At 60.1% G+C, this 68,828-nt stretch overlaps 2 protein-coding genes across 7 annotated transcripts; one reads left to right on the top strand and one right to left on the bottom strand.

Annotated features, from left to right (window-relative positions):
• Positions 1-44,000: 44,000 nt before the first annotated feature.
• Positions 44,001-61,993, bottom strand: MVK (mevalonate kinase). 5 transcript variants are annotated; one of them, XM_079762846.1, is made up of 12 exons: positions 61,755-61,859; positions 61,346-61,581; positions 61,010-61,101; positions 60,086-60,233; positions 57,026-57,158; positions 56,159-56,314; positions 54,690-54,793; positions 54,143-54,188; positions 48,538-48,628; positions 48,069-48,185; positions 45,172-45,325; positions 44,001-44,796 (listed from the first exon to the last, which is right to left on the bottom strand). In XM_079762846.1, the coding sequence occupies exons 3-12, from the start codon at positions 61,085-61,087 to the stop codon at positions 44,645-44,647; spliced, it is 1,179 nt and encodes a 392-aa protein (XP_079618972.1). In that variant the 5' UTR covers positions 61,088-61,101; positions 61,346-61,581; positions 61,755-61,859; the 3' UTR covers positions 44,001-44,644. The 5 variants fall into 5 exon arrangements, with proteins under 5 accessions (XP_079618972.1, XP_079618971.1, XP_079618969.1 ...); XM_079762845.1 differs by lacking the exons at positions 61,346-61,581; positions 61,755-61,859 and adding an exon at positions 61,946-61,993; XM_079762843.1 differs by lacking the exon at positions 61,346-61,581 and having other exon boundaries at positions 61,755-61,891.
• Positions 61,994-62,196: 203 nt separating this feature from the next.
• MMAB (metabolism of cobalamin associated B) lies at positions 62,197-68,535 on the top strand. Of its 2 annotated transcripts, XM_079762813.1 has the most exons (9): positions 62,197-62,358; positions 63,448-63,509; positions 63,702-63,795; positions 65,154-65,211; positions 65,856-65,928; positions 66,154-66,251; positions 66,536-66,600; positions 66,853-66,912; positions 68,153-68,535. In XM_079762813.1, exons 1-9 carry the CDS (start codon positions 62,243-62,245, stop codon positions 68,244-68,246), a joined length of 720 nt encoding a protein of 239 aa, XP_079618939.1. In that variant the 5' UTR covers positions 62,197-62,242; the 3' UTR covers positions 68,247-68,535. The 2 variants fall into 2 exon arrangements, with proteins under 2 accessions (XP_079618939.1, XP_079618940.1); XM_079762814.1 differs by lacking the exons at positions 66,853-66,912; positions 68,153-68,535 and adding an exon at positions 66,744-66,850.
• The last annotated feature ends 293 nt before the right edge of the window (positions 68,536-68,828 follow it).

Here is a 68,828-nt window from a genome sequence, read left to right as displayed (position 1 = left end):
CAGGCAGACCTGGCTGAAATGCAGGGTCCGTTGCTCCCAGCTGTGTGGCCTTGACCTGCTGCTGCACTTCTCTGGGCCTCATTTCTTCATCTGGGAAATGAAAACAATTCTAATTCCAGTCTCCAAGGATGCTGGGAGCACGACAAGACGACGGCCTGTGTAGAGCGCTCAGTGGATAGAGCGTCAGCCCGAGGACGAAGAGTCCCGGGTTCGAGTCCAGTCAAGGGCACGTACCTCGGTTGCAGGTCGATCCCCAGCCCTGGTCAGGGTGTGTGAGGAGGCAACCAATCCATGTGTCTTTCTCACATCGATGTTTCTCTCTGTCTCTCCCTCTCCCTTTCCCTCTCTCTAAAAATCAATGGAAATATACCCTCGGGTGGGGATAACATACATACACATACATGTATACTAGGGGCGCACATGAAACTCGTGCACGGGTACGGTCCCTAAGCCTGGCCTGAGATAGGGCCATCTTCCCCCAGCAGCCAGCCCCGGCCACCACCTCCCCTTTCCCCCCTCCCCCGTTCCCCCGCCTTCGGGCGATTGGAGCCTGTTGGGGAGAGGGGGGAGGGACTGAGAGGTTGGCTGTTCCAGCCCACTTGCCGCCCCGTCCCCCGATGCTGGTTGCCCTCTGTGTGTGGGGCGACAGGCAGGGCGGGGGCCTTGGCCTGGCACCACCTGCATTCGCCGCCACCCACCCCCGGTTCCCTATTTGCCATACGGCAATCGGAGCCTGCCAGCCAGGCACAGCTCCTGCATTGAGTGTCTGCCCCCTGGTGGTCAGTGTGCATCACAGCGATCGGTCGTTCCACCGTTCAGTCGATTTGCATATTACCCTTTTATTATATAGGAGGATATCAGGGCACTTGGGGTCACCATAGACTCTTGTCTCATCCGCCATTTCTGCTTCGTAAAGGTTTCCTGAATGTGAGCACTGCCTGGTGCCTGTAAGCGGCTGATAAATGCTGCCCCGTTCAGTCCGCCCTGAGGTCCCCCTCTCTCGCAGACTGATCACCTCGTGGGCTTCCCTCCATCTCCTCCCATCTGCTCCTCACCCTCCAGAGCAGAGAGGACTCTTTCTAAGGTCGAAATCCCATGCCCACGTTGCTCCCTGCTCCAAAGCCCACCGTGGCTCCTCAGTGCCCTGGAGACAAACCCATACTCCTCCCGGTGCCCCGCGTCCCCCAGGGCCGGGTGCAGCCACCTCAGCGCCGCCTGGCTGCCTCGCTCACCCACTCCCGCCTCCGGATCCTGCTCGGGTCCTTACATGTGCCAAGCTGGTCCCTGCCCAGGCCTCTGCCCCTGTGTACCCTTTGTCTGGGACCTTCCGCCCCGGCTCCTTTCCCAAGTGGCCACTAAATGTCACCTCCCCAGGGACACCACTCCATCTACATCAGGTCCCCGCCGGCTGTTCGACCTCTCTGGGAACCTTGTCAGTTTCCTCCATGACATGGATCACAATTTGTCATCGTGTCATTTACTGGAGTGAGGTGGTCTCTCCAGCAGCCTGGCTTGCTCACCACGGCAGCCCGTGAACGGGTGCAGGCGCAGCTGCTTCATGGAGGCCTTTGGAGGGGCAGGACAGGAGGACAGCAGGGCTCTGGGCCCAGGGCTGTGTGCCCTGGAGGGGAGAGGGCTGGACAACTGGCTCCTTGCCGCACGCCCCCCTCCAACCCCCCCGGCTCCCTGCCAACCCCAGGGGCCCCCAAGGGACGTTTTCCTGCCTTTCCCTAATGGCCTGACATACAGGGTCCCGTTGATAAACCTCCCTCTGATAAAAGATGCAGAGCGAACATCTGGCGGTTAATTAATAAAGAGCAGCGGTGTCTGGCTGGGGCACGCAGTTTGCTGACGCTGGCATTTTCTTCACCTGCCCCAGGAGATGCTGACGCGGTGCGCGAAATGGGGGGAAAGATCGATTTGGAGCGGGCCCTTGCTGACAAGGCTCCCCGGGGCAGGGCACCCCCTTTCCCTTCTTTAGGCGCTGCCTCGCAGGTCCTCACGGAAGGAGGCTCATTTAATGAGTACCTATTACGTGCCAGACCCTGCATCCCATTCATTCCTCCCAGCAGCCTGCGAGGCGAGCGTCTGCTCCTTTCACAGACAAGGAAGCCGAGGCTCAGCTGCCTGCCCGCCCGGCTCCACTGACGTCATGAGGAAGCGGAGGAGCTGGGCAGTGCCAGCTGGGAGCCACGGGGAGCGCCTGCCGCACACGCAGCCTCCAGGGCCCCGGCCTCAGGCTCTGCGGGGCCGGGCGGGCCCAGAGGTCTGTATTGGGAACAAGTTCCCCATACGATTTGGGAGCAGGTAGCAGGGAATCTCACCTTGGAAAACATTCACCTTGTGAATACCATCAAGCAATTATTGAGCAACTACTACTAGATGTGCCAGCCCCAGGCTAACCCCAGTAGCACGATGAGGCAAGAAGGATGGTCTCTAATGTTCTGCGAGGCCCAGCGCGGGGAGGAGACGTGATTAAAGCCACAGCAATGCAGGCAGATCCTCTGACGTCCCTGGCCCTCGCTCCCCTGCTGGCTCCCCCCCCCCCCCCCCCCCCCCGGGGAAGAGAGGACCAGGCCGCCCAGAAGCAGGAGTTGCCTGCCAGCCACGGGCCGCTGAGAAATTAACAGAGCTAAAGTTTCAGTGACCGTTTCGGCCACCTCGGCAGGCCTGGCCCCAACCTCAGCTGAGTGTGAGTACCGGGGTGCCCTTAAGCAAGCAGGTGGGGGTCACCGAGGAGCCTGTGGCTGGTTCCCCAGGCTTCTGGAGCCAGGCGAGGGGCTGTCGCAGTGCTTTGTGAAGGGATGGGGAAAGTGGCATCTGAGCAGCCCTCTGCGGTGGCCAGGAGGCCGCGAAGGCGGGGCAGGGCGGCGGGTGGTCGGCAAGGTGGGCTAGAGCGGGAGGGGCCGGTGCGCCAGGGAGGGGCCGGCAGAGGGAGGCGTGAGTCTCCCACGAGACCCGCCTGTCTGAATCCTGCTCCTTCTCCAGCTCTCTGTGGGTCTGTGAGGGTCGCCCCGGAACCAGGGTACCTCAGGGACCACCCAGAGCCGCCGCGGGGAGAAGGCAAGGTGCTGGCTGCATGGAGGCTTGGGTGCAGCATGGTTCACACCCGACCCTCACGGCGCTTGGGCTACGTAAGCTCGTCTTTCCCGGTGCTGGGCCTGTTTCCCCCTGTCCCTGGTCACCGTTCTCATGGCAGGAAATGATGCAAAATGCTCAGCGCAGGGCCTGGTCCAGAATAAAAGCCAGCAGGCACTCGTGTGCCGACGTATCACATTGTCTTCTTGCTGCTGCTCTGTTACCTTGAGAACCAAATGAGAGCCAATGAGAGCCAATGAGAGCGTGTGGCTTATGCGTTTGGGGGCTTCCTGTCCCAGCTCCGTCCAGCCAGCACTCCTGGGCCCTCACGCTCCAGGACACACACTGGTCTGTGTCTGAGGGGCGGCGCCGTCCGAGCGGGAGGGGCGCCAGCCGGGCCGGAGTCCTGCAGCATAATCCAATTGTTACCGACGTGCCCTTGTGATCTGGTCCGCAGACTGATAACGCGCCCAGGGGCTGAGCTGCTCCCGCCTCAGAGACCTCTGGGCACCCCAGGGGGTGACGATCAGTCTGGGAGGTGGGGGCCCATGGCGATTATCGGATGTGTGTGCACGCGGGGTCCCTGGCTCTGCCATTGACTTGCTATGTCGTCTTGGCCAAATCCCTTACCCTGCCTGGGACCTGGCTGCTCCTTCTCCAGCCAGCTCCTATGTCTGAGGGGCGCGGGAAGGAAAAAGGGGCCCAACAAGGGGCTCACTGAGGCTTTTCTCCCACCGCCCCCATTTCCCATCCTGACCCGTTCTCAGTCCTGCCTCCCAGGATCCTTCCCTAATCATAGCAGCTAACACTCAGTGCTTGCAAAGTAGATGTCGGCATTAACCCCATTTTTCAGCTGGGCAAACTGAGGCTCAGTTAAGGTGACAAGCTCAAGGCCCATGGCCAGGAAGTGTTAGATCCTGTGCTCGAACCCAGTTCTGTCTGACTTTTGAGCACAGGTTCCTACCTTTCCTACTATCCTGCCCTCCTTCCACCCCATCTTCCCCTTGGCCTGGACCAGAAGGTGGGGAGACCCCCAACCCGCTATTTCCTACTTTCCCAGCTGCCTCTCTCCTCGGCAGCCCCTCCTCAGTCCTGCCCCGGGCAATCAGTTTCTTCAGCTATGATTTGGGATTCTAATGAACGGAATGATTTGGCATTTAAATAATTATCCACTCTCTAACTGTTAGCGCTGCTGAGTCGGGAGAAATTTCCGCATCTTATTTATGAATATGGTTTCCCCCTCTTCGGTGGAGATTTCCCACCACCCCGCCCAGCCTCCCTCTTAAATGCCTTTTCAGCACGCCTTTCCCATGGAGCCCCCCCCAGAACCCCTAAGTGCCTATTAACAACTTTCCCTTCCGCCATCAGCACCCGCTCACACCCCTTTTATCTTTACATTTCAATATCATTACAAATCCTAGTGTTATTCAAATTGCATCAATTATTCAATTTCTCCTCCCGGAGAGGAGGCACCCGGTTCCCAGTGGCTGAGCAGGATAAAGCAAAGGTCTTTCAAGGAGGGTTTGAAATTCTCGGGGGACTCAGTCGTGTTCCATTAACCTGGGCTCTTTGCCTCCCACAAACCATGGAATTGATTAAAACGCACGCACAGTTTCAATTTGGTTGGGGAGGAAGAAAGCCTGCTGCCGAGAAGCCCTGAAGGCAGGGACGGTTTGGGAGATGAAATGCTTTTGTTACCCTGGGATGCTCACGCACTGAACACGTATGAGTTCCTGTGTAAGGAGAGCAGCCACCATTTATTGAGCACTTACTGTATGCCAGACATCACTCCAAGGTCTTGACAGAAGATACCTCCTCAATCCTCAAGACAATCTGATGAGGTGGTTATCATGACCCCCCCGCCCCCCGCCACTTTACAGATGAGGAAACTGAGGCTCAGGGAGGGGAAGGCTCCAGCCCAAGTCTGCACAGGGCTGGGGCCTGGTTTTGTCTTTAGGGTTGGCCTCTTAACCATTACACCATCAGCCACGCTGGAGGGTTTGGGTGACTCCAACGAGTAGCCAGAGCAGGGGCTGAGGCAGGGGAAAGGGAAAAGAATGAACGTTTCTTCCCATGGGGCCCATTTTTGAAAAAAATCATGTGAGAAATTGCTCACGTCTCATTACTAAGAAAAGCTTTCTTTAAAACGTTTTCCGTAAGAGACTGGGGGTGTCTCAGCCACGGCCACCAGCAGCCACGTGAGGGCCACATTTCCCTCTTTGTTGGCTGCCTGTCTCTGGCCGGCGGAGCAGCCCCTGCTCACGCCGTCCAGGGCCTCACCCTCCGCCGCGCCCGGGTCCTCGCAGCTGGGCTTCCTGCTTTGGCACTCGGTGCTTACCTGTAAACCACTTCGAAGCCTTTTTGAAACGAGTCCAAATATAAGTACCTTTTAAAAGACTTTTAAGCATCATTATAAACTGGGCATTTTACACAAGTTCTCATCTAATCTTGGCAAAGGGTTAGTCCCACTTTACAGATGACGAAACTGAGGCCCAGAGAGGCTATGGGACTTGGTCAAGGACACATGGTAAGTGGCAGAACCAGGATGTGCCCCAGTACCATCCTCTTCTCATGAGCCGGGGTAAGGCAGCCACCTACGCCCCTGCTCCGTGCCACCTCGATGCATCCGGTTCCTTCATCTCTAACACCCACCAGAGGCAGGCAGGGTGAGAACTGTGGGTCAGCAGAGACACGGGTCCCACCACCTTGCTGTGTGACCTTCCTCTCTCTGGACCTCAGTTTCCCCACTGAATACTGTCGGGCTGCCCTCTCAGGCCCATGCAGCTCTGACCTGCGGCCACTCCTTTCTGCCTGCTTTACCAGCGCACCCGCCAGCATCCGGGCCTGGTGGCACCTGAGTCCCAGCTGCCCCTCCCCGGGCAGGTGCAGACCCCAGGGAGTTGTGCTGCTCGTTCCCAGGGTCTCCTGATTCTACAGCCGCGGAGACAGGGCTGAGACAAGCACCTCCCACACCAGCCAGCTGCGTGCTTCATGATCCGGGGTCCCGGCAGGCAGCACCTCCTGACAAGACAGGGCCTCCAAGGAAGGGCACAGAGGAGAGGTGAGCATGGCCAGAGGCTTAGATCCGGGGAAGGCTCAGCGCCATCCCGAACTCGAGGATCTGGGTCTTGGGTCCCAGACCCCAGACTAGTCCAGGGAGGTCTGAACTCAAAGTAGACAAGTGGCTGCGTAGAGACAGGTGAGGAGAAGCAGAGAGCAGCTCCCCAGGCAAAAGCGACCTCATTCACGAGCACCTACTAAGTGCATTACCTTCCACCAGAGGCTGCAAACTGGTAGTCCGCAGGTCAAATTCAGGTCACGTACCTGGTTTCTTTGACCAACCTTGCGTTTTTAAAGGGCTTGAGTTAGTTTCTAACACAAACAGGTAAATCCTACATAAAGCCAGGATTTAGGGTTCCCGTGAGAAGTTAGGCTCAGGCAGAGCCGAGCCCCTTTTCATACAGGCCTGCTGGGTGCCCCTTCCATGGAGCTGGGATTGTCCAAGCCTCAAGGTTCCCACCCGGCCCTCCTGTCTCCTTCATGTTGCCTGCCTGGCCTCTGTGGGCACCCGGATGTCCACTCCCCCTCATCACCCTGACTGCCTCTGGGTGGGTGTCATAGATGAAGAAACTGAATTCATCTAGGTTGCATCCATCACACCAAATCCTACAACGGGTAAGCACTGGGGTCAGGATTGAACCCCAAGTCTCAGCCCCCCAAGTCCCTATTGTTTCCACTGCCGCACACCCTCTGCCACCAGAGGAGGCCAGACAGGCAGCCTCGCCGCCTCCCGTCACAGCGGGCCTCTCCGAAGGCCTCCGTGCTCCTGCTGTCACGGGAAGGGCCTCTGAAGTCCTTTCCGCTCTGAGGTGGGCGTGGCGAATCGAATGTGGCCTCCCTTGGGTTGGAACTGGGAATCTAATCAATCATCATGCAAGCCAGTGCTACTGAGTGCTCAGCCCTGTGCTGGGAGATTGGACCCCCGTCTCACTGACCTCTCCCAGCCTTCGGGAGGTAGGTGGTACCGTTGGCCCATTTAACAGGTTAGGAGGCTGAGGCTCTCCCATCACTCTCCAGGATCCAGTGCCTCTGGCTTCCTTTTAGCTTTTTGATGGTGTCCTGCCCCTTCCTCCCTCAGGGCCTTTGCTCACGCTGTGCCCTCTGCCTGGCATGTTTGACACCCTCCCCATGCAAGCCTCCATCCCCCTCAGGCCTTCCCTGGCTCTCCCTGTCGTTGTCTCCTAGAGTGCCCTGCACACTTCCTGGTATAATAATGACAGTAACGCCAGCTAAGAGTTATTGAGCCAGGCGCCGTTCCAAGCACTCTAATGACATTAGCTCACTTAATCCTCTCCAGCCCTCTGAAGCGGCTATGGTTATCGCCCTCAACCTACAGATCCGGACACTGAGACACAGAGAGGTTAAGAACCGCCCAAGGTCACACAGCTAGGGCTGAATGTTTTTACCGTAGGTTGTGTGCGGCGCTGACTGACATCGGCAGGGACTGTCAGGGGTAACTGTTCTTAATAAACATTTAAATGAATGAACTCCAGGATTGTGGCTCCAAATTCCACGTCCATAACCACGAGGGTATATGCCTGTCACCTCCTCCCGCCGGACGTCTCACCGGGAGCTGCCCCAGCTCCCATCTGCCTCCCAGGGCAGTGCCCAGTGCGCCCGGCCGCCCCGCTCCACCCCACTGCGGCCGGCGGGGTTCAGCACCGCGGACAGCGCACCGCACCTCAGGTGGCTGCCTCCCTCCTCCCAGCCAAGTCTGGGGCCCTGGACTGGCCTCTGGGAAATTCCCCGGAGACCCCCGCCCCTCCTTGGTCCCCTCCTTGCTCACCACCCTCTCCCTCGCCAGTTTACTGCCAATGACATTCAGATAAATGGCTGCTGTCAGCCAGGCCGGCCCCTCGGAAAGGCGTGTCGGGTGATGTATGACACCATCTTCTAGAACCACAGGACTCGCTGCTCAGGAGCTCCGAGGGGGCGCTCCCCCACCCCCGCCAGCCTCCGACCCCGGGCCACATCTGGGCTTTGGGGTCCCCCTCCTTTCCAGCCTGGGGATGGGTCCCCCGTCAGACACAATTACTAGGGTCTTTAATCACATGCTGTTAGCTGGCCCACTCCCCTACTCTCTGGGCTGCTACGCTGTGGCTCTAGGTGAGCCCTCCTGGACCATTCCGGAGGCAGGGGCTCCTCGGCAGTGGCCCCAGGCTTGTCGCCTTTAACACGGGATGAACGGCAGGCACAGCTAACCTCTCCACAGCGTGTGCAGATGCTCACGTGCGGTGAAACCGGCCATCACAGTGAAAGCTGGGGCCCGAGTGCTCACCTGCACGCAGCCCAGTCACATGAAGCATCAACCAAACGACTGGCTCCAGCCAGCGGGAGCAGAGTCTGCAGTCACACTCACCACCAGGCTTCACGTGTGGTCCTTGCCAAACCCACCAGAGGCGTTCCCATGACCCCTTCCACAGGCAGGTAGACTGAGGCCGGAGAGTCTCACAGACTTGCCCACAGACACTCAGCAGGGCTGGGGTTTGAATCCAGGGGACAGAAAGGGAGCCCCTGCTCCCGCCTCCACCCAGGCTGCCCGCCTGCCCGCCCGCCCGAGATTGGGTGAAGATGCAGGGGAAACTAGCAGGCACGGGGTCTCTTTCCCTTCTCGGCCTGGGCGCCAATACCACCAGCCCCTCTTAGGAGCATCAGCGGGATCTCCGGGGCCTCTAGCCGGCTCCTCGCCCTCCAGCCGGCTCCTCGCCCTCCGGCTCCACTGGTGGAATCGGGGCCTTCTGTACTTCCTGGTCCTGAACTGTGGAGGGATCTGCTCCCTCGCCCCTCTGGCACCCTAGAGGGGGGGTGAGAAAAAGCACCAGCACAGCTTTAAGCTTGGAGGTGAAAACTAGGACCGCCACCAGCCATGCAGGCGGACAGACAAACGCCCCACAGACTTGTTCCTCCGTCGGGAGCACCCCTGTGTGCCCGCGTCGGGCCGGAGGGAAGGAGGAAATGCGAAAGCTTCCGAAGGCTCTCAGATCGCACGTGCGCATCAGTCAGCTCGGCTGCCAACAAAACGCCATGGACCAAGGCCATTTCTAGCTTAAACAACAGACATTCATTTTCTCACTCATTCTGGAGGCTAGAGGTCCAAGGTCAAGGTGCCCGCATGGCCAGGCGCTGGTGGGAGACCTCTTTCTGACTCGTAAATGGCCTCTTTCTCGCTGCATCCTCACGAGTAGAGAGAGCAAGTTTGGTATCTCTTCTTTTTTAAAAATGTGTGTGCGGGGGGGGGGGGGGGTATTGATTTCAAAAAGGAAGGGAGAGGGAGAGAAAGGCAAACATCAAGGCTGAAATGCTGAGAGAGAATCATCCATCGGCTACCTCCTACATGCACCACACGGCTGCCTCCTGCCCACCCCGCAGCACTGGGGATGGAGCCTGAAACCCGGGCCTGTGCCCTGACCGGGAATCGAACCCTGACCGCCTGGTTCATAGGTCGATGCTCAACCACTGAGCCACGCCGGCTGGGCCGTGTCTCTTCTTATAAGAGCGTTAATCGCCTCATGAGGGCTTCGTCCTCAAATGGCATCACAGTGGGAATTAGGGCTTCCCCATAGGAACCTGGCCGGGAGGGGGTGCGATTCAGCCAGTAGTACCCGGGAGACAGCAGTTCGCGTGGGGAACTGGGTGGCTGACTGCCACCCCCCCCCCCCCGGGGGCCCGGCTCAGGCTGACTCAGCAAAGTCGGGCGTGCGGAGCCCAGATGGGGATGTGGCACCTCTGGGCGCTGAGGCGGCAGCAGAGGACATGACAGACAAGGCCCCGCCCTCAGTGGACGGAGAGGACATCGTACAAACCAACGTGGAGGCCAGCGCGGGGCACAGAGGAGAGGAAGCGCTGACTGGCTGGGGTGGCAGCCCCCCGTGCCTGGTGAGTCTGCTCACGCTCCCCAACAACACACACCAGGCCGGCGGCTTACACATCAGGACCGTTGCCTCTCGCAGCCCGGGAGCTAGACGTTCGCGTTGGCAGGTTTGTGTTCTGGAGCCTCGTTCTTCGGCGTGTGGACAGCGGGGTCCGCCCTGTGCCTGCACACGGGCCCCCTGGGCGTGTCTGTGCCCTCAGTCACTCCCGCAAGGACCCCGACGTGTGGAGCAGGTCCCACACACAGCTCACTTCCCCGACGACCTCCGAACACAGCCTCGTTCCGAGGTCCTGGGGCGAGGGCGTCAACACGGGGATTTGACGGGAGGACACAGTTCAGCCCATAACGGCGCCACCCCCATGTCCTCGCACCCTCACGGCTGGTACACGCGCGTCCAGCCTCTAGCTGCCAGCACCCACGTCCCTCTGCCCGCGGGCCTCCTCTGAAGCCGCTGTGCCCCCGCAGGCCCAGCTGGAGGTGCCAAGGAGCCCAGGCCCCACAGCAGCCCCAGTGGGAGCGGATCCGGGGATGCCAGCCCCCCCCATCGGGAGCTGATGTGCTCCGTTTGCGGCCTGCCGCCTCCCGGCCTCATCCCCCCTCTCCTCCTGGTGTGAGCGGCTCCAAAACCAACGCCGCTGGTGGACTGGCACTCAAAGCCTGATGCCTCAGGGCTGCCTCTGGGAAACCAGGCGCGGGAGCGGATGACTCTCCCCCCCCCTCCGCCCCCCCAGTGCAGCGGGAGACGATGAGGGTGGAAGCCGTCCCGGGAGGGCAGGCCGCCTGAACGGGCTGGTCATGCAGCCGCAGCCGGAGTCCCACTAACCAGGGTTCCCTCTTCCCGGGCACCGAGCCCTGCACTCTGCTGTTCCCCGTCTGAGGCCTTCCCAGCAGCTCCTGGGGAGCAGCACTCTCAGCTCCCGCTTACAGAGGGGGAATGAGGCACAGAGAAGCTGAGTCACTTCCCTGAGGATGCAGAGCCAGGCTCTCAATCACTGTCCTACCCACTTCGCTGGGGACCTCAGACGCCCTTTGTCCCACCTTCCCCAGCGTGGCAGCTGCCCAGGCCCCCTGGGTGCTCTCTGCACCCCCTTCCCGCACGCCGAGACCCGTTATCTGTTTTGCACACGGCCTGCGCCCGTCAGGGTAATGGACTGTGCTTGTCCTAGCGGAGGTGGCCTCTGGCAGGGATGATGTATGAGGCGCTATTGTTTGATATGAATGCATTAGGCGACATTCCCGATAAAGACTTTACCAGCAGAGCCTCACTCGCTGGCAGCAGCCGGTGGAGGAAGGAGACGGAGGCGGAGGCCGGGTCCCCACCGAGCCTGGAGGCGCGAACCAGCCACTTCCAGGGAGGCCGAGACCGGGTCGCTCTTGCTTTCAAACTTCTGGGTCCTGAGCCCCACGTCTCGCACCCTCACAAGCAGCAGAGTGTGGACCGTGGCTCTCACACCGCGGAAAGTACCAGAAACGGCTTGGGAGCTGAAACAGCAGAGCTGGGGTCCCAACCCGATTCATTAAAACAGACTCTCGAGGGGGAGGCCTGGGATCCTGCCTTTTCAAACCAGGTCCCCCCAGCCCCGGCCGGGAGGCAGTTACAGCCGGATCGGGAGGGCTGCTCCTCGAGTCTTCCCTCGTCTACTGAGCTCAATTGCCATTTCGAGTATCTTCAAACCAGAACGGCAGACGCTGGTGAGTGTTGAGGTTGGATGATGGGCTCATGGGAGTTCATGAGTCTAGTCTTTCCGCGTGTTAACGTTTCCATACTGAAAAGGAAAACATCCTCCAAAAATAATAACCCTGCAGGGACAGGTTACTGGAGGCTCCTCCCAGAGGAGCACAGAGAACCAGGGAGGCGGCCTGACGCGCCCAGCAGACTCCTAGGCCTCTCTGATGCTCAGGGACGTGTGTTTTCTCTCAGTCGAGCCGCCTCAAAAAGCCATTCGCCTGAACATCTCGGCGCTTCCCCCCTCCGTGCCTCGGGATCCTCAGCCAAGATGACCGTCCACTTGCCCTGCCCGCCTTCCAATCACGTCCTTCGTTAACCCGCTGCTGCCAGCGAGTGCATGGCGCTCCTGTGGAGAGCGGGACGTCAGCAGGAAGGAGCCAGTCTCTGCCAGGGAGCAACTTCCCAAACGCCGCCTCCCCCCGAAAACCCGCCTCCCAGGAGGCCGCCCGAATCTCCGAGGACGCCCACCAGGCCGGCGCCCAGTGCAGCTGTTCCGCACCGCCTCCCGCCGCACCGTGAGCACCTGTGTCTCACCGCCCTCGCGTCCCCGTGCCCGATGTGGGGCATACAGGAGGTGCTCAAGCAACGGCCTGTTGAATGACTGCATGGGTGAGGGTGACTGTACTGGTCCTGCATACAGTAGGTGCTCAATACTGGGTGGCCCTGCTGATGGGGTCAGGAGCTGGAGAGGAGGTCCTGGTTCCTACATTTGGGTTCTTGCATGCTCACACACAGACACTCACACACACACACATGCGCATATGCACTGACACACTTATTCACACATAATGCTTACACCAGTGATGGCGAACCTATGACACGCGTGTCAGCACTGACACGCGTAGCCATTTCTGATGACACGCGGCCGCTGAGGCGGCCGCATGCCGAAGATGAAACATTTGCTGCTCCTGAGGATGAAACATTTGCGAAATAATGGTTTTTCCTCAAAGTGACACACTACCTGAGTTATGCTCAGTTTTTTGGCGAAGTTTGACACACCAAGCTCAAAAGGTTGCCCATCACTGGCTTACACACATATACATGTGTGTGCACACACATGCAACACCCTTTCTTGATCAGCTATAGGGTGAGACAAGGAGGCAGAAGGGGAGTCAGGGTACCTGGTTTGGGTCCTGGCTCAAATATCTCAGCCCCTCAGTTTCTCCATCTGTAAAATGGGGATGATACGAACTCCCCTCACAACGACATAGTCAGATGAGATGAAATGCAATGAGGTAATTCGTGGCCCTAGCTTCCTCTCCCCGCCCCGCTGGCTCTGGGACTTCCACTTGGTGTGGGGGAGGGAGGAAGCACGGAGACGCGTGTGGAGCTGGCTCTGGGGCCACAGCCTCTGGCTCGGGCCTCTCCCCCAGGTCCTCTCAGCCACTTGGCCCTGTCCTCACTTTCCTTCGCCCCAGGAGGCGCCCCAGCCATACTCCTCCAACTCGCAAGTCTTTCCTTCCCATGCCCACATCTCCTGACGCCCGATCCCACCACCCAGGAAAGGATCCCGTGCCCCTGATGTCACGACCACAGACACAGTTCGCAGAGGCTTCTAAGCACAGTGATGCTACCCCAGGGTTTCGGGCCTGGCTGGACCAGCTTCTGCCTCCCGCCCACCCCGAGCCCACCGTGAAGCCGGCAGGAAACAGCCTGCATCGTGGCGTTCCAGATGTGATTGTTAGAGCTAATTTATGCTCCGTTTACACAGGCTCCAGATGTCACGGCTCCTCTGTGGATGTATCCAAACGCCAGGGGAGGCCGGGGAAGGGCCGGGGGCCGAGGCTGCAGCGTCCCCTCTCCCCCATCGCCTGTCTCCTTTTCCTAGCCCAGCTCTGAGGACATCATTCCAGTATGTTCCCCCTGCCCCCAACTCCTAAAACCCTCGCCTGCCCTGCTGAGCCCAGCCCTGTGCCTCAATGCTTCTCCCACGAGTTCTGGGCGTAGACTGCAAGCTCCGTGCGACCAGGAGCCGTGCCTGGGCCAGCCCCTCGGACAACGGGGTGCTTAGCAGAGTAATGGAGGGCAGGCGTGTGATTGGCTGCAGTGGGTAGAACTGTGCCTCCCCCAAAAGGCAGGTGACGTCCTAACCTCCGGCCTGTGAATGCGATGGTACTTGGAAAAGGGGTCTTTCATGTTAACATGAGACCGTGTTGGATCAGAATGGGCCTGACCCAGCGACTGGTGTCCTTGTAAGTTGAGGGACATTTGGACACAGACACGGAGAGGAGACACCGTGTGACGAGAGGCAGAGGGAGAAATGCAGCTACCCACGAGGGACACCCGTCCAGAGCAGCCAGCAGACACGCGCAGGAAGGCGTGCAATGGCGTTGACCTCAGGACCTCCCAAAGGCACCAGCAATGTTCACCCATGGATCTCAGACTCTGGCCTCGGTGGCTTGGAGACAATCCATCCCTATTGTTTACAAGCCACCCACTGGGGGGCGCATCGCGATGGCAGCCCTAGGAACTCATACTGTGGCAATGAGGGGGAGCTGGCCAGCTGGACCAAGCCTCTTCCTTTGAGACCCCAAGTCCTCTTCCCCAGGCCTCTGCCCTGGGTGGGCCCCCCTGTCCTCAACCCAGAGGACTGCCCGGCCCCTCCCCAGTCTCCCTGGCACCGGCTTGTCCCCTCCCTCCGTTCTCCAGCAGCAACCAGAGAGATCTTTCCAACTCCACTTGGTGCCTTCACTCCACTCCACTCCCACTCTCGCCTCAGCCCCTGCAATCGCTGTGGCCGCCAGCCCCACCTCCCAGGCCTCTCGGGGGCATCAGACGCTGTCCTGGCTTCCTCCCCTCGAGGCTGGGATGACTTCTCTTCTCCGCCCGCCCCCTACACGTGCTCCGTTTTCTGCGGGTGCAGCCTCTTGGATGCAGGTGTTCCCCCGGGCTCTGTCCTCCTCCGGCCTCGCCTCCCTCCCAGACATGGTGGAGGTAAGGACAGTGGTCATGAGGGTGATGGTGGTAGGGATGATGGTGAATAGTGATGGTAATGGTGGTGGTGGGAACGATGGTGGTCCTGAGGGTGATGGAGCAGTGGGGCTGATGATGGTAATAATGGTGTTGATGATAGTGGGAGTGACGGTGGTGATGGTAATAATGATGGTGGTGATGATGGAGGGAATGATGGTGGTTATGGATGTGACGATGGTGATGATGATGGTGATGATATGGTGGTGATGATGGAGGGGGATGATGGTGGTTATGGATGTGACGATGGTGATGATGATGGTGTGGATGATGGTGGTGATGATGGAGGGGATGATGGTGGTTATGGATGTGACGATGGTGATGATGATGGTGATGATATGGTGGTGATGATGGAGGGGATGATGGTGGTTATGGATGTGACGATGGTGATGATGATGGTGTGGATGATGGTGGTGATGATGGAGGGGATGATGGTGGTTATGGATGTGACGATGGTGATGATGATGGTGATGATATGGTGGTGATGATGGAGGGGATGATGGTGGTTATGGATGTGACGATGGTGATGATGATGGTGGTGATGATGGAGGGGATGATGGTGGTTATGGATGTGACGATGGTGATGATGATGATGGTGATGATATGGTGGTGATGATGGAGGGGATGATGGTGGTTATGGATGTGACGATGGTGATGATGATGGTGATGATGATGGTGGTGGTGATGGAGGGAATGATGGTGATTATGGATGTGACGATGATGGTGGTGATATGGTGATGATGGAGGGAATGATGGTGGTTATGGATGTGATGATAGTGATGATAACGGTGATGATGATGGTGGTGGTGATGGTGGTGATGATGGTGGTGATATGGTGAAGATGATGGTGGTGGTGATGGTGGTGATGATGATGGTGGTGATGGTGATGATATGGTGATGATGGAGGGAATGATAGTGGTTATGATGGGAATGATGATGGTGGTGATGGTGGTGATGATGGTGGTAATGATAGTGGTGGTGATAGTGGTGATATGGTGATGATGATGGTAGTGGTGATGGTGATGATGATGGTGGTGGTGATGGTGGTGATATTGTGGTGGTGATGGTGGTGATGATGATGGTAATGATGGTGTGGTGGTGATGGTTATGGAGATATCTGCTGCTGTTAAGAGATCCTCTCAACAGGAAGGGTGCGAGGCCAGGCTAAGCCGAAGCCTCAGATGCCCCATTCCTTGCACCGCACCCTCTGTGTCCCTGCATTTCCAGTTCTCCTTCCTCACCTCTCCACTCTCTTTCTCACACACCTATGTGTACAGACACTATCCGAGTCTTCTAGGTCTCTCGTATAAAGTACCACAAACTCAGAGGCTTAAAACAGACAACAGAAACGTATTCTCTCACAGTCCTAAAGGGAAGAAGTCCAACATCATGAAGTCAGCAGAGCCAGCCTCTTTCTGAGACACGGGGGGGGGGGGGGGGGGGGGGTGTCCTTCCTTGCTTCTTCTGGCTTCTGCTGGCGGCTGGCAATCATGGCAGTCCTCGGCTTGAGCAGCCTCCCTCCACGCCTGCCGCTGTTCTCACAGGGCGTTCCCCTGTGTGTCCATGTGTCTTCTCTCCTCTTCTTAAAAGGACACATAGGGTGGATTAGGGCACCCGCCCCCCCCCCCCCCCCGGGGCTCCCACCCCAATGGCCTCATCTTACCTTGGCTACATCTGCAGAGGTTCTATTTCCAAACAGATCACATTAACAGGCACCAGGAGTTAGGACTTCACATATCTTTTTTGGGGGGCAGTGTTGGGGAGGAGACATGACTCAACCTAACACACACACACACACACACACACACACACACACACACACCTTTTTCTCTGCACCTTGCTCTGAGGCTTCTATCATTCTCATACCCCATTCCTTGTACCATGAGGCGTTTGTCTCTGGTTACCTGTTTCTCTTTGCATTCTTTCCTTCTTGCACCTTTAAGGCATCTATCTATACTAATAAAAGGGTAATATGCAAATTGGTTGGGACTCCCTCACAGTAACGACTGAACAGCAGGCTGCATGGGGTGACCAGGCCAGCAGGGGGGTTAGTGAGGGGCGACCAAACGACCGAATAGCAGGCTGATCAGGTAGGCAGGCAGGTGAGCAGTTAGGAGCCAGTGGTCCCGGATTGTGAGAGGGCAGTCGGACATCCCCCAAGGGGTCCCAGATTGGAGAGGGTGCAGGCTGGGCTGAGGCCACCCCCGCTCCTGCTGTTCACGAATTTCGTGCACCAGGCCTCTGGTTTGTTAATAAGCTTTACTCTCTGCCAAGCTCTGACCTGGGGAACTGGAGACACAGTGGCACAGGTGCCACGCACAGTCCCTGTCTTCAAGGAGCTCGCCGGGGGCCGCTCCTCATCCTCCTGCGGCTCGGACTAGGCTCCAGGGGCGGTGGGCGTGCTGGGCGCAGCTGAGCCGGCTGACCTGTCCTCGGTGCCCTCTTTACCACCAGGATATCTCTCCTGCCCACCCCCACGACTCGGTGCCCCCGCCCCGGGGTGGGTCTGTCCCCTGGGGCCAGCGAGGCTCCTGCAGCTGCGCCTCTCCCGCACAGGCACACCTCTCTGCCGCCCCCCCCCCCCCCGCCCCCTCTGCTGGCCTGAAGATCCCAGCCTGTCTCTGGGCTCCGCACTGAGAGGGCTAAATGCTATGCTGACACCTTAATTAAGGCCCATTGTCACGCAGCGTGGGGACCTTGTCTGAGTGATCCTGGGAGAACGGCGCTAACAGGCCGTCAGAGCCTTCGATTCCTCCTGGCGGATTAGAAAGTGACACCGAGGTGGCTCACCAGCAGCTCCTGGTGACGCGGAGCAGCCCCCATGGATACCTGCAGGCTGTCACAGGCCAGGGGCCCCGCCTCCCTGACCTCAGGGGGGTCTGCTGTGGTGCTCTCACCCCCTGATTTCCCCCCCCTCCCCCAACAGGCCTCAGGCTGAAGGAAAGGCTTACTAATATTCACTGAGTCCCGCCCTGAGCAGGCATTGCACAGGTGACCCTGACACAGCCTCAGCGCCTCGGCGGGACCACCCTCTGCCCACCCTCTGCCCCACCACCTGCCCCACCACCTGCCCCACCCTCTGCCCCACCCCCTGCCCCACCACCTGCCCCACCACCTGCCCCACCCTCTGCCCCACCACCTGCCCCCCCCTCTGCCCCCCTCTACCCCCCTCTGCCCCCCTTGCCCCCCACTCTGCCCCCCTGCCCCCCCTCTGCCCACCACCTGCCCCACCACCTGCCCCACCACCTGCCCCACCACCTGCCCCCCCTCTGCCCCCCCTCTGCCCCCCCCTCTGCCCCACCACCTGCCCCACCCTCTGCCCACCCTCTGCCCCACCACCTGCCCCACCACCTGCCCCACCCTCTGCCCCACCCCCTGCCCCACCACCTGCCCCACCCTCTGTCCTACCCTCTGCCCCACCACCTGCCCCCCCTCTGCCCCCTCTACCCCCCTCTGCCCCCCTTGCCCCCCACTCTGCCCCCCTGCCCCCCCTCTGCCCCCCCTCTGCCCCACCACCTGCCCCACCACCTGCCCCCCCTCTGCCCCCCCTCGGCCCCCCCCTCTGCCCCACCACCTGCCCCACCCTCTGCCCCACCCTCTGCCCCACCACCTGCCCCACCACCTGCCCTCCCTCTGCCCCCCCTCTGCCCCACCACCTGCCCCACCACCTGCCCCCCCTCTGCCCCCCCTCTGCCCCCCTCTGCCCCCCCCTCGGCCCCCCCCTCGGCCCCCCCCTCTGCCCCACCACCTGCCCCCCCTCGCCCCCCCCTCTGCCCCCCCTCTGCCCCACCACCTGCCCCCCCTCTGCCCCCCCTCTGCCCCCCCCTGCCCCACCACCTGCCCCACCACCTGCCCCACCCTCTGCCCCCCCCTCTGCCCCCCCCTCTGCCCCACCACCTGCCCACCCTCTGCCCCACCCTCTGCCCCACCCTCTGCCCCACCCTCTGCTCCCCCCTCTTCCCCCCTCTGCCCCACCACCTGCCCCACCACCTGCCCCTTAGCAGAGGAGGAGACGCAGGCTCTGAGAGGTAAGTCACCTGCCTGTGACGGGAGCAGGCAGGCGACTCCCAGCCCGGACCTGGCCGCTGCACCGATGGCGGTTCGAGACCCAGCGGGTGGGTCTGCCACGGCCACTCGGCCACGCAGCAGAGGCGGCGGGGACCCTCACTCGCATTCTGTGGCTTTTCCCCTAGGGCAGCCATTTGCCAAGTGCACGCGTGGGGGATGTTGACAATAATAATAACGATAACAGCCGTGCCCAGTCACTGAGGCTGACAAAGCATGGGCTCCGGGTCCCGCAGCCCCCGGGGAATTTCAGCTCCACAGTCCACCGTGCGAGCTGGCGCAGGGAGAGGCAAGCGGTTGGGAGTGGGAGACCTCGTACCCCTCCCCTCCTCACTGGCCCACAGCCCACGGGGGAGGGCCAGCGCCTGGCGAGCAGGCCCTGGGGGTGGGGAGAAGCCTATGCCCCTCAGCCAGGCCTCCGACCGCCCCACCTTGTGGACACCCCCCCTCTGCCACCGTTTCGGGGAGAGCAGGGGGCACGCTGGGCACCCACCTGCACTGTGTCCATCTGGCTGTCATAACACCACAGGCGCGGGGCCCCTAAAACCACTGCCCGGCCCTGCCAGCTGGAGAAGAAGCGAGGCATCTCCGTGCGGAAGAGACACCCCCATGGCACCGCTGGACGGGCGGGACTGTGGGGCCAGGACCCCAGACAGGTGTGCGGGAGCTGACCGTCCCCCAGGCTGGGAGGAGGGACGGGCACGGAGACGCGCCAGGTGCCCTGACACTCTGACAGGGCAGGACCTGCCATCGACCACGGCTGTCGCCTCTGTCTCTTCCCGGGACCCAGATGGGGGCTGCTCTCCCCACCCCCAACACCATCCCTTGGGGAACAGGCAAGAAGAGGGACGCCAGGCGAATAGCTCAGGCCGTTGCCCTGTGCTTTCACAAACCCGAAGGGCCAGGCGTGATCCCCAGTTCACAGGCGAGGAAACCAAATCACCAGGTCATGCATCCTTTCGGCAAGATTGTGGGCGCCTGCCTGTGCCGGGGCTAACTGGAATGCCAAAGGTGAAGGACAGAGAGACTCTTAAAAGCAGTTAGCTCCTGACAGGGAGCGCGCATGAGACTGTCAGCTGATCTCTCAACCCGGGCCACATCGAAGGATGCAATGGACAAAGCCCCAGACCTTGGGGGTCACACCCACAAACAGACTCCGGCCTCTTGTTCAATCTCGTATGCAGCCAGGAGGAGGGAGGACCAGGCCGGGAGCAGGCGGAGGGAAGGGACTTAGTCCAAGACTGCAGGCTGGCTCTGTGACTTCAGCAAGGAACTTCGCTTCCCAAGGCCTCAGTTTCCTCATCTGCAAAATGGGCGCCCTAATGACGGCTCCTCCCAGGGCAACAGTCAGTGCCCATGCAGCCTGACTCTCCCCACCCGACCCCTCAGGCAGGAGCAGAGCATTGGACAGCGGACACAGCATCCCGGTGACGGAGAATGAGCCCAGGGCGCCGTCTCCCCCGGCCTTGTCATTTCAGGAGCCCCCAGCGGCTCCGGGGGGGCTGTCCCCATTTGGAAGAGGGGTTGGCCAAGGCTCAGAGACAGAGCAACTCCCGCAGGGGCCATGGCAGTAGCCCAGAACTGCTCCAGCCCTCCCTCCTCCCCCCTCCATGTCTCTCAGCACAGGCCCCCCCCACCAGCCAGGAAAGCTGCCCACGTGCCGTCACCAAACCCAAGCCCATGACCCAGCGATCCTCTCCTTGGTCTCTGCCCCAAGAACTGAACCCCTGTCCACACCACGCATCAAGTGGAAGCGGTCAAATGTCCGTCACCCGAACAAAATGCGGTCCATCCACACCCCGGAACGTTATCCAGCTGAGAAAGGCGCGAGCACGGAGACATGCTGGGTGGGCCAATGTGACAGAAGCCAGACACGAAAGGCCACCTAGTGTGACTCCATTCACGGAAAATGCTCAGAGTAGACAAATCCATGCGACAGGGACTGTGCACGCGCGTGCTGATGAGAAGAGCTTCCTTTTGGGGGGAAAGGATGAAAATGCTCACACATTGTGGTGCTGGTTGCAAAACTCCGTGAATATACTAAAAACCACCGAAGGACACACTTCAAATGTGCATTACCTGGTGTGTGAATTATATCTCACTAACGTTGTAGCCAAACCCCCAAACCAGTGTGCACTGGGGAGCAAGCCTCTGTGACCCACTCTGCACCTGCGCTGAGGGGGAGCCCGGGGGGCCCCAGGCCGTCAGAGGCCCCATGAAGCTGGGCGGGCCACACGCACAGCCCAGGAAGTAAGGGAGGGCGGAGGGAGGAAGGGGCTCAGAGCCCCCCTGGCTCTGTGAAGGGGGGCTGGGAAGGGACGAGGGGGAGCAGCCCACAGGCCCACAGCGCCGTCCCGGCCTGAGCGCCTGCCCCAGAGGCAGAGCCCGCTCCAGCCCCTGCCCTGTGGGCCTTTCTCAGGCTGGGGTGCCTGAGACCCCACAAGGGAGGCGACAGGGGCAGCCAGGGCCGCTGACCCGCCTCCCGCTCCCTCTCCCCGCGCGGTGGGCCTGTGAGCCGTGATCACAGCAGAGGACGGAGGCGAGGCTAACCGGGCTGAGCCACCTCTGCGCTGTCGGAGGCGGCGCGTAGAAGCCCCTAAGCTTCCCGTGACGGGACCGTGTCAGGCAGGGGAAACACTGCGGCTCCCCCTGAAGAGCCAGGCCATTTTCCACGCAGGGTTTGAACAGTATAGATCACACCGCGAGAGACATCAACAGAGGGAAGTGAAAGCGGGTGGCCCCGGCGCTGGGCCCTGGATTATGGATACGAACCTGTCCCCAACTTCTTGTTTTTAATGAGAAAGCCCTTTTCAGTAATTCCATTAAGAGGCGGCTGTGGTTTGAGAGTCTCTCTCTCGTTCCCTTTAAATTATGAAGTGTCCCGTCGGCCCCTCTGGTTTCAGGGGCTGAGGAACGGGAGTCGGGGTTCAGGAGGCCACAGGCCAGGTCGTGGGGTCTCTGGGCCCCAAGCCCCTTCCTGCCATCCCATTCCTCCCCTGCCCCACGCTTCAGCCAGACCGCTCACTGTGCACCTACTGTGTGCCGGGCTGCCGGCTCCATCACCACCCTCAGCACCAGCGTGAGGTCAGCAGGAGGATGCCGAGGGTCAGAGAGGGAGAGGGCCAGGCCTGAGGTCACACAGCGAGTCCGTGCAGATCTGGAGCTCAGACGCGCGGGCCAGCTGGCTCCATGTCGCCTGCCTGTGGCGCCTCCCCCAGGAAGGGAGGACGGGCGTCCTCACCCGGCCGCTGGAAGGGCCTGGGTCAGCGTAGACCTGGGACCCGGGAAGCGGGGTCTCTGAGCACCCGTTCTGTGTGGGCCCGGCCGGGGTAGGGTTCAGAGAGGCACCCTGCCTGCCGGCGGAGCACGCAGCACCCGCACTGCCTGCCGCGGCTCACGCCCGGAAGCTCCCCCGCCTGCTCCGCCATCGGCCTCCTTCCGTCTTGTCGGCCTCCTTCCTCTGCCACCCCGACCTTCCTTTCCTACCGCCATCCTCCGCTCACCCGCTGGCCCATCCCTCCGGGTGCCTGCTGCGTCCCAGCCATCGCTACGTGTCACCTACACGTCCCCCTCACGGGCACCTCTGCCAAGCAAGGTGCAGCGCCTCCATTTGCAGGCGGAGAGGCTGGGGCTCCGAGCTGTTTGAAGGGCTTGCCCGCAGGCAGGGGCGAACCAGCTGGGTAAGCACTGCCAGGGCTGGCGACCGGCCGCGGGGGTGGAGGACCTGGGCCCGGAGAGACCATGGGGTCCGCCTCTCCCTCCCGCCTCCGCCAGGGCACGCTCACCGCCGCTCTCTCCCCGCTGCTCTTGTCCCCAGAGCGGTGCAGGGAGAGAGCCCACAGGGTGCCCATTGTGCCCCTGGCGCACAGGCCCCCTTGTCTGGGGAGCAGCGGGTGGGCCCCACGCTGCTCCGGCGCCCAGAGCCTGGCACGGGGCGGGGCTGGCACCGTGTGCGGCCACAGCGGCCCTTTGTCCCCCACAGGCTCTTCCTCTTCGCCTGCCCCCCCCCAACCCCCCACCCCGGTCACTTACACGCAGGATGGGAGAGAGCCTGGGGCGAGTGGAGAGAGCTCTGGCTGGTGAGTCCAGACACCCCAGAACATCTCCCCGCCGAGCCTCAGTTTCCCCATCTGTGAAAGGGAGGGTCGCCCCTGCCATGCCTCACCTGTCCTGGAGACCGTGGCAGGGACGCAGGGGCTGTTCTGGGTTCAGATTTGGTCCTGGCTGTTGGCCTCTTGCTGTGTGGTCCTGAGCAAGTCCTTTGCCCTCTCTGAACCTGTCTGCACATCTGCAAAGTCAGAATAAAAGAAAGTAAAAGCCTGCCTCCGAGGAGATGCGGCCCGCAAAGTGCTTGGCCCAGGCCGGTGCTGAGACGGAGCCGCCTTCCCATCCTCCCCGGGTGACAGCAGCCGCCTCCGGACACTCCGGGCCACTCGGCGTCCTGCTGCTTCTGCCCCTCCAAGTCGTCAAGCCCCTTCTCAGCTCATCTCCGGTCTCAGCCCAGAGAACTGAGGACACAGCTCCAAGGTCACAGAGTGAGGGGCCATCAGCCAGGCTCACAGATCCTGTCCCCGTTCCTTCTCCTCCCATACGGCCCCTCAGGGGAAGCACCGCCCGGACCTGCAGTTACCAACAGGCCGTGGATAGATGGTGTCACACAGACACGCACAGGCCACCGCATAGTGACACAGGACATAGACAGCGTCACACAGACACGCACAGTCACCCAGATGGTGACACAGGACACGGACAGAGTCACACAGACACGCACAGTCACCCAGACGGTGACACAGGACATAGATAGCGTCACACAGACACGCACAGTCACCCAGATGGTGACACAGGACATGGACAGGTCACACAGACACGCACAGTCACCCAGACGGTGACACAGGACACGGACAGTGTCACACAGACACGCACAGTCACCCAGACGGTGACACAGGACACGGACAGGTCACACAGACACGCACAGGCCACCGCATAGTGACACAGGACACGGACAGTGTCACACAGACACGCACAGTCACCCAGACGGTGACACAGGGCACGGACAGGTCACACAGACACGCACAGTCACCCAGACGGTGACACAGGACATGGACAGGTCACACAGACACGCACAGGCACCCAGACGGTGACACAGGACACGGACAGGTCACACAGACACGCACAGTCACCCAGACGGTGACATAGGACATGGACAGGTCACACAGACACGCACAGTCAACCAGAACGTGTCATGAGACACTGGTAGGTGGTTTCACACAAACAACTCGGAGTCACACAGCCGTGACCTAGAGTCATGGGTAAACACAGTGTAACGGGGGTCATGTCAGCCCAATAGACACCGTGACCATGGCATTGGCTGGCATGTCATGTCCCTTCCCGTAGGGGAGGCCCCTACCCAGGCCAAGGCCACGCCTCTGGGAACTCGTGCCTGGCCGGTGCACAGCCTGGAAGCCAGAATCCCAGAGTCCCTCCTCCAACCGCCTTAGTCCACTCCAAGCCTGGAGGCCCCCCCAAGTCCCTCTGAGGCCCAGCCTCCCAGGAGAAAGCTGCCACCCACGGGAGCACCCCCAGGTCCCAGGGGGTGGCGAGCGGCGGCCACAGAGGGAGCTGGTGTGGACTGAGCGTGGCCGGGCAGGCTGGTGTCCAGTGTGTGTGCACGGGGCCCTTCCCGTCTGGTCCCGGGAAGCCCATGTTGAGAGAAGCCCTGGGGTCTGGGGTAGAGACTCTCCGGCCGCCAATGCCATCAGGCGCAGGCAGCACCCCCTGCCCAGGGCCCTGCAGGACCCGCGCTGGAAGCCGACGGGACGCTGCAGGACGGAGCCGGCCGAGGGCTCAGGCTCACACGTCGGGGTCACCAGCAACAACGGGCGCCTCGGAGGCTCTTCGGGCACGGGTTCGGACCCTGCCTCTGACACCAGCTGTGTGACATCTGGAAAGCTGCCGAGACTCTGAGCCTCAGTTTCCATTGTTTGCAAACGAGATAAACTGCTTCCTCGGCTGCTGCGGGACCAGATCCAGTCCTGGCTGTGAACCCGGCCTCCCTGCGCCCAGCGGCCACCCAGATGCCTTAGCTCGTCCTGGGAAGTGTTCACCGAGTGACTTTTAACACAATCTAGAAAGTGGGACCGAAGGAAGCCAGATGTCTCAGCCAGCTCCCAGCTCCTGACCCCCCCCCCCCCCACTCCCGGCCACAGCCCCTTCCTGGGCGGGGCCCCGCTCCGAGCCCCTCCCCCGCCACAGGAGGCCCAGACACATGTTCCGAGGGGGCATTATCTGTGCTCAGTTGACTGTAAACGTTTAAGCGGAATTGACTGTGTACTCAGCCACTTTCAAACACAACTAATCTTCATCGGGCGACGGGAAGTGAAATATGTTATTGTCGGCAGCAGTAAATTACCCGTGCCAGAGCTGGCTCCTGAGGCATTACAGGCCGTGGCCGGCGCACTCCTTCACGGGGCCGCCACCCGTCCGCAATCCATTACAGCAAACAGCCCTGGCCACCTCCTCGCCAGCCCCAGGGGCGTGGGACCAGCTGCCAGCTGCCCGGGCCCGGCCCCGCCCCCACCCTGTGCAGCGGGAGGAGACGCGGACCGAGGGGGCAGGGCCTGGCTTTGTTCCCGCCTCGCCTCCCAGATGCCTGGGCAAGAGACATGAGAAGACCCTTGTCCAGTGGGTTCTTGGAAGTGGACGACCAGATGATGGGGAGGTCGAGGTCTAGCCAGCGAATGGGATTTGGCTCAAGGCCTCTGAGCCTCAGTTTCTGCATCTATAAAATGGGGGTTCATTCACTGTTTTCCGTTTTTGCAAATCTCTTTAACGTCTGGCTTAAGCTAGAGTCTCACACCTGCTTCTGCATTCAATCTGTTGCCACATGTTTTGGTTGAAGGAGATGCAGACTACATGGCCTCACACAAACATGTATCTAGAAAAGGGAAGAGGATGCTAATCGCCTGCTCAGATCACTACAGACATTCTTCTGCGACACAGACCCAAACTGCACATGCTCGTTTGCTGTTGGCTACAACGTGGCACCTGCAGCCATGCCCCTCAGCTTTCTCACTCTGTTCGTTTAAAACCCGTCAGCCTCGCCCAGCGGCCGGACCTCACTTGGTGGAGTGTTGCCTGTGCACCGGAAGCTTGCCGGCTGCCAGTTCGCTTCCCGGTCAGGGCACATACTGGGTTGTGAGTTCGATCCTCGTTGGGGCACGTATGAAAGGCAACTGATAGATGTTTCTCTCTCTCCCCCCTCCCCGTCCCTCTCTCTAAGCATGTCCTCGGGTGAGGATTGTAGACAAACAAATCACCAGTCTATTTTGCACTTTTACTCATTTTGTATTATTACCCATTGGCCATTGGGAAAAATACTGATTTAAGGAGTTACGCAGCTCTCCCAAATGTTGACATTTTTCATTACGCAACATAAAGACAAAGCCACACTCGCTAATATGACCCCCAATCTCGTCAGGAAAGTCTTGAAGTGGGATGCTGTCAAACCCACAGTGGCAGATTCAAGTTCTCCAACATTCTGATATTTTTCTGGAAAGTGAAATTTGATCATTGGCAACAAATGCTGTCAGTTGACAGGCAACTGTGTTCATTTTCCAGAAAACATCTGCCAGTAGCCAAGGCTGCCAGGCTGGCGGCAGGCCGTCGGGAGCCGTTTCCGTTAAAGGGTGGCTAGCGCAGCTGGCAACTCGAACAGTCACAGGCGCTTTCTGACCTAGGAGTCCATCCACTGAATGGACCGGCTGAGGCCTTTGTGCCCGCACTTTCGTCTGTCACCCAGAACACTTAAAAGACGTGTACTCATAGACTGAGATTTAAAAAACTAATAATTTTTACTTTTCATCAAGGACTCTCTTGAGTGAAACTGGCCTTTAGATTTTTAAAAAAATGTGTTTTTTATTGATTTCAGAGAGGAAGGGAGAGGGAGAGAGATAGAAACATCAATGATGAGAGAATCATTGGTCAGCTGCCTCCTGCACGCCCCCTCCTGGGGATCGAGCCCTCCTGGTTCAGAGGTGGATGCTCCACGACGGAGTCACGCGGCCGCGGCGTTTAGGTTTGCCGCGGGGAGCGTTTACGGTAAAGAACACACCGACTCCGTGCCAGTTTGGTGCCGCTGCGGTGATCCATGCAACGGGCCAGCAGTTATTCGCCCGTTCCGGCTACACCATCAGTGCCACGGTGAGGAAGGCCAGCACCATCTTAGCGTTGTTGTGAAGTGGTTTTAATCTCTCAGACACCCTGGAAGGGTCCGGGGGCCCCGAGGGGTGTGGGGCCCAGTTGGAGAGCCATCGGCCCAGGGTGATTGTCCCGGGGCCGCCAGGGTATCAGAAGACGTGGATGAAATCTGGTGGGTGAAGGGACCTTAATAAACTGTTCTACATCACCAGCTACCACCATCCCGACCCCACCCATCCCTGCGGCCTCCTCCCCATCCGGGGACAAATGTCCCCACCCCCAGGCTCAGCTCCCTCCCTGATCCCAATGCAGCTGAGGATGCGACGAAAACCCGTTGGCTCCTTCAACACCCCCCTCAGCATCAGCTTCTTCCCGAAACCTTCGGCACAGAAGCTCTCAGCGGGGACCCGTCTCCTTCCTCTGAGCCGCCTGCCCCTCAGCACCCACTGCCAGTCTCCCTGCATTCCCAGCACCTGCCCAGACAGAGTCTTGGCCAGAGCCAGGGTGATCGGGAGGAATGAGGTAGAAAGTGTGACCTGGCCCATGGCCGGGACTGATGAGTGACACTGGCTAACTGGCTAGCAGACCAGAGGATTCTGGGAGATCCTGCTATGAATCCCAGAACATGGGCATAACCCCCAGAGTTGAGCACGAGGGACGAGCACCCCCAGGGGGACGGGGACAGGCGGGGCCTGCCAGAGAGAAATGGGTTACAAGTTCTCTCAACAATGGTTCTCCAGATAAACTGTGACCTTGATGAAACTTACACTCAGGGTTCTCTTGCTGTGTTACCTTTGGCAAATCACTTAACCTCTCTGGGCCTCAGTTTCCTCATCCATCAGCTGACGAGTTTGGACCAATCCCTAAGCCCCTTACAGCTCCCAAATTCTCCGAGTCAGCGATATTCACGAGCTAACAGTCCACGATGTTGACACGCCACCTCCTGGGAGAGCGACAGTCAGCTTCCCGGCCCACGGGCGTTTGAACGCAGCATGACGGTGACATTCAAATGCTCTCTGACATCATCGAGGGCACTGACATCAGTCTGTACGCGAACACATGAGAAGACCCACTATGCTGACGTTCACTGAGCGCTCTCTGACATCAGTGTCAATTGGGTGCCAGCTACGGGCTGGTCACGCCAAAGCCCGGGGACCTAGGAGTCCATCCACTGTCGCTTCTCAGAGCTGTCCTTCCTAGGAATCCAGACCCCCTTGGTGGCACCAAAGGGTGGCTTACGAGGACCTTGCCTGTCCCCATCCCTCAAAGTCGCTCATATGAAGGATTGGTGTGGCCTCGACATAATGGACGTGCAGTTTTAAAGCAGTCCTGTGATCCTTCTTCCAACCAGATGCTGCCCCCACCCCCAAATCCAGAGCATCATGCTGTAGCCCCGGTTCCCTAAGATCTCCCTGCTCCCTGCTTTCCACCCAGGCTGTGCCGGCGGGAACATGCTGGTGGGGGGAAGGGCATGGAGGAGAAATCAAGGCTCGGGGCAGGACCACGGAGGGCCACGGGGGGAATGTCCTGGGATTGGGACTCAGGCCACTCCCCCCCCGGTCCCTCCGGCTGTGGCTGTGGTTCCTGGGGGCCCTCCAGAGGTAAGGAAGCAGTCACCATGGTGATAGCTGCTCCCCCCAACCCCAGAGTGCTGCCCAGACAAAGATTCCAAGCCCCGGATTGGCTTTGCCTCTCTTTTAAAAAAAAGAAAAGAAATTCCTGCAAGTTGAACAATCCTTGTGTTGGATTTGGGAGATGTTATTCCTAGTGACAGACAAGGGCAATTATCTGCAATCCGCCAGCAGCTTTCGCCTAATTTCATTACTGCTGTGCGATTCTCCCGGAGCTGCTAGTCTATCAATGTCTTGCAGAACGGATTAGCGGGCACTTTCTTCATCTTCAAATGAATTTTAGCTGTCATGCCCTTGATGAATAGAGCAGGGCCAGGCAGCTGACCTGCGCCAGGGGAGTGGCCAGAGGGTGACAGGCAGGTGGCCTTGGGGCCTGGCAGGAGGTGAGGCAGTTGGGGAGACCAAGAGGTGAGTGGATGGGGAGGCACCTGAGCGACCCAGCCTTCCGGGCTCCCCATGTCCGGGACGTAGGGCTGCTTGGACCCATCTCCTGGGTCCCCCTTCCGGGGGCAGCTCCCCAGGCCCTGAGCTGAGAATACAGGAGGGGCGTTTCCACCCTGTGGCCCTCTGGTCACCCTGCCATGGCACCCAAACCTGCGGAAACTCAGCTTCGAGTCTGCCCCTGAGGCACCGTGGACCTCACAGGAGCCAGTCCAGCGCTGTGGCCGCCGCGGTGTCCCCAGCCTGCTCGGAGGAGACACTGCCGGTGTTCCTGGTAGGGCAAATGACTGCTTCCCTGCAGCGCGGGCCCGGCACGGGCAGGAGCCCAATCCCCGTGAGATGAATGGGCGAAGCCACAGTGGCTTATTAGGAAGAGGGAGGAGAGGAGAGGAAGCACCTACTATGTGTCCAGCACCTACTATGTGGCCTCCTTTATTCTCAGAGGTGAAGCCCCTCAGCCAGGACAGAGGGAGCTGGCACTGCTGAGTCCAGGCCTGTGTGCACCTCCCGAGGAGCACTGTTTTGGGAGCGAAATGAGATTCTTCTGGGCAGGGAGAGGCCCCGTGGAGGGAGGAAGCCCGTGCCTGCTTAAGACCCTTCCCCTTCTCCGAGTCCCGGGGAGGGGGGCTGGATGGGCTTGTCCCGTCCTTACTTTCCAGCCCGGCGCTGGGCCCCGGGACGCTGACCTCCACGGGCTGCCCAGCCTCGGGCTTCCGGAGTGATGGTGCGATGGGAGGCTGGAGCCGGAGCGGGAGCGGGCGGGGCCCCGCCCGGCTCAGCCGGCCGCAGCGTGGCGCTCCTGGCAGTCGCCAGTGTCCCGTCAAGTCCGCAGCTGCCACCTGGAGATGCCCCCTCCGAGGCTCCCTTACCACTGGGCTCTCCTGGCTCCATTCCTGCCCCTCTCAGTGCAGGGACCCTGCGGGGCCTCCCCGCCCCGGCTCACACTCTAAGTCCCGAGACGGAGCTCTCTGCTTCACCCTTCCCGTGGGATGCTGCCCTGCAGGACGCTGGCCCAGGCGGCGGAGTGGCCATCTAGGAGCTCTGTGACAGCGGCTTCCGGCCCCCACCCCTGCTCTGTGCCTGGCGCTGGGCGGGCCACGGGCCCACTGGAAGCTCCCGACCGCTCAGTGGAGTGGACACAATTCCCAGGGGCGAGCACCGAGGCTCAGAGGCCAGGAGACGAGCCCGGGCACCCAGCGGGAGGAGGGCGCTGGGATTTGAGCCTGTGTTCGCCGATCCCCAGCCGTGCGTCTTATCCCCCACGCTGCGACTCTGCCCGACCGGAAACCAGAGCCGCGGAAAGCTCTCGGGGCTGTTCGCTGATGATGCTTTAGAGAGACCAGATGTTCTTCTTTGCCCTTGAAAGGCAGCCAGGGCGAATCCTTCATGCTTCCTGCGCCCCAGCAGGCTGCCATGTCAGCAAGGGGAAGCCAAGCCCTCCACAGCGGCCCCCCACGGCCGCCCCCATTCTGTTCTCTCAGAGCTAACGGGAGCAGAAGGCATGTGGGGAAACTGAGGCTCAGAGAGGCAAAGGGACTTGCGCAACGCCAATAAGGTGCCACCCAGAGCTGGCCCCACCCAGGAAGCTGTCCTCGGGGCTGGACAGTGAGGCTCCGGCCAGCCAGAGCTGGGCTTCCTCCCACCTCCACGTTCTGGCCTCCCTGCAGGCACCTGGGAGGCGCTCCCAAGTGTATCGATCGCCAGGGCAGCCTCCAGTCAATATGGTGCACTTTGCTAATTAATCTTTTCCAGATAATTGCAGGAAGTTATTGGTAGGTGTGAAGTGGGGATGGAGAAGCAGCCTCTGTCCCCTCGCCTGCTCCTGGCAGAGCCTCTGCCCAGCCTCCCGCCCTTCCCCGCCTCCCTCTTCCTGGAATCCAGGGCCGATGAGCGCTGCGTCCTCCTCTCCTCGCCCCTGCCCAGCCCTTTCCCGTGTCCTCAGGCCAGGACTCCCCCTGCAGCTCTCGCACAGCTCTGGGACGCAGGGGAGGACACACTGGTCCCAGGTTCAAATCCCACCCCTGCAATTACTGGCTGTGCAGCCTTGGATGAGGTGCTTCACTTCTCTGAGCCCCCGAAGAAAAACAAAACAGAGTTTAAAATCTCCACATCCCTGGCTGCTTCGAACGACAATACAAAGAAGGCACTGAAATGCCGACGACTGTGACCTCTGATCAATGGTAATAGCTCCGCCCACAGCAGCCAACCCTGGACGTGGGCTTGGCCACATTCCAGGTACTGTCCGTGTGTCTGGTAGGTGCTACTATGACTCCCATTTTATAGAAAGGGAAACTGAGGCACTGAACAGCACAGACAGTGAGAGGCGGAGACTGAATCCCTGCCAGACCCTGGATGCCAACTCCGCCTCGGGGGGGTCACCAAGCCCAGCATGCGCCTGCTCGGCGCGGCCACAGGCCCTGCACAGGCCCAGCTCAGAAGCCACAGGCCCAGCTCAGAAGCCACAGGCCCAGCTCAGAAGCCAGGGGACGCGAGCACGGGGGGCGGGGGAGGGGGGGGAATGCCAGGGAGGGCACAGGCCCAGGGGCGCCCATGGCTTCCCCCTCCAAGCCCCTCACCCCACACCTGGGCCCACCCCAACTTACAGGGGCAGAAGGAAGACCCCGGGCCCAGGGCAGCCCAGGCCCGTTTCCCATGTGGGAACCGGGGGCGTCGGGGCTGGGTGAACTCCCGGCTCCACCGCGATCCATCAGACCGGACGCTCCGGGATGACGCTTTCCCTCTGGGCTTCTCCCTCCCTCCCAGCGTCATGTAACGCGCCCCTCGCCGGGCTGCATGTACCTGCTCCTAGAAACCTCGAAGACTTTAATGAACTAAATAGCAAATTACTTTTTTATTCAAGAATGAAATTTCATCATATTCATAATTCATATTTTATTTCAGACATCTGCTGCTGATTACATTACATTTAACTAAAATTAGATGATGCTCAGAATGCAATTAAGGCTCTGCCAAATTCTCCGGCCCGCCAATGCCAGTGGAGCTCAGCGGGGGCCGCCAGGAGCCTAATATGTAATTAGGAGCTATTTTCTAGCTGTTTTTAAAGTCTGAAAATTAGCTGCCTTTATTAATCACACAGACAAATATAAAGTGGAACCAACGCGCGCTGAAATTTCTAAAAGGGGTTTTTTGTTTAATTATACACCACGGTGCGCGGGGACTCGTTCTGCATGTTGATTTGTTGTGCACTGACATTTTGACAACTGGTTCTCAATTTGTCTGTCGTAGTTAGGCAACAACAAAGCCGACGGTAATACTTTAACTTTCAAAACCTTCCGTGTGCCAGCGAGAGGGAGAAGGGCATCCTTGCTGTGGGCCCGAGGCTCGGGCTCTCCAAGCCACAGGGCCGAGACGCAGGGCGCAGGGCGCGGGCAGCGGGCACTGGGCCAGGAGTCCAGAGGCTGGGGAGTGAGCCCAGCCTGCAGGGTGGCCAACAGGAAACCCTTCGCCCGCGGGCCTGCGCTCCCCCTGTGCACCTGGAGGTAATGTCCCCCGGCTCCTGAGATGGACAACGTGACGTGTCCTTAGAAGAACAGAAATGTCACGTGAAGAGAGACACAGCGGAGAAAAGGAGGTGGAGGGTCTGGGATCCTGAAGGAGCTTTTGTGTGCTACAATTGTCCTCTCCCCTCTGTTTGTCAAACGCTGCTCTAGAGCATTTCACATAGTTCCTCGGCCCTCCAAGGGGATCTTTAAAAACTATATATATATGTGGTGTGTGTGTTTTTATATTGATTTCAGAGAGGAAGGGGGAGGGAGAGAGAGATAGAAACATCAGTGATGCGAGAGAATCATTGATCGGCTGCCTCCTGCACACCCCACACTGGGGATGGAGCCCGCAACCCGGGCATGTGCCCCGACCTGGAATTGAACCGCGTCCTCCTGGTTCATAGGCTGATGCTCAACCACTGAGCCACGCCGGCCGGGTGTGGGGCATCTTTTATTATCTCGTTGAACAGAGGGTGAAACGGAGGCTCAGTGAGATTCGACGACTTGTCACCGGCCCACTGGCGGTCACACTCAAACTCAGACTCGGATCTCGCCGACTCCACAATCGCTGGGCTCAGCTGCTGCGCGCAGCGGCCTGGCTCGGCAGCTCTGAGCAGGGTGGCTCTTGGGCCTCATTTCCCATCGGCGCGGCCTGGACATGCTGAAGCACCTTGGCAGGCCTCAGTCTGATGCTGCAACCACATGGCCTTGCCTTTGCCCATTCGGTAACGGAGCGCCCCACCCGCAGTCGTGCAGGGCCAGGGCAGGGTGTGCAGAGGAGCTGGGCATGGAGCGGGGAGGGGTCCCTGAGCAGGGCCTCAGCCCCTATGCAGCCCTGAGCCCACTCCGTGCCCTCGGAGGCCCCTGTGATGTCCAGAGAGTTCCTGGGCCGGGGCGGGATGCCGAGAAGCTCAGTTCCACAGCAACAAGGCCGCCGCCGACAGCAGACAGCTCCCCGTGTGCCAGGCGGTGTGACGCTCTGCCGCCTGCCCTCTCCACCAATCTCACGCGGGAGGCTCACAGCCAGGCCGGGGGTATTAAGCCTGGGTTCAAACCACTTCTGCCCTCTCCGGCCGTGGGGGCCTTGGCCAGGCTGCCTCACCTGCCTGAGCCTCAGTCTCCCGTCATTAATGTGAGGACCCTGACAGCGCCCAGATCTCGGGGGCTGATGAGGACTGAATGGATAGTGGGTGCTCGGCCCAGACAAAGCCACGACCAACGGCAGCTACCTGTGACCACCCCATTTGACAGATGGGGTCACTGAGGCTCTCAGGGCAAAGCACGTGTCCTAAGGTGCATATTGCTGAGCTGAGGACGGCACCCAGGTGGTCTCACCCTGATGCTCTCACCCCGGCACCCTGACGCCTCCCTGATGCCCACCGGGCAGGTGGGAGGAGGCCGGAGGACCCGGGTGGAGTCTGGGCTGCCCCATTTGGCCACCCTCCTGTCCCGCCTCTCGTCTTCCTCTTGCCTCCTGAGCGAGTGTCGAGCAGGCTGGAGCCAAGGCCTGGTGCAGCCCCCCGCGGGGGCTCTGCCCTGCCGATCCCAGGCCCGCGGAACCGCGCCCACCACCCGCCCAAACTGCTCTCAGGAGCCAGCCCTGCATCCCCCTCCTGCCCCCAGACTCGCCTGACAAAACTGCCAACGGAGAAAAGGAGGTGTTTTGGGTGACAATGAAACTGTCAATAAAATCTCCAACGCAAGGCGAGGCAATGACTATTTCACTCGCGCTGACAGCGGAGATTCTGCTGGGGAGGAAGGTGACAGGCATCTGACACCTTCATCAACACCACTTCTCCCCGAGAAGAGCCCCGGAGAGGGGCCCCGAGACCTGCTTGCCCAGGTGCCACTCTGCCGGCTGGCCGGCTGCTGCGGCTCAGAGGAGGCGGGGTCACCGTGGCGGAGAGGCTGGACGCCCCGACTCTATGCCCTCATTTGTTCACCCCACGACTCCCCTCCGAGCACGGACATATGCCAGGCTCTGTGCTGGGGCCTCAGGGGCAGAACCGAACCAGGAAAACGTGTGCCCTTAGGGCGTTATGCGTCCAGCTGTGTCCCCGCAGAAGAGGTGCCGAAGTCCCAATCCGGGTGCCTCTTAGGTCAGACGAGGCCATTGGGGGGGCCTGACCCAACGTGACCAGTGCCCTCAGAAGAGCAGGGTGTCACATGAAGGGACATGTGGGAGCAAGACGGCCACGTGACGACAGGCAGACGAGGGACGCAGCTGAGCACGGGCACGCCCGGGGCTGCCACCGCCGCCGGAGGCTGGAGGAGCCAGGAAGGGCTCGCCAGAGTCCTCAGGGAGCACGGCCCGCCGGCACCGTGCCTCCGGCGTCTAGCGCCCAGGACTGCGAGGACACGTGTCTGCCGTTCCGAGCCGCCCGTGTGTGGCACTGGGGCCCAGCCGCCGGGAACGGAGGTGATACCAGGGCTTTCATGCCAACTAGGGCGTCAGCCCAGAGGCCCTACCCATGGCAGGGGGCGACTTCCGGGTCCCCTCCAGGCACCTACATAATCGTCCCTAATGCCACTGTCCCATTCCAGCCGTCGCCACCTCTCACCTCCCCGTCCGTCCGCCATGCCACAGCCAGAGGACTTTCTCATGCACAAGCGTGAGCTGCCCTCATGTGCCTAACACCCACTCTGGCTCCCCAGGGCCCTCAGGATAAACCTTGTTTCATGTCAGCCCAGGCCCCGACTCACACAATAGGCACCATCTGAATACCGAATCGTCTGTGGCTTCCCTGCACCTGCTCCAGCCCTGCTCCCCGCAGGGCCTTCGCTGCTTAGAATGCCCGCGCTTACCTCCCAGCTCAGCCAAAATTCTACCCAGGCGCTTCCTCCTCCGGGAAGCCTTCCCGATTACCTTCCTACACTCCAAGCTGGGATATGCACCACCTCTTCCCTAGGTTCCCATGGAAACTCAGAACCAGTGGTTCTTCACTGCCGTTGTCAGTGTGCTTGTCTGGCTCCGCCCGTGAGCCCGGAGGGCAGATTCGGGTTTTGTTCACCCGCAACCCCAGTGCAGAATTTGAACTCAGGCAGTACGTTCACTCTATCTCCGCCCGAGGCTAACGCAAGCCGTGGCCAAGAAGCTGGCTCTGAAATCAAGTGCTGGCTCAGCCATCTAGACCTGGGCCCGTCTGTCTCCTGCTGTGACACTCAGACGCTGCCCAGGGTCAGGGAAGAGCAACTGGCTTTAGGGGTCAAATGATCTGGACCGGAGTCCCACTTACCAGCTGGCTGGTCTTGGGACTTCCCTCCATCTCTCTGAGCCTCAGCATCCTCTTCTGTGAAATGGGAACAGCGAAACCTACAACATGGGATCGAAATGTAGCCATGATGACTGGTTTTTCTCACTGTAATGATGATCGACTCATTGTAATAATAATGGCTAGCATGTGGATTTGTTCCCAAAATCCATGTGTCCTTCAAGGCCAGCTTCCCTGACCAATTCCTCAGAACCGTGGATCATTCAAGTACCTTGCGAGGGTGCCCAAAGCTTCTACTTGTCATTTAATTCTTGTAACGCTTTACATATTAGTATGTCAACCTCCCAACCTGCTGACACCTCCCTCACCAGTAGGGACCGCGTCATATTCAGGGCTCTTGAGGGACGCCAGCAGTGCGGGTTGGGTGCTTTGACCCTCGCCGCCCAGCCAGGGCCTAATAAAAATCCGAAACCATCTGAGCACCTGCGCTGGGGACCAGAGTCCTCGAGGGAACACGGCCCGCTGACACCTTGCTTCCAGGCTTCTAGCGCCAGAACTGCGGGAGGACACGTGCTTGCCAACTGGCTGTGGGTGGGCAGACCTGGGCTTCCACCTGGCTCTGCCTCCAGGCCGTTTCACCTCTCTGAGTCTCGGCTTCCCCTTCTGCAAAACGGGGGACAGAAACCCCGTGCAGGATGCCAGGAGCAACGTACAAAAAGGCATCTGGCACAAAGCACATGTTGGATGAAGGACCGAGTTCAACCTGAGTCCTGGGTGCATCGCAGCCCCACCCCTTCCTGGTTGGGTAACGCCGGGCACGCCCACAGCAAGTGGCGGCTGTTACTTATTGCACCGAATTTCCTAACTGTCCAGGCTTGCACTCCTCCAGGACTAGGGCCCCCAAGGCCTGGTCACTGGCCTGAGAAAGGGGTGCAGAGGGTGCTGGCAGCATCACTCCCCCTGCCAACAATGAGGACAGTCCCTACGCCTGGAGCTCTCCGGTCATCACTTCAAAAGACTCCAGAGCCCTGGCCGGTGTGACTCAGTGGCTAGAGCGTCGGCCAATGGACTGAAGGGTCCCGGGTTCGATTCCCGTCAAGGGCACGTACCTTGGTTGCAGGTTCCCCGGCCCTGGTCGGGGTGTGGGCAGGAGGCAACCAATCGATGCGTCCCTCTCACATCGATGTTTTTCTGTCTCTCCCTCTCCCTTCCACTCTCTCTAAAACCAATGGAAAAATACGCTCGGTGAGGATGAACACAACAAAGACTTTAGAAATGCTGACTGTCTCTCAGCCCACTGGCTGGCCCTTCTTTCCCAGTGAGGGAGGGCAAGACGGACCTCCTTGGTCAGCCTTCGGACTCAGTCCCGACCCCACCCATTCCTGAACCCAGCAAACCCCTCTGCAGGGCTGGCCAGGTGGGCTCGGGCCGCCAGGGTTCCTGAGCTGAGCAGGGTGGCCAGAGTGCAGGCAAGCGGGCCACTCCCCCTTCCTTCCTCATTTGTTCCTTCACCCGCTCATTCAGGGCACCGCAAGCTCTCATCATGTGCCTGGCCCCGTGCCAGACTTCGGGGAGCCTGCCCTCAGGGAGCCGGCCATCTCCTGGGGAGACGGGCGACGTAACAAGTGACCCCCCCAGCCGGGAAATAAAACAGGCGCGATGGGAGGAGGTGCCCGGCTGAGGGAACAGACACCAAGGCCCCTCCGTGGGGCACACAGGTGCCCGGCCTCCGCCTCCTCTCACTCTCATCGCCCCGCGCCGTGCAGGCTCACGCGGCACCAGGTGAGTCCGTGCTCGTTTGCTGCCCCCTGCACGGGGATGTAAGCTTCCTGAACGGAGGCAGCCACGGGGGCTGCTCGGCCCGCCATTACTTCCTCGGTGACGGAGACCAGAGCCTGGCACCGAGCTGGCACCCAGTCACCTTTGCTGAGTGAAGGTGCCACATGAATTCCCAGGCGCTGTGCTCAACGCCCTGCATCTGCTACCTCACTGAACCCCGTCACCTTACAAGTTGGTTGTCTCCACGCTCCTGATGAAAACGCTGAGCTCAGAGGTGAAGGCATCCCCCAAGGCCACACAGCCAGCAAGCGGCAGGCCTGGGACTCACGCAGAGCTGCCTGGGCTCTGGGCCCCACTGCCCGGGCAGGAAGGGGGGCCGGGAGGCGTGAGGCTGCAGCAGACAGCCGGGCCGCCCAGAAGCGGCCTCGAGGAGAACCGCGGGCTCCATAGATAACGGGGGTCCCTGGGCCCCGCGGGCGGTTCAGCAGCCGGAGCCTGTGCCACACAAACGGCTCTGACCCCGTCAGCTACACTGGCGATCAGAGGAGACGAGCACCGAGCGGGAGGCCTAACTGAATCGAACTGAAAAGGCGGCCGGGCAGCCTGGCCGCGGGGGCGGATGCCGGGCGGGCGAGCAGGTGCTGCGGGGCAGCTGCGGGCTCCCCTGCCCTGGACCGGGGCCACTCCAGCCCCCGCCCCTGGGAGCCGGGCTTGGGGGCACCGGAGCAGGGCACTCCGCCCCCTTCGGCCTCCCCTTTATCTGCTGGCTCTGCCATTCTCTCTCCACGCTGACCCTCTTTCTGTTCTCTGTTATCTCCAATAATGTCACTGCCTCTTTAGAATCTATTCATCAGAGCAGAAGGCAGCCAGTGCTGACACTGATAAAAAAGAATGCCATCTGTGCCTCCGGGGAAGAGCGCTCAGCCCACCTCTGGCGCCACCCCGCCCCGCCGCCCGCCCGCCTGCCATTTCGAGGGGTGCCCAGGGGTAATCAGGTTCCACCGGGGGCGGGGTGCCCTCCCACAGGTGGTGCCCCCACTCGCGCTCACTCTCCAGAGCGGGGAGACGGGCTCTGAGAGGTCTCAACCTGGGCGGTTTTCTGTCTGCGGAAGAGCTTGATTTGGCCATTTTTTCTTTTTCTAATGGATTTTTCTTCATTGGTTGACAGTATGAAAAAAGCATGGTATTTTACCAAGACGTGGATTTTTAAATCCTCTTTCAAACCAGACAGAAAGGTTGGGCCATAGTGGGTCTGCAGGCAACAACCGGCCAGAGCTTTAGGGGAGGGTGGCGCTGTCCCCTTGGCCTGGGATTGGGCCTGCGGCCGAGGTACTTGCCCTTGACCGGAATTGAACCCGAAACCCTTCAGTCTGCAGGTTGATGCTCTATCCACTGAGCAGACTGGCCAGGGCACCGTTATTTCTATGAAAGGGGAAACCAAGGCCCACCGGGGCGAGAGGCCTGCCTCAGGTCCCGCAGTAAGCTCCTCCGGCGTTCTCATCGCCGGCCACGGGAGCAGCCGGTACGGGACTGCAGAGGCCCAGCTCCGGCCGAGCTTCTGACCCTGTGGCCAGAGCAGGGGCTACCCTCTGGGCTTGTTTCCTTATCTGTCAAACGGGGCTCACCCCGCGCCCCACAGGCTTGTGTGGGTGCAGGTGGCGAGAAAGCATGGACGCGCACCCCGAGCACAGGCCAGTGAGCCCACAAGGGTAAGCGCAGCCCCGTCTGTCACCCCGTTTCTGGCAGGTAGCTGCTGCACATCTAGCAGCTGCCGGAGGAAGTGAGCAGGCGCCGAGGAGCCAGGCTCTGCCCCAGGCCTTGGCAGTCACGGGGGACAGCAGCTCCTCTCTGGGCGGGGAGGACACCAGGAGGCCCCAGGAGGCCGTGCACCCCAGCAAAGCTGTGCCTGGCAGCATTCAGGGGGGTACCTTGGCCTCAGCCAGTACATTATGCAAATGCCTGGAAAGGATTTTCCTGATCAGATTTAAACCTTGTGTGAGAACAGACCCAGCTAATCTCCCAAGCATGGGGGGCGAGGGGGTGCATCCTGTGAGAGAGGCCCAATTCAGGCTCTTCTCGTGTGTGTGTATTGGTATGTGTGTGTGCGTGTGTATTGGTGTGTGTGTGTGTGTGTATTGGTATGTGTGTGTATGTGTGTGCGCGTGTGTGGTGTGTGTGTGGTGTGTGTGTGTATATGTGTGGTGTGGTATGTGTGTATTGGTATGTGTGTGTGATGTGTGTGTGGTGTGTATATGTGTGTGTGTTGGTATGTGTGTGTGCGTGTGTGGTGTGTATGTGTGGTGTGTATATGTGTGTGTGGTATGTGTGTGTGTGTGCGCGCGTATGTGTGTGCGCGTGTGTGGTGTGTATGTGTGGTGTGTATATGTGTGTGTGGCATGTGTGTGTGTGCGTGCGTATGTGTGTGCGCGTGTGTGGTGTGTATGTGTGTGTGTGGTATGTGTGTGTGTGTATGTGGTGTGTGTGTGTATGTATGTGTGGTGTGTATGTGTGTGTGGGGTGTGTGTGTGCGTGTGTATTGGTGTGTGTGTGTGTATTGGTATGTGTGGTGTGTATATGTGTGTGTGTATTGGTATGTGTGCACGTGTGTGGGTATATGTGTGGTGTGTATATGTGTGTGTGTGTGTAATCAGGAGGCCGCCCCCTCTGTCAGCCCATGAACATGGTGAGAGTGACGCATTAGGGCCTCTCCACCCCTCCTGGCTGCTTGGAGGGAATGGAGGGATGGCCCTTCTCTCTCTCAGGCTGTGCCCCCCGCCCCCATTCCTGCCGTTTTCAGAAAGAAGCTGATCCCCAGGAGGGCCCCATAGCCGGGCCATTTCCCTCCAGTCCTGTCACATTATGGCTGGGAAAAAATAAATCCGACAGCTGCTTCTGGTTTGACTTACGTTTGAGCCGGTGCACGGAGGGCCCGGAGCCCCTGCCCGCAGCCCGCACCGTGCGGGACAGCGGCCAGCCCCACAGGCCGGTCGGTGCAGAGCCTTCCCACCCCGCCGGGCAGACAGGCCCCGTCAGTCCCCACAGCGTGGGAGGGCGGGTCCGGCCGGAGGGCTGGGGCTCAAGCCTGGGCTCCACCCTCTGGCTCTGTGGCCTCGGACGAATCACTGAGCTTCCCGGAGCAGCGTCTCTGCTTCTCTGCAGAACAGGAGACTCGTCAGGCCCTCGGTCTAGGGCGCTGACACCCAGAAGCCTGGCATCCAACGCATTTGGCAGATGCAACACAGGCTGACCTACTACGTACAGTCTTCGCTCTTTATACCTTTCACTGCAGTCTGGGGTGGTGCTGCCCCAGACGCCGCAAGGGACGGAACATAGGCTGCCTGTCCCCAAAACCGCAAACTTCTGGATTCCAAATCACAGCTGGCCCCCAGTTTCAGATAAGGGACTACAGTTCGGTCCTATCTGCACCCGAGTTTTTATGGGAGTTAAATGTGACTACGCCTGAAGTGTTTGGCACCCTGCCTGGCATTTTACATTCGAGGAAAAGGAGGCCGAGGGAATTCCTGCTCCGGGCCAGTCAGCAGGTGCAGAAGCCAAGCTCTGAGGTGGGTCTGTGACAGGTGGCTGCTGTGTGACTTTAGGCAGGTGTCCTGCCCCCTCTGGGCCTCGGCTTCTCCAGCAGCAATGAGCCGTGGGGCTGTGACCTCGGAGGGCCCTCCGCCTGATGCTTTCGGGTTCTGATTACAAGCAGCTGAAACATCGTCCGGTTCACTTCGGAGATGGTTACGCTTGTCCGCTTCAGTTTTGAGGAGACACGGAGCGTGGTGCTTGTTCGACCCAGCACCCAGGTTTTCCTTTGTAGTGGGGAGACGATGGCAAGGGCAGTTTGTGATCTTTTTTATTATTTAGTTAGTCTATTTTACTTTTTAATTTTTTTCCAGTTTGTGATCTTCAAGAGTCCGTCAGTTTTCCCGTTTGTTGTGTTGGCAGAGCCACGGGGTCCAATGTGTGGGCAGCAATGAGGACGAGGGGCAGGAGGGTGAGCTGGGCAGGTGCCACTGGGATGGGTGTGATAACCCAATGATGACCATTAGGCAGGGATTGGGAAGGGGACTTTGGAGGTCACCAGTCATTTCCCAGGTAGTACACAACAGTGACTGAGAGCCGGGTCTGAGGTCACACAGACCTGGGTTCAAACCCCACTCTGCTGCTTACTTGCCTTGTGACCTTAGGCAAGCCCCTTCCTTTCCCTGGGCCTCAGTTTACTGATCAACAGAATGGGCATCAGAATGATTCTCATCTCACTGAACTGAGGAGGTCCCGGGGATAAGGCATTTGGCGCCATGTGGGGCAGGGAAGCAGGTGCTTAGGAAGGCTGGCTATTAGCCACAGGCAGGGTCTGACCGAGCGGCCAATGCAGAAGACGGCACGTCCTGCGGGACCGGCCAGGTCTGCGTAAGCCACGCAGCAGAGAGAAGATGTGTGCTGTGATGTGCGTGCCGGTGGGGGCTGCTGTGCTAGATGAAAAGGGGATTTAGGGCCTTACCAGCCAGATACAAGGTTCTGGACATTCTGGGGACAATTACGGGGAAATGTGACGATGGCCTGGCCATTACACATCAAAACATGTAACAGGCATGTTGCTAACATCTCTGGGCCTCAGTTTCCTGGTCTAAGACAACGAGCGGGCCTGGCACACAGCAGGTGCCAAGAGACAGCCAAGGAGGTGGTCTACGGTGATCTGGTGCCTGAAGGGCTGGGTGGTGGCCATGCCTGCTCACCCGCCACCCGTCGCCAACCTGAACAGGCTGCCAGCGGCCCCTGGGGGACGTTCTCGGAGAGAAAAAGCCCTCACGGACAGAAAGAGCATCGGCGGAACTACAGAGCTGCTCGGTTTGGTATGAGTCACGGTGTTCCTCTGCCAGACCGGGGACATCTCTGAGAACGCAGGCTGAGGGGGGGTGTTAAATCCACAGCTGGCTGCAGAGGCTGGGCGCGGCTCCAGACGCGGAGCTGAGGAACTGCTGTCCCCCAGCTGGCAAAGAGGGCACGGGGGCTGTGCGCTCGCCGCTTGGGAGAGGACGCCGGAGGCTGGAAAGCCAGGGGCCAGGCGAGAGGCTGTCCTGGCCACGGCGTGCAGGTGGCTGCTTTATGGGGCCAGGGTCATGAGCTGGCCTCTGCCCCAGGAGTGACCCCGGTCCTGAGGCAGGAAGAGGGTCTTAGTGAGCAGGTAGGTTCTGGGGCCTGTGGACTCCTCCCCTAGATCCTACACCTGCTATGGGCGCCTACGGGGCCCCGGGAAGGCTCCCCGACCCACCTCCTTCAGGCTGGAAACAGTCAACCAGCATCATCCCCAAGAAAGCACCTGTCGGTCTGGCTGCTCACTCAGTCATGTGGGGACTTTCAAAAACCACCCAGGCCACGACCACCCTAACTAAGCGCACCAGCGCCAGAGGAAACGAGGAGCCGAGTGTAGAAAGCAGCAAGAAACCGCAACAAACCTGCGTCCAGGCAGAAGCCCAGGGGCTGAGGGCAGGTGAGGAGTCAGAGCGTCTGAGCTGGAATCCTGCCTCTGATGATTAGCTGTGTGGCCTTGGATGAGCTACTCAACCTCTCTGAGCTTCAGTGTCCTATCTGTAAAATGGAGCTGAGAGGAGCAATAGAATCCCAGGCTGGGTAGGTAACTGCCCAGCACACGAGAAGGCTCAGTATGAACAGTTTCATGCACTGCTCTAAAGGGCAGGGCAGGGAGCTCCCCGCAGTGATGACGGGGCCATTTTTACAGTTCAGCTGGGGCAGGCAAGCTCAGACTCCCCTCTTCGGGCCAGCTCCCGTTACCCGGTGAAGACGCTGGGAAAGGCGCCAGCTGCCCCCCAGTGGCCAAGGGCAGAAGCGCACTAAGCCATTTTAACCAAACCCTGAAACCCTTGCCTGAGCCCCCACCTTCCTGCCTTGAGGCCCTGTCTCAGGCCTGGGACTCCTGCAGCTTCTGTGGGCAAGGTGCTAGCTGCACGGGGTTTCCAGTCCAGAAAGAGCCGTGACTGGCAGCAGACAATCCAAACCCGGCCAGGCAGGTGCCGGCACCGGCTCTACGCCCATCCACACACATAATTTCAGAAAGAAAGGAATATTCCAGGCCCACAGCAGCTTACAGAAGTCTGAATTTGTGGGTGCTCATGACTCTAGGAGTGAGGAAGCTTAAACTCCCCCTTTTTGGAAAAGCGGACGGGAGCTGTGCTGGCGGACAGAGAGCCTAGTGTCCTGCCCATCCCTGTCCGACCAGGGCCATCTGGGACCCCCCCTCCCCAATCCCCAAGGCACCCAACCCAGGGACTAGGTGCCCTTCTTCCCTGAACTCCTGGAGACTCCGCTGGGGAAGCGGCTGGAGAAGGGAAGGGGCGGGACGGGAAGCAGGTGCAGGTGTGGGTGGGCGGGCATCACCCTTTCTTCGGACGCAGAGGGAAGCGCTGTTACCCAAGATCTTTTTATTCCCCCTCCGCCATCTTTTCAGCAAACCCTCGGGCACAGACTGGGAGAACCTGGGCCACAGGACAGAAGGCAGAGACCACCACCCGGACACTCCCTAGGGGAGCCCACATCTAGCTGGAAAGAAGAGCCACGCAAAGTGGTGGCGGTTTAAAAAGACTGAAGGTGTGAAGGGAGGGTCCCCGGCCAGGGGTCTGGGAAGGCTTCCTGGAGGAGGTGGGCGGGCCTGGCCCTGAGACACAGGAGGAAGTGCAGAGGTGAAGGAGGGAGAAGGCACGCTGCCCCGGGAACCAGACCCCTGTACCTGAGCTTCCCGCCAGGCCGGCCAGGGAGTGTGAGGGGAAAGCAGAGGGTCTGGGAGCCTCAGGGAGGACAAGAAAGAGCACCTCACGCCTCAGGTCTGCAGTCCCAGGGGACCGTGCACAGCCCTCTGCCCAGCCGGCTGGGGGACGTGGCTCGCAGACCAGGTCTTCCGGGCAGCCCAGCCCAGGGCAGGCTCCAGGCCCCACCGGTGGTTCTGTAGACACAGCCAACGGCAGAGACGTCACCAGGGCCTGTTGGCACCAGGAGCTGCGCGCCCTCTGGCCGGCACAGAGGCCAACTCCAGCCCCAGAACAGTCCAGGCAGGGGCTTCTTGGCGGCTGCAATGGCGTGGTTTCATCTCAGAGGCCGTCCAGGGCTTGCCGGATGGGGGCGTCCAGGGAGGCGGCCGCGTGGATGGAGATGCCAGGGGCACCGATGCTGGTCTCCCAGCTGTCAAACCCGCAGTCGGTCAGCGCCTGCTTCGTGGCCTCCACCTCGGGGCCCTGCAGACCTGAGGGGAGGGAAAAGGCGGGTCACCTCTGACCACCACCTGCCCTCTTGGAGAACGTCTGCCCCATTCAAGAAAACGGTGGCCTTTCGAGTCATGTTTGCTCTGTGGGGACTAACCACCAGGAGCCCCAGCATTCACAATGTGAGCCCAGCCCTCTGCCAGGCTCTCTAAACGCAACCCCCCCCCCCCTTCTGCAATCTTATTAACTAGCTATTAGCATCCTTAATTGACCAATGTGGCAACAAAGGCCCAGAGAGGTTAATTAACCTGCTCAAGGCCACATAGCAGAGGTGAGACTTGTTTGCAGGCTTCTTCCTCCTCCCAAGGGAAGTGCCCAGGCAGGACCTTTGTGTGAGCCCTGCCCGCCCCCGGTACCTGGCCTGAGCAGAGTGATGCCACAACCGCCGCCACCGGCACCAGTGAGCTTGCTGTGCAGCCCATGGGCCATGGTCACCTGGCAGAGCTGGTCCAGCGAGGCGTGGCCCACACCGAGGGCATTCAGGTGGTGCTGGTTCATATCGATCAGCTCCTGGAGGCGAAGATTCAGTCTGTTCCCATTTGGCCTGCCTGAGGCCGGGGTCCTGTGCCCGCCCCGTCCATCTGACAGAACCCCGGTTTGGGACAGCAAATGGCTTGGGTTACCCAGCACAAGGCCCCGCTCTGCTGGTAAGAAGGGCCTCTCCTTCCTGCAGGACTACCAGGGGCTGGGATGGAGCTGGCAGTGAGCACATGTCCCAGGCCTGGCCAGACACCTCTGGCCATGGTGACTGGCCAGGCACGTGGGCCAAACAGGGCCCTCTCAAGGTTTCCTCGCTCTTTCCGCTGGAACTGCTTAAACTGGCTGACTTCAGAGGGAGGCCACCCTACTACCCTGCACACGGTCAGGGGTTGCACGGAAGACAGAGATTTCAGACGAGGCTGTGTAGCTCCTGGATCCAGCTGTGCCTGAAGCTGCTCCCTCTAGTGCTCTCAGTTTTGAGCCAGTAAATTCCTTCTCTGCTGAAGCCTGCTTGAGATGGGTCTGTCATTTATGGAAGTCTCAAGAAAGATCGCACACAAGTGGGGGGAGACAGTTCAGCTTTCTTTGACTACGCATAGTACAATTCCTCCCTCCTGGGGACCCAATGAGATCAGGTTGAGGAAGTAACAAACTAACAGACCACTGCCCGGGCATCCTGTACCTGCGTTTCCTTCTCTCCGTGGGCGTCTGACAGACACGCAGTGTGCTGGGCACCGTGGCTGTAACGGTGAGCACCCGGCTGTGGTCCTGCCCCGGGGAAGTTAGGATGTGGGAGCTGGAGTCAGCGGGCCGGGGTTTGAGAGGCAGCGCTCTGCCACTTCCGGGTCGTAGGTCCTGGGCCGAGGTCTCTCCGAGCCTCAGCCTGCCCTCTGTAACAGGAGGTGCCTCGGCGTGAGGATAAAATGAGGGGAGTCTTCCATTCGCCTGGCCTGAGGCTCTCAGCATCAGCAGCTGGTAGTGCTTCTGCTGTTACAGTATCACCGCCCCATTTTACGAAGGGGCAGAGAGGAGAGTGCCTCGCCTGACGTCACTGAGGTCACTAGTCAGGCACCGAGCCGGCACCGGAAGCCAGGTCTGCCTGACACAGAGCTCTGTCTATCTACCCTGCCTGGGCACGGGCCTGCGCGTTCCTGCTGCGCCCCTCGTGGCGTGTGGCTCGGGTCTCAGCTCTGCTCCAGGCTCCTAGGGGCGCCCGTGAGCCGTGGAGACTGCCCATCACCCGCAGTCTGTGAGACCCCCCCGGCAGCCCGCCTCACCCCCAGCACCGTGACAAAGAGGTGAGGGCTGGGGGCAGGCCCGGTCTCTCAGCGGCCCGAGGGCTGGCTGTGAGGAAGACTCATGGGGTCTCTCTCTGGGCCTGAGCACCAGACGTCACGTTGCTGAGGCAGGTTCCAGGCACCTGTCACATTCTGATCCAAAATCTGTCGAGGACCGGATGACAGGTTGTGACACGGGAGAACAGCTCGCTGGTTTGAGTGCAAAGCTGTCCGGGGCCGTGCTGCACATTTCAGCGCTGCCGCAGCCAAAAATACACACGGCGTCTAACGACCCTGCCGTTCCAGGCGCTCTCCAGGGCTCGCGGGGTGTGTCGGAGGCAGTGCTGTCGTTATTGATTTCTTGCTCGGGAGGACCGTTCCCTCCTTTCTACGTGAGGGGGACTGAGAGCCAGCCAGGCACAGGCTGGAACGAGGGCAAAAGCACAGCAATCAGGCTGTGTCCTTGTGCCTGGCCCACAGAAGGTGCTCAGTAAAGATCTGTTGGCTAAAGAAATAAATCCGTTTGACCCCGGGCTCAGCCACTCACTAGCTGAAAACCTCGTTTTTATACCTCTAAAACGGGGCAACACGCCTCCTCCACAGGTAGGTTGTTGTAGGAATCAAGTGAGGAATCATTTCTGAAAAGACTTACAGAGGAGCAGCTCCCGTTCACTACAGGGGCGCAGACCCCATGCTGACAGCAGGACGGCACACTGTGGTGGCTGTGGGCAAGACTTAGGGAGTGGTGGAGACTGCGGAGAAGTGGACACCACAGGGGCCCTTCTGCCCCTGGCGCTGACTGCTGCTGCACAGCCACGCCGGCTGGGGCTGCCGGTCCTGTGATTCTCCCAGGGAAGCCAGACGGCTTCTGAGTGCCAGCCCACAGGCAGCAGGCCAGATGGGCCGTGTCTGAGGATGAGGCCGGCCTCTGGCTCACTGAACTGGCGGCTCACCAGGCATTGTCCTTGCGCATCGCCCAGGAGACCTCACTGCATTCTCAAGACACTGCCGGGAGTGGGGCCCGGCCTCAGACCCGAGCCTAATTACATCCCAAGCGTGCGGGCTCAGCTCTGCACTGGAATTACGCGAAGGGTGGCGGCTGGGACAATGACAATGGAAGAACAGTAGACTCTGCCTGACCAAGGATGCAGGGCCTAGCTCCTGAGTGAACCAATGCAGTTCACGAAAGCAGCAGGAGCGGTGGCCAGGGGAGACCTCTCCCGGGCCCCTGGAAGCCGGTCAGAAACACCCGGAGCTCCTGCCGCGAACCAGCCCCACCGCTCTGAGCGCTGTCCGTGTGTCCCCGCACTTCCTTACTCCCACCTCATGGGAAGAGGCGTAACGTAAGGCAGGGCTGCTCACAGGTGCACACGCAGGACCCTGAGCTCAGGCCGACCCCGGGGATTCGGAGCTCAGTCAGACGGGGAGCCCCTGCCTTCGACAGTGGGGGGAGGGGGAGGGGGGTGAGTGACCCGACCCCGCAGACAGGTTCTTACTTCCAGCACGAGGTAGTGCTCCGGGGCTGGGGCCGCCGCCATCTCTCCCAGGACCCGCTCGCACTCCAGGGAAATGGCGTCCATGGAGGTCAGGAGCGGGGCCACGATCTCTGGGAACTGGAGGCAAAGGAAGCAAGGGCCGGTGAGGCCTATGGGGGGGCCCTGGACAGCTGCCCGGCAACGGGGGGAGAGGAGGGGTCCCATTGCCCTCCCTCTGGGGAAACCTCCTCTCCTCTGCCTTGCCCAGATGCCCACTCTAGGCAGGAGATTCTCGCTGCAAAGCCACATGACGGACGGTCCCGCCCCGCCTCCCAGCTGGAGCGTGAACAGACAGCATCTCCTTTCCTGCCAAATTGCCTTCCCAGGTCCCCGACTCCATCCCACCCGCTATCAACCACCAGGCAGAGGGAGAGCTCCAACCCAGGAGCGCCACCGGCCGGACCCCCGCCCGGGGGGGAACCAGAAGCACCTTGAGCAGCCGGTTCCTGACGCCGAGCACCAGGGCCTTGGTGCTGCGAGGGACTTTGGTGTTGGTCAGGAGGATCTTCAGAGCCGGCGGCCTGCGGGCACAGAGGGTCCACGGTGAGCCCAGGAGGGAGGAGCGGGGTCCGGCTGGGGCAACCTGGGGCTCCACCCGCCCCACACAGGAGGCGGAGGCCCAGGGAGTGACATGAGGTCAGGGGAGCACGGGTTCCTGCCGCCCAGGCCCGTGTGCCTGTGACCAACCACAGCTGTACCTTCGCATCGGCCTGGACCGGCTCCTCACTCACTCACTCACTCACCAGCTCTGGGCACCCGTATGTGCTAGACGGAGCACGGCGCATTCGCGCAGTCAGAAGGTCAAAGCCTCCAGGGAAGAGCACAGGAAGGGGCCCCTCGGGGAGCTGGGGTGCAGGGTGCGGGGGTTGGGAGGGAAAGCAGGTCCCAGGGTGGACTGCTCTCTCAGAGGGGATGCGGGAGGGAAGAGGCACCTTCAGCCGGTCAGTCTACACAGGAACTCGGGGCGGGCAGGCTGTGGGGGAGCCGGGGTCTCCCAGATGTGTTGGGGAGTCAGTGGCCTCCGCCTGGCCGCCCGGGGTCAGGGAGGCCCCAGGAAGCTGGCTCTCCAGCGTGACCCTGTCGTCACCTGCCCTCTGAGCTTTGTAATCCCTCCTAAAGCCACAAGCCCGATTGTCCTTGTGGTTAGCTGTCTTTGGGGACTCAAGCCCTCGTCTCTCGCCATCCCAACCCCTTCGGAGCACCGCTGGCGGGGACGGAGGGGGGGATTGGGATGGGCTCTGGCTCGGACAGCTGGCGAGGGCAGACCCGTGGTACCTTTAGTCCGTCTTCTTTTCACAGCTCCGGGCTGAAAACCCCACAGGGCTGGGAGAGGCTGCCAGAACCTGCTCCACCTCACCGCCCACGAGCCCATGAAATTAATATCGATTCTCAGCCTTGGAGGCCGGCTCTCGTTTTTTAACTTTACAAAAGATGAACATTCTATTTGGCTTTTCTCTTCCCTTTAAAGACATGCCGTTCCTCAAAGGGCAGCGTCCTGGGAGGCCGCGTCTTGATCCCTTGGCAAACAATACATTTCTTTACGGGGAAGCGCCTGCGTGGTCTGAGGCGGAAGGCCGCCTCCGTGAGCCGCCGGCCCGTTAACGCGGGCTGGCCCCTGCCTCTCAGAGAAGTGCCATCGGCTCACCACGCGCCCCGCGTCCAGCAGCGGTCAGTTTGCTGTGTTCCCTTCCATCGGGCGGAGGGGTGTGCGTACTGTGTTCCCATCCATCGGGCGGAGGGGTGTGGGTACTGTGTTCCCATCCATCGGGCGGAGGGGTGTGCGTACTGTGTTCCCTTCCATCGGGCGGAGGGGTGTGGGTACTGTGTTCCCATCCATCGGGCAGAGGGGTGTGGGTACTGTGTTCCCATCCATCGGGCGGAGGGGTGTGGGTACTGTGTTCCCTTCCATCGGGCGGAGGGGTGTGGGTACTGTGTTCCCATCCATCGGGCGGAGGGGTGTGGGTACTGTGTTCCCATCCATCGGGCGGAGGGGTGTGCGTACTGTGTTCCCATCCATCGGGCGGAGGGGTGTGGGTACTGTGTCCCCATCCATCGGGCGGAGGGGTGTGGGTACTGTGTTCCCATCCATCGGGCGGAGGGGTGTGCGTACTGTGTTCCCATCCATCGGGCGGAGGGGTGTGGGTACTGTGTCCCCATCCATCGGGCGGAGGGGTGTGGGTACTGTGTTCCCATCCATCGGGCGGAGGGGTGTGGGTACTGTGTTCCCTTCCATCGGGCAGAGGGGTGTGGGTACTGTGTTCCCATCCATCGGGCGGAGGGGTGTGGGTACTGTGTTCCCATCCATCGGGCGGAGGGGTGTGCGTACTGTGTTCCCATCCATCGGGCGGAGGGGTGTGCGTACTGTGTTCCCATCCATCGGGCGGAGGGGTGTGAGTACTGTGTTCCCATCCATCGGGCGGAGGGGTGTGGGTGCTGTGTTCCCTTCCATCGGGCGGAGGGGTGTGGGTGCTGTGTTCCCATCCATCGGGCGGAGGGGTGTGCGTACTGTGTTCCCATCCATCGGGCGGAGGGGTGTGGGTACTGTGTCCCCATCCATCGGGCGGAGGGGTGTGGGTACTGTGTTCCCATCCATCGGGCGGAGGGGTGTGGGTACTGTGTTCCCATCCATCGGGCGGAGGGGTGTGGGTACTGTGTCCCCATCCATCGGGCGGAGGGGTGTGGGTACTGTGTCCCCATCCATCGGGCGGAGGGGTGTGGGTACTGTGTTCCCATCCATCGGGCGGAGGGGTGTGGGTACTGTGTTCCCATCCATCGGGCGGAGGGGTGTGGGTACTGTGTTCCCATCCATCGGGCGGAGGGGTGTGGGTACTGTGTTCCCATCCATCGGGCGGAGGGGTGTGGGTACTGTGTTCCCATCCATCGGGCGGAGGGGTGTGGGTACTGTGTTCCCATCCATCGGGCGGAGGGGTGTGGGTACTGTGTTCCCATCCATCGGGCGGAGGGGTGTGGGTACTGTGTCCCCATCCATCGGGCGGAGGGGTGTGAGTACTGTGTTCCCATCCATCGGGCGGAGGGGTGTGGGTACTGTGTTCCCATCCATCGGGCGGAGGGGTGTGGGTACTGTGTTCCCATCCATCGGGCGGAGGGGTGTGGGTACTGTGTCCCCATCCATCGGGCGGAGGGGTGTGAGTACTGTGTTCCCATCCATCGGGCGGAGGGGTGTGGGTACTGTGTTCCCATCCATCGGGCGGAGGGGTGTGGGTACTGTGTTCCCATCCATCGGGCGGAGGGGTGTGGGTACTGTGTTCCCATCCATCGGGCGGAGGGGTGTGCGTACTGTGTTCCCATCCATCGGGCGGAGGGGTGTGGGTGCTGTGTTCCCATCCATCGGGCGGAGGGGTGTGAGTACTGTGTTCCCATCCATCGGGCGGAGGGGTGTGGGTACTGTGTTCCCATCCATCGGGCGGAGGGGTGTGGGTACTGTGTTCCCATCCATCGGGCGGAGGGGTGTGGGTACTGTGTTCCCATCCATCGGGCGGAGGGGTGTGCGTACTGTGTTCCCATCTATCGGGCGGAGGGGTGTGGGTACTGTGTTCCCATCCATCGGGCGGAGGGGTGTGCGTACTGTGTTCCCATCCATCGGGCGGAGGGGTGTGGGTACTGCCTCCTCATCTTTCTTAGGTAAGTCCTCTAGACACGGGCCTCTTGCCAGCCCTATGGATTCCTGTGACTGCCACCCCGGGCCATGCCCTGTACGTGCTTGTGTGCACTGGCCTGGCACCTCCCCAGCCTCATCTCATCTCATCTCATCTCTGCCCTCCCTGGCGCTCACTCCACTGAGCCACCCTGGCCTCCCAGCTGCTGCTCAGTACGCCAGGCTCCCTCCTTCCGGCCCCAGGGCCTGTGCACTTGCGTGTCCTCTGCCAGGGACCGGCCTCCGCCCTCGACAGCTGCGTGACTCACTCTGTATTTTATTCGGGTATCTGCTCAGACAGCACCTCATCAGAAGCCTCCACTGCCCGCCCCCTCCAACGAGCTCCCTCCACCGTGAGCCCCTGGCCCTGCTCTGCTTCCCGAAGGCACCAGGACTGCCCAGCGGGCCCTCACAGAGCAGCGTGCTTGCTGGCTGTCTCCTCCCACTGACTGCGAGTCCCACGAAGGCAGGACCTTGCGTGCCCTGCCGAGGCCCCAGCACAGCTCCCAGCAGTTGCCCAATAACTTGTGGAGCAAACAGAAAATCTGGTCGGCAAAGAGCTAAGAACTTTGTAGGTGCTGCTCCTGGTTTCATGCTCAGGAGCCACTGCACAAACAAGGAGAGGAAGGCCTCAGAAGACGGCTCAGCCAAGGGCACCGGCCAGCAAGTGGCAGAGCTGGGCCCACACCAGGCCCCGGAGCCGAGCCTCTGTCCCCCACACCACCACCAACGGCCCTGAGCCGCCTCGGGCCTCTCCCCGGCCCCCTCCTGCATTAGAAACTCCATCCCTCGCCTCCCGATCCCCCCCGGAGACGGCACAGGCCCAGTCTTCACTGGCTTGCTCTCCCTGGGGCCTGGCTCAGGGCTTAGGATGTACCTGGCTCTCAGGAAACCCCGAGCGAATGAGATGGCACTGCCTCCATGCAGGACCCCGCACCTTCGGCCTGGCTCACGACACCCCTCACTGTCACCCACAGACTGAGAAGACTCTGGACGCCTTTGCTCTGAGATCACCGTCGTGACTGCCTCCTCCCACAGACCGTGAGGTGAGCCCGAGGTGGGCCCAGGCCGCCATCCCAGAATCCTCCGACTGCTCCTGCCCTCACTGCGCATGCGTTAGTGTGCCCGGCAGCCAGCCCCGCCTGGGCCCGCGGCTGCACTGCCAGGACTCCACAGGCAGCCACCGGAAGCCGCCCCTCCCCCCCCCCCCCCCCCCCCCCCCCCCCCGCTCCTCCACGCCCTGCTTCCTCCTCTGTGTACAGCAGAGGTAGTCACCCGCAGCTCTCCAGGGCACATGTGGCCATGACAGGAACTATGGTGGGTGGTCACCACTGGAGACACTACTGGGGAAAGGCTGCTGCCATCGAGTGGGGAGAGCCAGGCTGCTGCTCAGCTCCGCTAAGAACAGGCCGCCACAAGGCCCAAGTGGGAGGCTCAGAAACTGACGACGAGGCTCAGTAACAACGACGAGGCTCAGAAACTCACAACGAGGCTCAGGAAGGCAGGCGTGGCTCCCGGAAGCCCGCATGGCTGCGACGGGAAGATCGCAGAGGTGCAGGAGAGCAGCCCATGTCACTCCAGGCCCCTGAGCCACGAATGAAGTGGCCCAGCTGGCGAGGGCAGGCGTCCGGGGCCTGCTGCCCATCCACAAAGAAGACAGCCCTGGGTCAAGAGGCTGAGAGCCAGCCCCGGCACCCTCACAGCCGTGAACAGGCCCACGGAGGCAGCAAAGCATCCTGGGACCAACATCGCCACCCGACTTGATCTGACTTGATGGAGGGCACCGCTCCTGCTCGCCCCACACCACAGTCCCTGCTCCTGACATTTCCACTGCGCGCACAGAACGGAGGAAGGTGAAGTGTAGTACACACTTGTCACTCCAGGCACTCCAGAGGGACGGCGTAAAGAAACAGGACGGGCTGCAAGCTGCCCACGCCACCTCTGCTCCGCGCCTCTCGCTCCCGTCCTGGCTCTCCTCGCTGCCTTCATCACGGCAACTCTCACGTGGTCTCGTGGTGGCTTGTGTGCATGTCTGCGCCCACCCCCAGAACTGTGTCCCAGATTCACTCTCTACCCCTCGCTCCCAGAGCAGATCCTGAGGCTCACAGAAGACACCAATTCTTGTCTGCTGAGTGACTGAGTGGCTACACGAGCAGCCCGTCGCGGAAGGCGGACGCACAGCCATGCCTGACCTCCCCTTGACCTCTTGGCGACTTAAGAGCGGAGGTGGAGAGCAAAGAGCGGGGCTTTCTCATGCGGCATGGTCTGTAAGGGCCTCACGGTGGACAGGAAAGCGCGGGGCCACCTGCCCCGCATGCTACATAAAGACACAGAGCTCCCCGGGATGGCCCTGCCGAGGGCGCTGCTCCCCCGGACGTACCTCTTTAGGGGTGAGATCTTTCCTTGTTGGTATCGGAGCGCTCCTCCTGAAGAGGAAAACCAGAGGTCAGAAACCCGAACTTCTCTTGGGAGAAACGTTAGATTCTGGGGGTGGGTCTGAGTTTTGCCCCATCCCGGGAACACACTAAATCCCACAGCTAGCATCTCAGCTTCAGCTCCAAAGGCCAGGAGGGCACGAAGGCGCTCCCTCTCTGCCAGGCCGTGGGCTCCGGGTCGCTCCCTTCCCCCGGGCTGCCCCGCTCCTGACAGCTGTGATGAGTGATGGCTACGGTTCTGCAGCTTTAGCTTCGGACACCCCCGGGGACTTCACTGGAGCCGCCGCTTCCCAGCCCCCGGCCCCGGCCCCTGCCATCCGCATCCAGAAGGTGTGAGGCTGAGATTTCTCCTCTTCCCTTCAAACAGGAAAGTGCTACTTTCCTCCGAACCAAATGATTCTATTCCTCCCACACCAACAGACCCGGGCACCTACAAGTGCCGTGGGAATCTTAAAAAGGATAAAAACCAGGCCAGCCCGAGGCGGCACCTACCCCAGGTGCTGACGGCGTTGTCCACCCCGGAGGGGCTCCCGTGGATCACCCTCTCCCCCTGGAAGGCCCACTCGTTAATTACTTCCAGGTCCTCCGCCGTCCACCTGAAGACACAGAAGTTCACCTTTACCGCAGTGCGGGGCGGGGGGCGGGGTCCTCAGGGCAGGAGAGGCAGGGGCCACCGGCTGGGCTGGGTGGAGACCAAAGGCAAAGGCGTTCGGGCCCTCGAACTCAGGAAGAAGAGAAACACTGCTCGGAACCGCCCCAGCTAAAGCACGTGCCCCCTTCCCCCTCCCCCGAAACCCTCCTGCCTGGCACGGAGAGCCCAGCTTTGGGTCCTCACGGTCCTACTTTGCCTCCTGCCAGCTGAGTGACTCTGGACCCATGACCTAACCTTGCTCCTCTGTGGAACGGTCACTCCCCCTCCTCAAAGGCGAGCTGCAAGCGTACTGAGCGCTGGCAGGGTGCCCGGCGAGGTGCCCGCCAGCAGCGACGGCAGCTGGGACTGTAACAGGCCTTTACGAAAGCACCCGCTCCTGAACCCCACTGCCTGGCAGAGGGGGCAGAGGGAGGACTCTCCCAGCAGAGGGCACGGAGGGAACATGCTCTGGGTGGAAGCGCAGCTGTGCCCATCCTGGCAGCAGCACCGTCTGCCAGCCTGCTCTCCTGCTGCTGCCCCGAGACACGGACGAGCCAGCTGGGCTCCACGTGGCCGCGACCCAAGGCCCTCCAGTCGGGGGCTCCCTCACGTCCCACAGGTCCCGGACCAGCCTCGACCAGAGGCTGCCAAGCTGCCTTCTGGGGTCTTATCCACAACTCCCGGGCCAGGCCAGGCTCACTGCACCACCCTGTGCTGAGGTGGCTTCTCAAGCGCATTCCCAGGTCACAGTGGCCGCCAGCAGCGCTGACAAGCCTCACTGAGGCTCGGGGACAGAGGACGCCGCTGCGGAGACAAGGTCCAGGGCCTGCCGGCGGGCAGATGCCCTAATCCAACGGGCACACCGCCTGTGCTTACTTCTTGGCACATGATAATTTTGTTCATGACCGCCTGTCATCACCTGGCAATACCAGCCTCACCATTTGCAGAGGAGGACACTGAGGTGTCGAGGGAGGGTGCAGCGGCCTGGCCACAGGCCCACAGCGAGTTGACGGCAGAAGTGGCCCAAAGCCTCATCTACCCTGCTGCCCTCTGTATCTGGGCTCAGGTTCTTCCTGGGCACTGGAACCCCAAAGAGGAAGTGGGGGTGAGAGGTAGGGTTGGAGAATTGAAGTGTTTAGTGCGGGGCTCGGGGCTCAGGCTCTGGGTTCAAATCCCACTCTGCCACCACTAGCTGTTCGCCTCACTGCCCGTTTTTTCTGTAAGTGGCACGTGATGCCCTCCCAGGGGTTTGTGAGTTCTTGGCAAGAGAACCCGTGCTCAGATCATGGCCGACAGGAAGGACAGCGAGCAGGGCGAGGGCCATGCGTACCTGCTGGCGGCCTCCCCGCCCTTCAGCGGGTTTGGGATCTCCTCGCACAAGGTCAGGAGGGCAGCTGCCAGGCACACGGAGTAGGCGGCACTGGAGCCCAAGCCGGCCCCGGTGGGCAGCTCCGACCACACGGCGATGTCCAGGCTGGGCAGGGCGCTGAAACACACGCCGCAGGGCGGGACCAGCTTCATTCCGACTGCCGGATGTCCGGCCACAGCTCTTCCTCCCCATCCCGCTCAAGGCCGTCCTGTTCCCCGCGCGAGAGAGGCTCCTGCATGCCCCGCTGGTGGCACAGGCCGGTCCCCCGCCCAGGACAGCTCCTGAACTGAGGAGGGCAGGGGAGGCAGGACAGGGGTAAGGTCAGTGCGGCCCTGGCTGGTTTGGCTCAGCGGTTAGAGTGTCGGCCCACAGACCAAGGGGTCACAGGTTCCATTTCCGGCCAAGGGCACGCACCTCAGTTGCGGGAGGCAATCAATTGATGTGTCTCTCTCATGCTGATGTTCTCCCCCCCCCCCCCACCCCAAAAAAGATCAATGGAAAAAATATCCTCAGGTGAGGACTAAAGAAAAAAAAGGTCAGCATTAGGATTCAAGTGAACTGAGTTAATGCCCAGCTCCACCCCTTACTGCCAGCTGCGTGGCCTTAGAGACCTTACCTCCCTGAGTCTGTTTCTCTCGGAGGGCTGCTGTGAATAGTGAGAGAGACCATATCGAAGGGTCTGGCACGGTGCCTGGCACACGGGGGGGGGGGGGGGGCAGCTGCTATTAACACCGAAGGGAGCGTGTGCCTTGTCCAGCCGCCAAACCAGAGAAGCCCTCACCCATTTCGGGGGGAAGCCGACCAGCCTCCTCCCCCGCCAGCACACACCTCTGCTTCCGGCAGATGGACAGGTACAGGTACAGGAAGGCCAGCACAGCCAGGCGCTCGCGGTCGGCACAGCCCTCGGGGAGGCCAGCCACCTCCTTCAGCTTCTCCACTTGCTCCGTGATGTCACCTCGCTCTGTCACACAGGCAAACAAGGACACACGGGTGGGTGAGACTCAGACGCTCTTACAGACAACAGGACACAAAGAGCTGCTGGGCACAGCGACCGGGACCTGGACGGACACGGCTCACATCCAAGCACCGCAGCTGCGTCTGCCGGTGGGCTCCGGAGGCAGGAGGCTGGGGTTTGGGGTTTGGGTCCTGACTGGGAGACTCACTGGCTTCCTGGCCTTGAGCCTGCGCCTTAGCCCTCTGAACCTGGTCCTCCTTGGTAAACAGGGGTAACAGGACCTCCTCACAAGAGTGTCATGCAATAAAGTACAATGAGGCACACGACTCCTTCACACGTGCTCCTGGCACGTCGGAAGTGCTTCATTAATAGTTTCAAACATACACGTGCACATGAGAAGTGAATGCTAGCTCAAGCGTCAGAGGCCCGGGTTTCACCTCCCCTGTACGAAACCAGCACCAAAGGCTATGTCACATTACTCCCAAATACTCCCCTCTCCCGGAACACAATCAGAACAGGACACTCAAATAAAACCCGTGAACGCGGACCGTGGAGAGCTGCTTGGCCGGAGGGAAAGGCCAGGAGGCAGATTCTCTTCCAGTGCAAGAGAGAGGCCGGCACTCTCATCGGGAGGCTGAGCAGCAGAGCAAGTCGGATGAGCTCACCTTTGCACACCGCTCCCTGGGACTGAACTGAGCTGGGTGTGCCGGTTAGGAAACGCCACGTGGGGCATTAAGTGCTATGTGTTGACTGGATTAATGATATGTTAAAGCAAGGGTCCTCAAACTTTTTAAACAGGGGCCAGTTCACTGTCCCTCAGACTGTTGGAGGGCCGGACTATAGTTTAAAAAAAACTATGAACAAATTCCTGTGCACACTGCACATATCTTATTTTGAAGTAAAAAAACAAAACGGCAAAAACCCCCACATGTGGCCCGCGGGCCGTAGTGTGAGGACGCCTGTGTTAAAGGCAGCCAGGCCAGTGACGGTGCACGGAGAGCCCAGCATCTCAGAGCTCTGAGGGAGACGGAGTGGTTCGTGAAGAGCCTGGGCTCTGATTTTGGGAAGACCCGAGTCTGAATCCTTTCCGTATCACCGACAAGCTGCATGACCTGAGCCACTTGGCCCCTGAACCTCAATGTTCTCATCCATAAAATGGGGATGAATAACACCACCTACTTCCAGGGAAGGCCAGGATTCTAGGAGCACAGCACACACAGTTCTGTGCCTGGCACCCATAAAGGCCCAGTAACTGTTACCGTGGTGATTACTGGTATTAGGAGGGAGCCAAAGAACACGGAAAGTAATAGTGGATCCTGCAACTGAACAGAAAACACTAGTGTCCAACAGGATCGGATTCCCGGTCTCCTTGGGGAACAATGAAACGAGCCCCCGTGTGCGCACTGCACTCTACGTCACAGCCCTAGGCCCAACTCTGACGCTTAACTGCCTAATTGTAATTAATTACCTAATTAATATTAATTGCTGGATCCTCACAACAACCTCCCAGGTAACAGAACTCTGCTCCGGGTGTTAAGTGACCCGCCCAGGCTCACACAGGGAGTCAGAAGTGGCCTGAGACGTGTCCCGTCCCACCTGGCTGCTTCCATCCGTGCCGATGACACCTAGAAGCAGCAGCCAGTTCTCGGGGGGCAGTTCCAGCTGGCTGGGCGGCCCTGTGCACCATGAAAAGCAAGGTCCGGCTGCTCTGGATCGCTGGTTTCTGAGGCAGGACCCAAAGCAGCGGCTCCTCACTGAGGTGTCCCTGCGATCACCCTGCGGAACCTTTTTTCAAAATACACATGTCCAGTCCCCTACCACCACACCTGCCACTGCTGAGTCTCCGTAGAAGGGGCAGGACCAGGAATCCATCCGAACTGCTACAAACAACAAGAAAAACCTCCCCAGGGAATCTCAAGGAAGACTGAGGTTGAAAGTGATGATTGGCAAATGGGGGTTTTCAACCCTTTCTCCCTCTCCCTCCAGTATTCGAGTGGCTGAGTGCCTGCTGCGGACTGATCCTCCCGGGGGACAGGAGCGGCGTGGGAGAAAGCCCTGGAGGAGCCTCCTTCGCCCGCCCTGCTGAGAGCCACTGTTCCCAACAACAGGCGTCAGTCCAGAGAGGAGACCGAGACCAGGACGCACGCTCTCGCTCTGACCCCAGTAAGTGGTGGACCCGGCATCCCCACGGCTCGCAAAGATTAGCACGGGGCCTTTACTTACTGGAGGACAGTCCTGATAAACGGGAGAAAAAAGGAGTTCATGTGGCCTGATCCAATTTTAGTTAAAAAACAAGGTATCTTCCAATCTCAATCAGGCTGTCAACAGAAAACAACCCAGAGGGATTAACACCAAGATGCTTAAGAGTGTCGTGAGGGATGGTGATAATAGGTGATTGTTTTTTTTACTTGCCATCTTCCAGTATTGACTGTATTTCCCAATAATAAGCATAAGTTATTTTAAGTGATTTTTTTATTATTCAAAATGCCAATACATTCTCCTTGTTAAAATAACATTACAACAACATTTGTCCACTCCTGGACCTTCGGACCCTCCCAGAGGTAACTCTCACCATTGTCCGTGGTGGAAATCTTCCCAGCCTTTTCTTATGCATCTGCGTACATACCGATACTTAACCTGCCCCCTCCCTAATCACACTACACCTGCCCTTGTGTAACTTGTTTTTCCACTCAACAGTATCTGCTTATCTGTCCACAACAGCCCACACAGGTCTATCTAGTGCATCATCTTATGCTTTTGAATCTTAAAAAAATTAATAAGTGAAGCTAATTATGTGAGGTCTAGAGAGAAAGCATCCCAGAGCGGCTGGCTCTGGCTCCCTCAGAACAGCTTAGAATACCTGCCCAGCCTCGTCTTCCCCCTCCCTTCAGGGCCCAGCTCCACCACACCTGGTTCCTCCTCCCTGCACTTACCCAGAAAGCTTGAGTCCAGCAGCTGGAGCCTGGCCACATCCCAGGCCCTCTTGATGCCAATGTTTGGTAAGTTGAGGCCCACTTTCCCATTGCTGTGGGGTTGAAGCCGGAGAAATGTTCTCAAGTTCAAGGCCACAGCCAGTGCTACCTATAGGGCAAAAGCAATTAGCCTGCGGGTGGGTAGCAACAGGCATGACTCCTGTCTCAGGAAGAAGGGGACAATGTCAACGCCGTGCTGGTTCACAGGCCACTGCCACCGGGCGCAGCAGACACTGCTAACCAACCGTGGCATGCTCTCCCGCTAAGCCCGGCACAACCACTGCCGACCAAGTAGGAGTCAAACTGTACTTATGTCTGCCTTCCCCCTGCAAAACTGCACAGGTTCGCAGCGCCAAGGAATGGCTGCCCCGTAATGACCACGTTTTCGAGGGTAAGAACATAAAGGAAGACCAAGAGGAGTGGGAAAAACATGAGCTTTGGGTTCAGACGGACTTCGGTTCACTCCCAGCTCTCCAATCCTCAGCCTCCACTTTGGTAAAACAGGATAATAAAGTGCAACCCCAGGGAGCAGCGATAAGAGTTAAGTGAGATGGTGCGTGTTTGGACTCCTGTGCTGGGTCCTAGCGTCCTCCCACTTCTAAACGGTGAGGTACCCCAGAAGTCAATCCTCAAACCTCTTTTCTCCTCCGCCCAAGCTCACTGCTTACCCATCTGATTCCACTCCCAGGCTGCCCACGTCTGCCATCCCAGCGTGGGCCGGAGCAGCCCTGCGGTGCGCACAGACCCGTCTTTCCCTGCTTGGCTGGGGAAACTGACCTCCTCGCTGACGTACTATCGGGCCATGCGTCAAGGCTTCCTCCTAGCTCCTTTCAAGGTTAGAGTCAGGGAGGAACGGTGCCAATGCTTGCAGGCGGGGCCTTTTACCTTGCCGTGGACCACGGCGTGCTCTCCGTGAAGGATGACCTTCCCCGGCGCGGACACCAGCAGGCCTTCTGACAACATGGCTCCTGGGACTCCTGAAAGGGAAAGCCAGAAGATGGACGGCCCCAGATCCAGAGCTTTTATACAATGCCTAGTTCAAGCTCCTCATTAAAAAAAGAAAAAGGCAGCTGCTGGGCAGCAGTCAACTAGGCACGGAGAAAGACCTGGGTTCAAATCCCAGCTGTTCTACTCCCCAAGGGATGCCACCTTAGCTAACTCACGCCAATGGCTTTGGACCAGTGTCCTCACATGCTGCAGGAGGACAGTAACTGTACTCACTTCAGTAAGTTGGGGGAAGGTAAAACTAAGTAACGCAAGGGAAGCACTTCGCAGGGTTGGCAATTCGTCCCCACTCCGTTACTGAGAGCTGCGTGTAATGGCTCCGTTCTTGGTCCCCGACTTTATCACTAGTGCTGCTAGAGGCACAGGTGTAAGTGAAACCATGGACCCCAAAGAACGCTTCCCTGGGCACGCAGGCTGCTCCCGGCGCATCAGGGCTGCACTAGAGCGAGGATCTGCGGAGTGTGAGCATTTCATTGTTATAAATAATGCAAAATTATTCTCCACTCAAGGCTTTACGTGCACTAATTACGTCGGTAGAATAAGGCCTGAGCCTCACTAGGCACTAAGTACTACCGTGACCCCCGTTTCTCGCAGGGGAAACCGAGTCTCGGAGGGGGAAACTTACTGCTTCACCGAAGCTGAAAAACTCGTCTGTCAGGCTCGAGGTCCCGACGCTCTGGATGGTTCTCAGAGTTGGAGAAACAGCCAGAGAAGCCGGGAGCCCGGCCTAGCGTCGTCCTGAGCCTCGGCTCGCGCCCCACCTCCCGGGCCCCCACCTCCCCCCGCCCCGGCCCACAACGCCAGCCTCTCCCTCACCTGCCGCCGCCGCCGCCAGATTCTATTCCCGAGCGCACGAGCCGCCCCTTCCGCTCAGCCAATCGGAGCGCGCGAGCATTAGCCAATAGGTGCTGTCAACCAAGACGTCACGGGTTTCCCCGCCCAGCTCCTCCGCGAACCAATAGGAAACAAGACCCTGGCAGTGTCCCGCCCTGGGCCGAGCGCCACGGACCAATGGAAATAGAGGCTGAGCGGTGGCGCGGCTGGCGGTAGGCGGAGTAACCCCGGGACCTGGACGGGAGCCTGGCGGGGTCAACCCCGACAAGCGGCTAGCGCATGGCTGTGTGGGTTTTGGGGGGCCGCCTCGGCCTTCGCGGGTGCCTCGCGGCCGGCAGGCTCCTTTGTCCCCGTTTCCAGAGCCGCGGCTCCCCGGGCGTAGAAGACGGGGACAGGTAAGTGCCTGGCTGGGAAGGTGACTGACACCTAGAACTGTCGTCGCCATAGTTACGTCACACGGCTGTGACGTCCTGCCAGGTGAGTCCTCTGTCTGACGTCACCATGGCGAAGTAGGCGCCGGGGGAGCCAGAGAACAAGGTTTCTTTGCCCCAGAAAAGTCCGAACGAAGCTCAGGGCAGGGCATGCCGCTTGTGGGCCGAGAGGCCGGCCCGCCGGGCCTCACGGTCAGGAGGGGCCTCCATTCAGCTCCGCACCGCCCCCCAGACTCAGAGACACGCTACGTGATCGAAACATGGCTGTCACCGCAGACCCCGAAACCTGCACCCCCTTCCCGGCCTCAGAACCTGTAGAGTGCCATGAATTAATAACGCAGCCAGATATTATTCCTAGATGCAGTATCTTAACCTTTGAAAAACCTTGTAATGTCATATTTTAATGTGGAAGTCTGTATTAAAGGTGTTATGTTGCTATTTGAAAAATGCCAGTTTTTAATCGTGTTTGGGCAATTCTTTATTTCTGAGGATCTTGAAGTTTCATAGAAAGGACGTGGCCCATGTTTCTTTCCCCCCAAGAGGCCCTGACTTGGTAGAGGGTAAGAGTTGGGGGTCTGGAGTAAGATGGTCTTGGGCCTGAGTCCCAGCCCTCCCTGTACCTCCCTGGGTGGCCTAGGAAGGTGGGTCTCGTCTTGTGAGCTGCAGCTAACAGTAAAATGGTCATAGGCAGTGCCTACCTTTGGAGCTGTGGGAAGACTCCAGGGACAATTTCAGGATATAATGCTGGCAATCCCGTCAGCGCAGTGCAGGGACTGTGGAAAAGTGGTTGATAAGTTATCTCAGTGAGTATTTATTGAGCGTCTGCATTGAAAAATGCACTACATCAGCTACTCAAATCCTCTACCACTGCTGACATGGATGTGGGCAAGACAGAACCTGCCCACAAAGGGTGACCACTAAGAGGGATAAGGAGGGGGACGGTGTCAACGAGAGCTAAGCACGAGGGGTTGAGTGCTGCCTCGGAGGCCATGAGCAGCAAGCTGGAAGCCACTCCCCCCCCTCACCCCCTCTTGATGTCTGTTTTCTCATTAGGCCACAGCCTCCCTCGAAGACACCCAAGATCCCCAAGATTTACACCAAAACAGGAGACAAAGGTAGGGTGGGGACAGGTGAAAAACGCAGAGACACGCAGGCTCCATTTTAAAGTTCTCCAGATTCTTTGCAGCCATTAAAAAGCATGTGGCAGCCCGGCTCAGTTATTACACGTGAAATAGACTTTTTTCAAAAAAGTGCATATCAGGGAAAACAAAATCTTATTTTGGGCAGCTGACCGTTTTTCTTCACAGGGTTTTCTAGCACCTTCACTGGAGAAAGGAGACCCAAAGACGACCAGGTGTTCGAAGCCTTGGGAACTACAGATGAATTAAGTTCAGCCATTGGGTAAGGGAGAGGGACTGGGTCTGGAGGCGGAGTTTGAATTGGGCATCAGTAAAGGTAATTAACATGACGCCTTGGCGACTGCCGGCTAGTGTCTGAGGTTGCCAAACCTTGATGACCCTGCTTCGGCCTGGAAGCACAGGAGCATCTGGTCAGCGCCACGGGCTGCCGGGCTGCAGCGCCTTCCCCCTGGCACTGCTGCTCCTGTGCTGGCATCTGTCCCACGCCATGGGACGCTGCCCTGCCCACTGCCCCGGCTCCCTCACTCTTCCGGTGCGTACTAAGGTGCGCGTGTTAAGTGAAAGAAGTGAGGTGCCCCCAGCGGGGAAGACCCCACGAGACTGCTAAGTACACGTGTGTGCGGTTCTAACCGTAAGCGGGCCTAGGGAGAGGCCCTGCGGTCCTGTTTGCCCTCCCCACGCCGCTCTCTTTGCCGTGTGCCCGGGCGAGGCGGGCCTTGGTCACCCGGTGGAGATTTCATGCTGATTCCTTTGTCCTCTGGCTTCCAGGCGGCCGGCCAGTGGGAGCACCGCGGGAGCTGTGACAGTGGGCAGAGGTGCGGGTGTCGCCCTGCTCCCCAGCTGCAGGTGGCTCCCGCCTCCTCTCTCCCGCGCTGTGGCTCCTGGTGGCGGCCCCACCGAGGAGCGGCTCTCTCCAGGCTCCAGGGCACCGTGAACCCTCCCTGGTCCCTCCAGGCTTCGGCTTTTGCCGATCTTTGCCTCGTTAGAAGTTTCCATAACTCTGCCCCTGCTCTGTTAGCCGCCCCTTTGCACAGCTTTTCTCTGGGAACCCTTCGCAAGCACCCCTGTCCATGATGGCACAGAAGTGGCGTGCAGAGTCCCAGGGAGGCCAGTGATCGACCTGCCCTGGTCACCTTCCTTCCCCCACCCCCTCCTTCCCAGGAAACTCCTATTCGGCCTTTAAAGTCCCGCCTGCAGCATCGCTTCCTCCAGGAAGCCCTCTCTGAGCCCTAGCCAAGGCCAGGTTTTCCAGGAATCAAGCCCTTTCCTTCAGAGCACTGACCTCAGTTTGCAACTTCACCTTCAGTCACGTGATAGTCAGTTCAGGTCTTCCCCGCCTGCTGCATAGAGCTCACCACGGAACCGCCTGGACCTGGCCAGAGTAGGCACGGAACAGGAATTGGTGACTGGATGAGTCATGAGTGTAAGAAAAGGCATTTTGAGAAACAAATGCCCTTAACCAAGTAGAAGGTTATGTTCTTATTGTCAGCAAGAAATAGCACCGAGGCTATTACAGCCAAGTTAGCTACATGGCCCTTCACCGGAGAATCATTGCCTTACAGCGAAGCAGGGCCTGGGATGTTACATTAGAGGCAGGTTCTCTTTCCTTTTCCCTCATAGGTTTGCTATGGAATTAATTGCGGAAAAGGGCCACCCATTTGCTGAAGAGCTTGAGAAAGTGAGTAACATTTTTTGTATTGCCCTGAGGCCTGGTGACTGTAACTGGATTTGGCATTTGATCATCGCTTCCTCTCTGTGTCACCTGGGACTAGTCACTCTTCCTCTGAGCCTCAGTTTCTCCATCTGTAAAACGGGGACACACAGATAATACTCCCTCATAGGCAAGTGGTGAGGACTGCTCCTAGAAAAGGAAATGTAGGGTGGTCAGTGGTCTCTGCCCCCCAGGGGACAGTTGACAATGTCTGAAGACATTCTTGTCACAACTGGAGGAGGAGGTCCTGGCATCTAGTGGGTGGAGGCCCGGGATGCCGCATACATCCCGCAGTGCACCTGACAGCCTCCAAATAAACCTCCAGGAGCGGGGTGAGGGGATTCCGCTTGGCCGTCACTGGGCGCTCGACGCTCATTGTCTTCATAACCCAGCTGTCCCCAAGGGAGCCAGGTCTCCTCTCCACAGGGCTGGTGTCCCGCATGCTGAAAGTTCAGACAGTTTCCTAGTTAGCCTTTAAATGCCAACTAATTAAAGTCCTGCCAGTCCCCACCAGGCCAGCCCCGTATGCCCTGCTGTCAGGGGAGGTGGCACCTGTGCGCGGGGAAACCAGGAGCCACATAGATCTTCACTCGCTCCTTCTGCTTCCCCAGATCCAGTGCTCCCTGCAGGACGTCGGCTCCGCCCTGGCGACACCCCGCTCCTCCGCCCGGGAGGCTCACTTAAGTAATTTTCTCTCTGAACCACCATGTGTACTCAGGGGGCCCTGCAGGGGTTGGACCTGAGCGGGGGACTCCTGGGTGTCACCTGGGACCCCGTCAGCCTGGCCCCCAGACACAGAGGGTCACGGGAGGGTTTGGAAGGCACCAGGCAGAGGGAACCAACCGGGGTGGTTTCCTCGGTGCTCGGGGCGCTGGGCTCATGGCCGTGCCCTACTCCTTGGCTCCTCAGGACGCACCACATTTGAGTCGGGGCGCGTCCTGGAGCTGGAGCAGTGGATCGACAAGTACTCCAGCCAGCTCCCCCCTCTCACAGCCTTCATTCTGCCTGTAGGTACTAGGCAGCCTCCCCCTGCGGGGGTTGCAGGCCACGCCCCCTCTTTAATATTTTACTGTGACAGAGCTGCCCTCCACATCCCCTACCCCCCCAGCCCTGTCCACTCTGAAAGGGGTGCCCAGGGGGTGTGCCCGGCGGGGCCCTCTGCATGCAGAACACTGCGTGCTGGGGGCAGGGTTGCGCCCCCCCCCCCCCCCCCCCCCGTGCGAGGAGCTCCCTGTCGGCACTGGGCACACCCGCCCACCCCCTCCACCCAACGCCCGCTTTCTCCGTCCAGTCGGGAGGCAAGAGCAGCGCTGCACTGCACTTCTGCCGGGCCGTGTGCCGCCGGGCTGAGCGACGGTGAGGGCCCGGGGCGGGGGGAGAGGGGGCCGGAGGCAGGCGGGGGGGTCACCTCCCTGTCATCCAGCCACCACAGCAGACCTGGTGGTCAGCAGACAGTAGCCCACTGTCTAGAATGTCCACGTAGACCGGCCCCACCCCAGGTCACGCTGCGTGGCTGTGACTGCTGGCTGGGGACGGAGCCCTGGGCCCTGCAGCGTGCTGACCCTGTGATGCTGATCCCGTGTGATGCTGTGACTCCTCCCTTTCCAGCGTGGCGCCTCTTGTCCAGATGGGTGAGACGGATGCAAACGTGGGCAAGTTCTTAAACAGGTACTTCCTGGGAATTTGGAGATCTCCCTCTGAGAAGTGAGACACGATGGGAAGTAACCACAACGGAGGGGCCGCACTCATTCACTTCGTGTTCACTGAGGACGTGCTGTGCGCCAGGCACTGTGCCGGGCACGGGGTGCAGCAGAGAGCAAGGCGGTACCGTCCCTGTCCCCGGAGAGGGAAGGTCTGTGGGGAGAAGCTGCTGTAACCACCAGCAAAGAAAACCATCAGCACAGATGGCCAGTGCTGGAGCAGGGCCTGCTCTGAGGCTGGTAACCAGGAAGACTGACAGGGTCATGGTGGGGCCAGGCAGGAGAGAGACCTCCCAGCCAGTCTTCCCCGGCGAGGCCCCTGGGCAGTGTGAGCTGAGGCCACGGCCAGGCAAAGCGAGCTCAGGACCCGAATCGCTGGCTGGGCCAGGGAGTCCCCGGGAGCCCCGCCCGCAGCCTTGCAGCCAGGCCACAGCTGGCCCAGGCCTTCTCCACGGGGTTCTTCTATAGCATTGGCTCGTGCCGTTCTAGTGTGGGCAAGGCCAGGTCCAGGGGCAGGCCAAGAGCTGGGGGCCCTGAGAGCCGTTCTGAGTGTCCAGGAGGTGGCCTCAGCCAGGATCTGAAGTAGCCCCTTGTGGCCCACTCCTCCCACGGGGACATGGCCCAGGCTTTGCTGGGTTCTGACCAACTCATTCCTCCTCTGAGGGGAGAGGAATGTGGCAGTCATGGTCACAGCAGTGATTCCTTGGGGGCGCTCTTGTCACTGGAAAGGGGCCAGGAATGAGGAGACCCCCTGACACGGCCTGGAAGTGTGGGTTCTTCGTGCAGGTCCTCAGACCAGCCGTGTCTGCGTCACCTGGCGTGGGTTAGACCTGCAGAACCCCAGGCCTGGCCAGCTCCCTCCTGAGAATCTGCAGGGTGCCCGGATCCCCAAGCACTCGTGTGCGTGTTAGTGTGAGAGGCACTAGTCCTGGGCCCTGGAAGGTGCGGAAAGCAGTTGAGTGGCCCGACGTCACCAGCCTCTGAGGTTGTACTGTCGGAACCGCCCAGCCCCGGCGCAGAGTTGGCGCGTGCTCTCACGGACGCCGGCTCCCAGTGCCATCCGTCAGGCCCAGGTTGGCCGCTGCTCTTCGTCCCCTGCTTCCCGGGGCACGTGACTGGTTTCCTTCTTGAAGGCTAGTATGGAAAGGACCAGTTAGCATCGATTGCCCCTTTCAGATCATTCCGTCTGCTTCTCTCTGCCCCTCCAGACTCAGCGACTATCTCTTCACGCTGGCCAGGTACACGGCCATGAAGGAGGGGAATCAAGAGAAAATATACAGGAAAAATGACCCGTCGGACTGAACCCGGGGCGCTTGGGAATAATGGAAAGGGGGAGCCTCGTAGACCCTCTGGTGGCCCACCAGGGAGAAGAGGAGTTTGCCGAAGGACTCACCCCAGGGCTGGACGCGGGTCTTTTGTCCACACTCAGCTGCCTCCAGGCCCCCGCCACTTCCCTCAGGGGGCCGCGGCTGCTGGGGAATTCTGCCCGCCAGGCTCTCCTTGGTCTTCCTGGGAGTGGGTTCATCTGCAGAAAGGAAGGCGAAGTGATTGCTGTAATGAGGAGGACGCACAGAAAAAGAATAAAAGTGGGAAAGGCTTGAACTGCGTGTGTGTGTGTGTGTGTGTGTGTGTGTGTGTGTGTGTGTGAGAGAGAGAGAGAGAGAGAGAGAGAGAGAGAGAGAGGGAGGGGGAGAGCGTGTGAGAGAGCCCTCCCACTGCCAGCTCCGCGTTCGAGGACGGAGGGGCACAGAGGCCCTGGGGAGCGTCACTGACTCACCTGTGCCCAGGGGGTTAGGGTCACGTGTGAAGGGGAGGCAGACGGTGTGGAAGCGGAGTCGCTGGGAGCCACCCAGCGCCGCCTGAATTGGGGAGGACAGCTGCGGG

Source organism: Cnephaeus nilssonii, assembly GCF_951640355.1.
Source record: "Cnephaeus nilssonii genome assembly, chromosome: 22".
Lineage (NCBI taxonomy): Eukaryota > Metazoa > Chordata > Mammalia > Chiroptera > Vespertilionidae > Cnephaeus > Cnephaeus nilssonii.
Note: the sequence above shows the minus strand (reverse complement) of the source record. Positions and strands in the feature narration are given on the sequence as shown.

Coding starts and splice junctions, on each gene's coding strand:
- MVK (XM_079762845.1), bottom strand. CDS start 61,087: ATGTTGTCAGAAGGCCTGCTGGTGTCCGCGCCGGGGAAGGTCATCCTT. Junction 54,794..56,158: donor GGCGGGGAGGCCGCCAGCAG/GTACGCATGGCC, acceptor CTGTGTCTTCAG/GTGGACGGCGGAGGACCTGG. Junction 44,797..45,171: donor CATCACTCTGCTCAGGCCAG/GTACCGGGGGCG, acceptor CCCTCCCCTCAG/GTCTGCAGGGCCCCGAGGTG.
- MMAB (XM_079762813.1), top strand. CDS start 62,243: ATGGCTGTGTGGGTTTTGGGGGGCCGCCTCGGCCTTCGCGGGTGCCTC. Junction 65,212..65,855: donor TTGCTGAAGAGCTTGAGAAA/GTGAGTAACATT, acceptor CTGCTTCCCCAG/ATCCAGTGCTCCCTGCAGGA. Junction 65,929..66,153: donor CGCCCGGGAGGCTCACTTAA/GTAATTTTCTCT, acceptor TTGGCTCCTCAG/GACGCACCACATTTGAGTCG.